Source organism: Ranitomeya variabilis, chromosome 1, assembly GCF_051348905.1.
Source record: "Ranitomeya variabilis isolate aRanVar5 chromosome 1, aRanVar5.hap1, whole genome shotgun sequence".
Taxonomy (NCBI): Eukaryota; Metazoa; Chordata; class Amphibia; order Anura; family Dendrobatidae; genus Ranitomeya; species Ranitomeya variabilis.
Window position 1 is genome coordinate 629,372,424 of NC_135232.1, and position 72,089 is coordinate 629,444,512.

General features: G+C 46.9%; 1 protein-coding gene across 1 annotated transcript; it reads right to left on the reverse strand.

The window, feature by feature from the left end:
- Window positions 1–41,615: 41,615 nt before the first annotated feature.
- Window positions 41,616–49,137, reverse strand: LOC143812763 (uncharacterized). The gene is made up of 5 exons (XM_077293335.1): window positions 49,093–49,137; window positions 48,071–48,148; window positions 45,283–45,369; window positions 42,711–42,785; window positions 41,616–42,457 (listed from the first exon to the last, which is right to left on the reverse strand). The coding sequence occupies exons 1-5, from the start codon at window positions 49,095–49,097 to the stop codon at window positions 42,373–42,375; spliced, it is 330 nt and encodes a 109-aa protein (XP_077149450.1). The 5' UTR covers window positions 49,098–49,137; the 3' UTR covers window positions 41,616–42,372.
- Between the last annotated feature and the right edge of the window lie 22,952 nt (window positions 49,138–72,089).

A 72,089-nucleotide genomic window follows, 5' to 3' on the forward strand; every position in this document is an offset into this window, starting at 1 on the left:
ACACACCCATCACTTCATATACACAGAAGCCCCTTACAATCCAATGTGTCTCCTATATTGTTATTATGGGACCCTCACACCCATCACCCCACATACACAGAAGCCCGTTATAATCCAATGTGTCTCCTATATTGTTTTTATAGGACCCCCCACACCCATCACCTCATATACGCAGAAGCCCCTTATAATCCAATGTGTCTCCTATATTGTTATAGGACCCCCACACCCATCACAACATATACACAGAAGCCCCTTATAATCCAATGTGTCTCCCATATTGTTTTTATAGGACCCCACACCCATCACCTCATATACACAGAAGCCCATTATAATTCAATGTCTCCTATATTGTTATTATAGGACCCCCACACCCATCACCCCATATACACAGAAGCCCCTTATAATCCAATGTGTCACCTATATTGTTATTATAGGACCTCCAGACCCATCACCTCATATACACAGAAGCCCCTTATAATGCAATGTCTCCTATATTGTTATTATAGGACCCCCACGCCCATCACCCCATATACACAGAATACTCTTATAATCCAATGTGTCTCCTATATTGTTTTTATAGGACCCTACACCCATCACCTCATATACACAGAAGCCCATTATAATTCAATGTCTCCTATATTGTTATTATAGGACCCCCACACCCATCACCCCATATACACAGAAGCCCCTTATAATCCAATGTGTCACCTATATTGTTATTATAGGACCTCCAGACCCATCACCTCATATACACAGAAGCCCCTTATAATGCAATGTCTCCTATATTGTTATTATAGGACCCCCACGCCCATCACCCCATATACACAGAATACTCTTATAATCCAATGTGTCTCCTATATTGTTTTTATAGGACCCTACACCCATCACCTCATATACACAGAAGCCCATTATAATTCAATGTCTCCTATATTGTTATTATAGGACCCCCACACCCATCACCCCATATACACAGAAGCCCCTTATAATCCAATGTGTCACCTATATTGTTATTATAGGACCTCCAGACCCATCACCTCATATACACAGAAGCCCCTTATAATGCAATGTCTCCTATATTGTTATTATAGGACCCCCACGCCCATCACCCCATATACACAGAATACTCTTATAATCCAATGTGTCTCCTATATTGTTTTTATAGGACCCTACACCCATCACCTCATATACACAGAAGCCCCTTATAATCCAATCTCTCCTATATTGTTGTTATAGGACCCCCACACCCATCACCCCATGTACACAGAAACCCCTTATAATCCAATGTGTCACCTATATTGTTATTATAGGACCTTCAGACCCATCACCTCATATACACAGAAGCCCCTTATAATCCAGTGTGTCTCCTATATTGTTATTATAGGACCCCCACACCCATCACCCCATATACACAGAAACCCCTTATAATCCAATGTGTCACCTATATTATTATAGGACCTTCAGACCCATCACCTCATATACACAGAAGCCCCTTATAATCCAGTGTGTCTCCTATATTGTTATTATAGGACCCCCACACCCATCACCTCATATACACAGAAGCCCCATATAATCCAATTATTCCTATATTGTTATTATAGGACCCCCACAACCATCACCCCATATACACAGAAGCCCCTTATAATACAATGTGTCTCCTATATTGTTATTATAGGATCCCCACACCCATCACCCCATATACGCAGAAGACCCTTATAATCCAATGTGTCTCCTATTTTGTTATTATAGGACCCCCACACCCATCACCCCATATACACAGAAGCCCCTTATAATCCAATGTGTCTCCTATATTGTTTTTATAAGACCCCACACCCATCACCTCATATACACAGAAGCCCCATATAATCCAATTATTCCTATATTGTTATTATAGGACCCCCACAACCATCACCCTATATACACAGAAGCCCCTTATAATACAATGTGTCTCCTATATTGTTATTATAGGATCCCCACACCCATCACCCCATATACGCAGAAGACCCTTGTAATCCAATGTGTCTCCTATTTTGTTATTATAGGACCCCCACACCCATCACCCCATATACACAGAAGCCCCTTATAAATCAATGTGTCTCCTATGTTATTATTATAGGACCCCCATACCCATCACCCCATATACACAGAGCCCCTTATAATTCAACTAGATGGTGGCCCGATTCTAACGCATCGGGTATTCAAGAATATGTATGCGTAGTGTATAGCACAGCCCACTTAGTATATTGCACAGCCACGCAGTACATTGCGCAGCCCACGCAGTACATTGCGCAGCCCACGCAGTACATTGCGCAGCCCACGCAGTACATTGCGCAGCCAATGCAGTACATTGCGCAGCCCATGTAGTACATTGCGCAGCCCACGTTGTACATTGCGCAGCCCATGTATTATATTGCGCAGCCCACGTAGTATATTGCGCAACCTACGTTGTATATTGCGCAGCCCACGTAGTATATTGCGCAACCTACGTTGTATATTGCGCAACCCACGTTGTATATTGCGCAGCCCACGTTGTATATTGCGCAGCCCACGTTGTATATTGCGCAGCCCAAGCAGTATATTGCGCAGCCCACATTGTACATTGTGCAGCCCACGTTGTACATTGCGCAGCCCACGTTGTACATTGCGCAGCCCACGTTGTACATTGCGCAGCCCACGTTGTATATTGCGCAGCCCACGTTGTATATTGCGCAGCCCATGTTGTATATTGCGCAGCCCATGTTGTATATTGCGCAGCCCACGTATATAGCAATGTGGGCACCATATCCCTATTAAAAAAAAAAGAATTAAAATAAAAAATAGTTATATACTCACCTTCCGTTGGCGCCTGGATCCAGGAAGCGGTTACCGACGCTTGGGATCCACCGAAGCTCCGCCAAGCCGCTCGCGCCGGCCGCCATCTTCCGTTCCCAGGATGCATTGCAAAATTACCCAGATGACTTAGCGGTCTCGTGAGTATAGCAGGTTTTTTGTTTTTTTATTATTTTTAACATTACATTTTTTTACTATTGATGCCGCATAGGCAGTATCAATAGTAAAAAATTGGGGACACACAGGGTTAATAGCAGCAGTTACGGAGTGCGTTACCCGCGGCATAACGCGGTCCGTTACCGCCGGCATTAACCCTGTGTGAGCGGTGACCGGAGGGGAGTATGCGGGCGCCGGGCACTGAGTGCGGGGAGTAAGGAGCGGCCATTTTCTTCCGGACTGTGCGCGTCGCTGATTGGTCGTGGCAATGGTCATGGGCGTTTTGCCACGACCAATCAGCGACTTGGATTCCATGACAGACAGAGGCCACGACCAATGAATATCCGTGACAGAAAGACAAAAGGACAGACAGACGGAAGTGACCCTTAGACAATTATATAGTAGATGTGTCTAACATATTGTTATTATAGGATTCTCAAACCCATGACCCCATATACGCAGAAGCCCCTTATAATTCAATGTGTCTCCTATATTGCTATTATAGGACCCCCACACCCATGATCCCATATACACAGAAGCCCCTTTTAATCCAGTGTCTCTCCTATACTGTTATTATAAGACCCCGCACACATCACCCCATATATGCAGAAGCCCCTTATAATCCAATGTGTTTCTTATATTGTTTTAGGACCCCCACACCAATCACCTCATATACGCAGAAGCCCCTTATAATCCAATGTGTCTCTTATATTCTTATAAGACCCCCACACCCATCACTTCATATACGTAGAAGCCCCTTATAATCCAATGTGTCTCCTGTATTGTTATTATAGGACCCCCTACACCCATCTCCCCATATATACAGAAGCCCCTTATAACTCAATGTGTGTCTTATATTGTTATAGGACCCGTACACCCATTACCCAATATATGCAGAAGCCCCTTATAATCCAATGTGTCTCCTATGTCATTATACACAGGGGTGGATTAAGGGTAGCCAGGGCCCCAGGCTGTTCAGACACTGTGGGGCCCCCCCGGTCATGTGACGGGGGTCATGTGACGGGGGTCATGTGACGGGGGTCATGTGATACCTGAACCAGATTATTCCAGAAAAATGGTCGGACCCTACTCTACTGTAACCTATTAAATATTTGTTAAAATATGCAATACAATTTAGGTATATTTTGACCAATATCACATACAAGGAACAAATACCACCGCACCATGACCAGACCACAAATTACAACCACAGTGATCGAATAATATCACATACAAGGAACAAATACCACCGCACCATGTCAAGACCATATATTACCACCACTTGGTGACCAAATAGCACATACAAGGGACAAATACCACAACACCATTTCCAGACCACATATTACCACCACATAGTGACTGAATACTACAATACTGATCAGTAATAAAAAAAACAACACAATACTATCACCATAAGGGCTTGTTTCCATTTGCGAGAAACACGTCCCTGTTTCGCATGTGGAAACCAAGCTCTGGTGCCGGCACTTGGGAGCGGAGCGTGCGGCCGCATAGCAACACATGGAGCCGCACGCTTCGCTCTGGAGTGCCGGCGCCAGAGCTTGGTTTCCACATGCGAGGCACGGACGTGTTTCTCGCAAATGGAAACAAGCCCTAAGTGCCAGTATTCACAGGAGATCTGTACTTAGTATGTAGTGTCTGTGTAGAGGTAATACAGCGATCACTGGTGACATTGTACACAGGACCTCTGTATATAGTGTATAGGTAATAAAGTGATCACTGGTGACATTGTATACAGGAGCTCTGTATATAGTATACAGTGTATAGTGTCAGTGTATAGGTAACACTGACTCACCAGTGACGTCTCTAGGTGAAGTCCTTCATCTTTCATCCAGCACAGACCGCCATCACTTCTTCCAGCCAGGACTTGTCTCTGCAGGAAATAACACAGTTATCTCGAGCTCCGCTTGCAGAACACATTACTTAATTTTTCCCAACTTCTACATTACACCACATGAAGAAAAAGAGGCGACATAGTGTCACTCTACACAGTAACAGGACCGCCCCCCCCCATTTAAAACAATGTCCTCAAAAAATAAAATAGATACATCACTGCAGTAATAATATCCCTTAATTAGCCCCTATGTCCAGCATTGCCCCCAGACAGTGTGTTCAACAATCTGCCCCAGTATGTCCAGCATATTGCCCTAGAGTGTCCAGCATTGCCCCCAGACAGTGTGTCCAGCATATTGCCCCAGAGTGTCCAGCATATTGCCCCAGAGTGTCCAGCATATTGCCCCCAGACAGTGTGTCCAGCATATTGCCCCCAGACAGTGTGTCCAGCATATTGCCCCCAGACAGTGTGTCCAGCATATTGCCCCCAGACAGTGTGTCCAGCATATTGCCCCCAGACAGTGTGTCCAGCATATTGCCCCCAGACAGTGTGTCCAGCATATTGCCCCCAGACAGTGTGTCCAGCATATTGCCCCCAGACAGTGTGTCCAGCATATTGCCCCCAGACAGTGTGTCCAGCATATTGTCCCCAGTGTGTCAAGCATATTGCCCCCAGACAGTGAGTCCAGCATATTACCCCCAGTGAGTCCAGCATATTACCCCCAGTGTGTCCAGCATATTACCCCCAGTGTGTCCAGCATATTACCCCCAGTGTCTCCAGCATTGCCCCAGTGTCTCCAGCATTGCCCCAGTGTCTCCAGCATTGCCCCAGTTTGTCCTACAGCATTGCCCCCAGTGTCATCCAGCATTGCCCCCAGTGTCTCCAGCAATCTGCCCCAGTGTCTCCAGCAATCTGCCCCAGTGTCTCCAGCATTGCCCCCTGTGTCTCCAGCAATCTGCCCCAGTGTCTCCAGCATTGCCCCAGTGTCTCCAGCAATCATCTGCCCCAGTGTCCTCCAGCATTGCCCCCAGTGTCTCCAGCAATCTGCCCCAGTGTCTCCAGCATTTCCCCCAGTGTCTCCAACAATCTGCCCCAGCGTCTCCAGCATTGCCCCAGGGTGTCCAGCAATCTGCCCCAGTGTCTCCAGCATTGCCCCAGTGTGTCCAGCAATCTGCGCCAGTGTCTCCAGCATACAGTAAAGAAGTCTCGCACTCAACTTAAGTATTTCTGGTTTGCAGATTTATTAGTACTGAGGTAGCACTGGAAACGTTTCAGCCTTGATTAGGCTTTCATCAGTCACGTGCTGTGTCTTGCGGAGTGTATCGACAGTACTTGTGGCTAGAACGTAGATCATGCGTGATGCAGTAGATGGCCGCCTTATAGAGGAGTGAAGTGATTTGAAAAGCGGGATCTGAGAAAACTCAAACAGTCGTGCCTAGGGCTTCAAGTAATAGCCTCAAAACGGCCAGTAACGGAATCCGGTGGCTGGAGGGAAGCCGCTGGGGTGAATGTAAGATCCTCACAGACGCGGTATCCACGACTGTTTGAGTTTTCTCAGATCCCGCTTTTCAAATCACTTCACTCCTCTATAAGGCGGCCATCTACTGCATCACACATGATCTGCGTTCTAGCCACAAGTACTGTCGATACACTCCGCAAGACACAGCACGTGACTGATGAAAGCCTAATCAAGGCTGAAACGTTTCCAGTGCTACCTCAGTACTAATAAATCTGCAAACCAGAAATACTTAAGTTGAGTGCGAGACTTCTTTACTGTTTACTGAAGGACTTGGGTACCTAGTCTCTGCACCACATGATAGCTGTGCGCACGGTGTTTTTTTGTAAGTGTCTCCAGCATTGCCCCAGTGTCTCCAGCATTGCCCCAGTGTCTCCAGCATTGCCCCAATGTGTCCAGCATTGCCCCAGTGTCTCCAGCATTGCCCCAGTGTCTCCAGCAAACATCTGCCCCAGTGTCCTCCAGCATTGCCCCCAGTGTCTCCAGCAATCTTCCCCAGTGTCTCCAGCATTGCCCCCAGTGTCTCCAGCAATCTGCCCCAGTGTCTCCAGCATTGCCCCAGTGTGTCCAGCAATCTGCCCCAGTGTCTCCAGCATTGCCCCAGTGTGTCCAGCAACCTGCCCCAGTGTCTCCAGCAATCTGCCGCAGTGTCTCCAGCATTGCCCCAGTGTGTCCAGCAATCTGCCCCAGTGTGTCCAGAATATTGCCTTGGGCCCCTCGGATTGCCGTTCGCAAAAAAAAACAAAAAAAAAGAGTTCTCCTCACCTGACCTGGGCGCTCCAGCGGCGAGCTCCCTCCAGCAGCGCACACTCGCCGGCGACTGACAATGACGTCAGACGCCAGCGACGTGTGAGCTGCGCCTGCGGCCGACTTCAGCTGCCAGCCTCCAATTGGCTGGCGGCTGTTGTTAACTATTGACGTGCGGGCGCGTGCCCGCACGTCAATAGGAAACCGCCGCAGCGCCGGTATGGGCCCGGTGAGCAGATGAGACGGGGGGGCCCCCTCTCTCTGCCCACCGGGCCCATAAATGTCACGCCAGTCAGGGCACGGGCAGTAATGCCCTGATGGCGGCGGGCAATCTGTGCGGTAGCCCAGGGCCCCCCTACACCACTGGGCCCTGGACTACCACCCAGATTGACCCTCTTATGAAAAATGAAAAACATAGATGAAGGACTTCACCTAGAGACGTCACTGGTGAGTCAGTGTGTTACCTATACACTGACACTATACACTGTATACTATATACAGAGGTCCTGTGTATAATGTCACTAGTGATCACTGTATTACCTTTACATTATATACAGAGCTCCTGTGTATAATATCACCAGTGATCCCTGTACACAGACACTGCATACTAAGTACAGATATCCTGTGTATAATGGCACTTATGGTGATAGTATTGTGTTGTTTTTTTTTATTTCTGATCAGTATTGTAGTATTCAGTCACTATGTGGTGGTAATACAGTACAGACCAAAAGTTTGGACACATCTTCTCATTTAAAGATTTTTCTGTATTTTCATGACTATGAAAATTGTACTTTCACACTGAAGGCATCAAAACTATGAATTAACACATGTGGAATTATATACTTAACAAAAAAGTGTGAAACAACTGAAATTATGTCTTATATTCTAGGTTCTTCAAGGTAGCCACCTTTTGCTTTGATGACTGCTTTGCACACTCTTGGCTTTCTCTTGTTGAGCTTCAAGAGGTAGTCACCGGGAATGGTCTTCCAACAATCTTGAAGGAGTTTCCAGAGATGCTTAGCACTTGTTGGCCCTTTTGCCTTCTCTGCGATCCAGCTCACCCCAAACCATCTCGATTGGGTCCATGTCTCGTGACTGTGGAGGCCAGGTCATCTGGCGTAGCACCCCATCACTCTCCTTCTTGGTCAAATAACCCTTACACAGCCTGGAGGTGTGTTTGGGATCATTGTCCTGTTGAAAAATAAATGATGGTCCAACTAAACGCAAACAGGATGAAATAGCATGCCGCTGCAAGATGCTGTGGTAGCCATGCTGGTTCAGTATGCCTTCAATTTTGAATAAATCCCCAACAGTGTCACCAGCAAAGCACCCCACACCATTACACCTCCTCCATGCTTCACTGTGGGTACCAGGCATGTAGAATCCATCCGTTCACCTTTTCTGCGTCGCACAAAGACAAGGTGGTTGGAACCAAAGATCTCAAATTTGGACTCATCAGACCAAAGCAAAGATTTCCACTGGTCTAATGTCCATTCCTTGTGCTCTTTAGCCCAAACAAGTCTCTTCTGCTTGTTGCCTGTCGTTAGCAGTGGTTTCCTAGTAGCTATTTTACCATGAAGGCCTGCTGCACAAAGTCTCCTCTTAACAGTTGTTGTAGAGATGTGTCTGCTGCTAGAACTCTGTGTGGCATTGACCTGGTCTCTAATCTGAGTTGCTGTTAACCTGCGATTTCTGAGGCTGGTGGCTCAGATAAACTTATCCTCAGAAGCAGAGGTGACTCTTGGTCTTCCTTTCCAGGGGCGGTCCTCATGTGAGCCAGTTTCTTTGTAGCGCTTGATGGTTTTTGCCACTGCACTTGGGGACACTTTCAAAGTTTTCCCAATTTTTCAGACTGACTGACCTTCATTTCTTAAAGTAATGATGGCCACTCGTTTTTCTTTACTTAGCTGCTTTTTTCTTGCCATAATACAAATTCTAACAGTCTATTCAGTAGGACTATCAGCTGTGTATCCACCAGACTTCTGCACAACACAACTGATAGTCCCAACCCCATTTATAAGGCAAGAAATCCCACTTATTAAACCTGAAAGGGTACACCTGTGAAGTGAAAACCATTCCCGTTGACTACCTCTTGAAGCTCAACAAGAGAAAGCCAAGAGTGTGCAAAGCAGTCATCAAAGCAAAAGGTGGCTACCTTGAAGAACCTAGAATATAAGACATAATTTCAGTTGTTTCACACTTTTTTGTTAAATATATAATTCCACATGTGTTAATTCATAGTTTTGATGCCTTCAGTGTGAATGTAGAATTTTCATTGTCATGAAAATACAGAAAAATCTTTAAATGAGAAGGTGTGTCCAAACTTTTGATCTGTACTGTATGTGGTCTGGACATGGTGTTGCGGTATTTGTCCCTTGTATGTGCTATTTGGTCACTTTGTGGTGGTAATATGTGGTCTGGTCATGGTGTTGTGGTATTTTTTACTTGTATGTGATATTATTCGATCACTGTGGTGGTAATATGTGGTCTTGACATGGTGTAGTGGTATTTGTTCCTTGTATGTGATATTATTGGCCATTTTAAAAATTTAAAACTAAATAAAAATATACCTAAATTGTATTGCATATTTTAACAAATATTTAGTAGGTTACAGTAGAGCAGGGCTCGGCCAAAAGTGTCTACCGTGTTATGGTAGCGGCTTAAAAAATCTTTTGGCCGAAACAAAAACTGCCAGCTATATGTGTGATCTGATGATGGGAACTGTTAATGTGTGATAGGTGAGAAGTGGAGTTTTTTAAAAAAAGAGAGCGGTGGGATTGTGGACAGTTCGAGGGGTGGAGCGTGGAGGTGGGGCTGGGGTGGAGCCTGGGCGGAGTCTCAAGGGGGCCCCAAGAATTTTGCCAGTATGGGGCCCCGAAATTTCTAGTGGCAGCCCTGCTCTGGTCTAATGAGATGAATATGGAACTTTTTGGTGATAATTCTAAGCGGTATGTGTGGAGAAAACCAGGCACTGCTCATCAACTGCCCAATACGATCCCAACAGTTAAACATGGTGGTGGCAGCATCATGCTATATGTGTTTTTCAGCTGCAGGGACAGGACGACTGGTTGTCATTGAAGGAAACATGAATGCCGCCAAGTATGGAGATATCCTGGATGAAAACCTCTTCCAGAGTGCTCTGGACCTCAGACTTGGCCGAAGGTTCACCTTCCAACAAGACAATGACCCTAAGCACACAGCTAAAATAACAAAAGAGTGGCTTCAGAACAACTATGTGACCATTCTTCACTGGCCCAGGCAGAGCCCCGATCTAAACCCAATTGAGCATCTCTGGAGAGAACTAAAAATGGCTGTCCACCAATGTTCACCATCCAACCTGAAGCAACTGGAGAGGATATGCAAGGAAGAATGGCAGAGGATCCCCAAATCCAGGGGTGAAAAACTTGTTGCATCATTCCCAAGAAGACTCATGGCTGTACTAGCTCAAAAGGGTGCTTCTACTCAATACTGAGCAAAGAGTCTGAATACTTATGACCATGTGATATTTCAGTTTTTCTTTTTTAATAAATTTGCAAAAAATTCATTTGTTTTTTTCAGTCAAGATGGGGTGCAGAATGTACATTAATGAGAAAATAAATGAACTTTTTTGAATTTTCCAAATGGCTGCAATGAAACAAAGAGTGAAAAATTTAAAGGGGTCTGAATACTTTCCATACTGACTGTATATGTGTCACCTGTGCACTGTGCTTTCCTGATGTGTAGTGATCCATCACTGATTACGGGGTGGACCCTATATATACCCTGTTTATGCCATGTGAATGTTCATGGCTGCAGAAAGGCTCACAGTCTGAAGAGCAGAAATGTCGTACATACATGGTGGAATAAAGATGAGTTTTCCTCTCTCATGTCTGGAGTGCAGCTATTTCTTGCTGTATATCACTATAAATAATGTGTCTCTAGATCGATCTCCATTCATATGTTACATTTACTGTATATACTCGAGTATGAGCTAACCCGAGTATAAGCCGACCCCCCTAATTTTGCCACAAAAAACTTGAGTACTTGAGTATAAGCTTAGGGTGGAAAATGCAGCAGCTACACGTAAATTTCAAAAATAAAAATAGGTACCAATAAAAGTAAAATTAAATGAGATATCAGTAGGTTAAGTGTTTTTGAATATCCATATTGAATCAGGAGCCCCATATAATGCTCCATACAGTTCATGATGGGCCCCATAAGATGCTCCATACAGTTCATGATGGGCCCCATAAGATGCTCCATATTAAAATATGCCCCATATAATTCTGCACAAAGGTTAATAATGGCCCCATAAGATGCTCCATAGACACATTTGCCCCATACAGTACTGCATAAAGGTTAATAAGGGCCCCATAAGATGCTCCATAGAGACATTTGCCCAATATAATGCTGCATAAATGTTGATTATGGCCCCATAAGATGCTCCATAGAGATATTTGCCCCATATAAAGCTGCACAAATGTTGATTATGGCCCCATAAGATGCTCCAGAGATATTTGCCCCATATAATGCTGCACAAATGTTGATTATGGCCCCATAAGATACTCCATAGAGATATTTGCCCCATATAGTGCTGCACAAACGTTGAATATGGCCCCATAAGATGCTCCATAAAGATATTTGCCCCATATAGTGCTGCACAAACGTTGAATATGGACCCATAAGATGCTCCATAAAGATATTTGCCCCATATGCTATTGCTGCGATTTAAAAAAAAAATAAAAAATCACATACTCACCTCTTGTCGCTCAGGCCCCCGGCGCTTGCAGTACTCACCGGTCCTCGTTCCGGTGCCGCTGTGTCTTCTGCGTCCTCTGCACTCATGTTCAGGCAGAGGGCACGGACTAACACGTCATCACGCCCTCTGACCTGAGCGTCACTGCAGAGAACGCGGAAACTGAGCGGCGCCCGGAACAAGGAGAGGAGAATATCGTGCAGCGCTCCCCCCCCCCCATTATGCTCACCTGCTCCTGGTGCTGTCCCTGCATCTCCGGGCGCAGACAGCTTCTTCCAGCGTTGAGCAGTCACCGTTACCGCTCATTACAGTAATGAATATGCGGCTCCACCCCTATGGGACTGGAGTCGGGTCCATATTCATCACTGTAATGAGCGGTACCATGTGACCGCTCAACGCTGGAAGAAGCTGTCAGCGCCCGGAGACCGGAGATGCAGGGACCTCGCCAGGAGCAGGAGAGTATGTCACAGGCGCCGCTCCCCCTTCCTCGCCGATCCCCCTGGGACAATGACTCAAGTATAAGCCGAGAGGGGCACTTTCAGCCTAAAAAAAGGGCTGAAAATCTCGGCTTATACTCGAGTATATACGGTATATAACACAATAAATGCAGACACGGACATTTATTACACAGACTGGAGCCGATCCATCAGCAGGATCTAGTGTAAAAACTTCAGACTTCTTCAGCCAGTATTCAGACTCCATCTTGGAGGTATGTGGCACTTCCTACAAGGGCGACTATTTCTGACTACTGAATAACTTTGCATGACCCTGATCCAATTCCCATGGAGTCCTGTGACTCTCCTTATTCCGCTCTACATTACACCATTATATAAGATGTTGGTTACACAGTGATTGTGACCATGGCACAGGTTGTGCCGCAGAATCATTTTAAGGTGCGGCTACATGACATAGCAGTAGAGATAAAGTGAGTAGGGTCACATTACAACCTCTTACATACGGCAACAAGAAGACTAAAAACACATGACTTTTCACTCCCTTCGCAGGGGTCGTAATGTGACCCTACTCACCGGCATCACGATATCATGTAGCAGCTGTACAGAACCAAGTTTGGCAGTTGACCTGTTTTGTGACCAAACATCGTGTAGCCACAGCATAGGCTAGACGGTGTGTGTAGGCTAACGTCACTGCCATCCACATCTACGCATGACACGCCAATGTCAGCTGCTGGCCTCTGATTGGCCAGAGTGTGTATTGCAGTGCAGAGACCCAGTGCGTCTTTGTGCTGCGACACACGTCAGTAAGGCTAGTTTCACACTAGCGTTCGGCAGGGCCGCGGAGGGCTGCGTAGTTCCTCCGGTAAGTCCCACCCACTGCCGTGCCTCTTCCTTCAGCAATGCCTACGTCTGCATGCGTCCCCTATCTTTAACATTGTGTACGCAAGCCATGCTGATATATGCGGATGCCTCCGCATGCGATGTTTTGACGCTGCACCAACCTGCATCGAACGCAACATGTTTCATTTTGTTGCAGTCAGCATAGCATCAAAACGATGCATGCGGAGGCATCCGCATACATCCATATGGCCTGCGTACCTAATGTTAAAGATAGAGGACGCATGCCGATGTAGGCGGAACTGAAGGAAGAGGCGTGGCAGTGGGCGGGGCTTAATGGAGGAACTACGCAGCCCTCCGCAGCTCTCCCGAACGCTAGTTTGAAACTAGCCTTAATTGTGCGTCCTCTGGTGCAAACCAAACTGAAGTAGACACTGGCCTCAGCATGGGCCCAGTCATACTTTATGCCCCTGGGTATTGTAGGGGACATGTGATGAGTATCACCATTGTGGATGTGGTGTGAGGTGTAGTGATTGGTGCTGCACTGCCACAGATAAAAGCACAGGATCACTACTCAGTCAGCTCCAATGCGGAAATGAATGAGGTCAGTGCTGGTGTAGCGGGTGGTGCTGTTATGGACAGTAAGGAACACACTGCCACTTTAAGAGACAGCACCCCCTTGTCTGGTGTGATGGAATGTTCTGCTCCCCCCTGCAGTAGACTGTGTAAATGAACTGCCCTGTGCTAAGGGGAGGAATTGAGCCTTGGGAGTGTGTGAGCAGAAACTGCTGAAGAGAATGTCTGTGCTAATCTTGTACCTGTAAAAGAGGTCCCACAGCCTGGGACGGAGTGGACTTGTGAAATTGGACGGACTGTTCGGGTGCAGCAAGGGTGGCTGTCCAGTGCTAGTTTGAGAAGCCACGAAGATACCAAGAAAGGTATTTACAGTTTCCAGGAGCACCTCCAGGACCCAGAAGCAAGAGAAGACCACGTTTCACGGAGCTGGCAGAGAGCGGTATGCACCACCGTACTAGACTTTTGGGGGCCCCCCGGGACTGGATCTGAGTGCCCAACATCATCGTGAGTTTGTTCCTGTTTTGTCCACATGTCAGGGCCTAGTGAAGGCTTCAATAGACAGAACACGGCATCCGTGTGGCCTGCTTAGTAGAGGCCAGGGAGGCTATACGTAGAGTAGCATCATTGTTTGTTTAATGCTTGCATTTGCTTGTGTGACGTATATTGAGTCTAGGAAAGATATATATCTTGGTACCGTGTTCGCCAGTGGATAGAAAAATATTTAGAATTGAGAGTCCTCAGTGGTTGATACCTTTTAATGGCTAACTGAAAAGATGGTAACAAATTGCAAGCTTTCGAGACTGCGCAGGTCTCTTCATCATCAGTCTCTGCCTGATGAGGAGACCTGAGTAGTCCCGAAAGCTTGCAATTTGTTACCATCTTTTCAGTTAGCGATTAAAAGGTATCAACCACTGAGGACTCTCAATTCTAAATATTTTTATATATTGAGCCTGTAATAGTTGGAGCACCATGCTATTTGATGTCCCAGCTAAAGAATACAACTCTTGTACATTATCTTTTCCCATTGCATACCCCTGTTTGCACTATCCTCATCCACTTCATTCCTTGCCTTCCAATAAATGTACCCTTTGTTATTTGCACCTCATCTTGTGTACGGTAGTCTCCCTGCACCGTGGTGGTCCCCCGGCCATCGCTTCACTGGGGCAGACTACTAACAGCCAATGCTGTGTATTGGGGTCAGAAGGCAGCGCTGGACTATAAAGAGGAAGACTGGGCTGCGGGTGCCTGCGTTGTCCCGGGTCCGGAACTGCCGAGGCTGTGCTCAGTGTTGCAGGGGAAAAAGAATGAGAAACTGGACAGGTTCCATGACCCGGGGAAAGGGGGCGTAGCTAAGCCGGGCAGTGAGCAGGAAGTGCAGGAAAGAGCTCTGTTTCCCGCCGGCAGCGAGCAGAGGCTAGTATGCAGCCCACTCCACAGCGTCAGGCAGCACGGAGTTGAGCTTCAGCAGAGACAGACACTCCAGCCAGACAGCGAGTGTGCAGATCGCCTTGCACCTGGCTAGGCAGAGGGCTGTGGTCGTGCGAAGGAGTGGGTGCCAAGTGTTGGACACCGAGGTGCGTTCCCCACTTCTGAAAGACAAGCAGCAGACCCAGCACACATGTTGGACAGAGACTCCTGCAGCGCTCCCCACTTTGGCTGCACAGATTTATGGACTAGGGACTCAACGGGTAAAACCAGTGGCCACCCATTGCCACCAGAAGCTGGACCGTGAGGTGCTATAATTCATCTTAGGACACCACGCCGTCCGTCTTCTGTACTACAACCCCCATCAGACTGTATTTGGATGAGGAACAGAGAAGACCACGATAAGTTCTATTTACATATCAGACTGTCCTGTTTACCCCCCTTGTTACTACTCATTGTTTAACGTCACTAGCTTCCTGGGAGGAGACCATTGCCATCCTTTTTGTTAACCAATTAAACAACTTTGTTATAGAGCCTTTTTATTCAATCCCTGCTTTACTGCATTCCCGCACCTGCTTACAGGACAATGGAGCCCTGCAGTGCTAGCTCTGGTGGGGGGGGGGGTGAGATTACAAAAAAAATCACAGGGAGAACTTCAGTCTGGAGAGAAGCATGGAACCAAAAAGGGGGCAGGAAATGAGGGGAAATTAGAGGAACGATAGGTAGATGTCACGTGGTTACCGCAACAAAGAGGAGCCAGAAGACCGCGGCATCTGATTGCTACTACTCCAGCGATGAGAAGAAGCACTTCTTCTTCTTTTTAATGGCATTTATTTATTTTTTGCAGAACAGGGGTTAATCGGCCATACTGGAATCTCAGAGCTTTCAGCTGAGCTCGATTATCCACTCCCATCCCCTTTATAATCTGGGTCCTGATTCAGATCCATGCCAGAGTTAGCATTTGCTGCATGGCTTAGGAGGAAAAGAGTTCATATGTGCAGAAGTTCTGGAGGAGTTATCTGTGACTGTTGTTTGGTTTGTAAGTGTGGTAATTCCCTTCCCTCCTCTACTTTGTTTTTTTTTTCTCCATCCTCCACCCCCCAGTGCATTCCTCTGTTATATGTGAGTGAATATTTTTGTATGCCTGGTATTTTCAGTTTACCTTTGTTTATGTAGCCTTGTTTGTCGGGTTGGTGTACTGCAGTGCACAGTAGTGCCCCTCTTCCCTGGGCGGGGGAAGAGAACAGACAGAGGGCTAACTCTGGAGATTTGGGGAATAGGGGGAGCTAGGGTGGCCCCTAGTGTTAGGGCCAGGGAATGAGCCACTAATCCCGGGTCACCCGAAAGCTGTCCTGACAATAGAGACCAAAAATCAATTTATTGTGGTGTTCAACCAATTTTAATTTTTTAAAAATGGTGCCAGGTGGTGATGCCAGTTGTTGGTGCCAGGTGGTGGTAGCAATTGGTGGTGCCAGGTGGTGGTAGCAGTTAGTGGTGCCAGGTGGTGGTGGCAGTTGGTGGTGCCAGTTGGTTGTGCGAGGTGGTGGTAGCAGTTGATGATGCCAGGTGGTGGTAGCAGTTCGTGGTGCCAGGTGGTGGTGCCAGTTGGTTGTGCCAGGTGGTGGTAGCAGTTGATGATGCCAGGTGGTGGTAGCAGATGGTGGAGCCAGGTGGTGGTAGCAGTTGGTAGTAGCAGTTGGTGGTGCCAGGTGGTGGTAGCAGTTGGTGGTGCCAGGTGGTAGCAGTTGGTGGTGCCAGGTGGTAGCAGTTGGTGGTGCCAGGTGGTGGTAGCAGTTGGTGGTGCCAGGTGGTAGCAGTTGGTGGTGCCAGGTGGTGGTAGCAGTTGGTGGTGCCAGGTGGTGGTGGCAGTTGGTGGTGCCAGTTGGTTGTGCCAGGTGGTGGTAGCAGTTGGTGGTAACAGTTGGTGGTGCCAGGTGGTGGTAGCAGTTGGTGGTGCCAGGTGGTAGCAGTTGGTGGTGCCAGGTGGTGGTAGCAGTTGGTGGTGCCAGGTGGCAGCAGTTGGTAGTGCCAGGTGGTGGTACCAGTTGGTGGTGCCAGGTGGTGGTGGCAGTTGGTGGTGCCAGTTGGTTGTGCCAGGTGGTGGTAGCAGTTGGTGGTAACAGTTGGTGGTGCCAGGTGGTGGTAATAGGTGGTGGTGCCAGTTGTTGGTGGTAATAGGTGGTGGTAGCAGTTGGTGGTGCCAGGTTGTGGTGGCAGTTGGTGGTGCCAGGTGGTGGTGGCAGTTGGTGGTGCCAGGTGGTGGTGGCAGTTGGTGGTGCCAGGTGGTGGTGTCAGTTGGTAGTAACAGTTAGTGGTGCCAGGTGGTGGTAACAATTGGTGGTAGCAGTTGGTGGTGCCAGGTGGTGGTAGCAGTTGGTGTTGCCAGGTGGTGGTAGCAGTTGGTGGTGCCAGGTGGTGGTAGCAGTTAATAATGCCAGATGGTGGTAGCACTTGGTGGTAACAGTTGGTGGTGCCAGGTGGTGGTAACAATTGGTTGTAGCAGTTGGTGCCAGGTGGTGGTAGCAGTTGGTGGTGCCAGGTGGTGGTGGCAGTTGGTGGTGCCAGGTGGTGGTGGCAGTTGGTGGTGCCAGGTGGTGGTGTCAATTGGTAGTAACAGTTAGTGGTGCCAGGTGGTGGTAACAATTGGTGGTAGCAGTTGGTGGTGCCAGGTGGTGGTGGCAGTTGGTGGTGCCAGGTGGTGGTGGCAGTTGGTGCTGCCAGGTGGTGGTGTCAGTTGGTAGTAACAGTGGTGCCAGGTGGTGGTAACAATTGGTGGTAGCAGTTGGTGGTGCCAGGTGGTGGTAGCAGTTGGTGTTGCCAGGTGGTGGTAGCAGTTGGTGGTGCCAGGTGGTGGTAGCAGTTAATAATGCCAGATGGTGGTAGCACTTGGTGGTAACAGTTGGTGGTGCCAGGTGGTGGTAACAATTGGTCGTAGCAGTTGGTGGTGCCAGGTGGTGGTAGCAGTTGGTGGGGCCAGGTGGTGGTGGCAGTTGGTGGTGCCAGGTGGTGGTGGCAGTTGGTGGTGCCAGGTGGTGGTGTCAGTTGGTAGTAACAGTTAGTGGTGCCAGGTGGTGGTAACAATTGGTGGTAGCAGTTGGTGGTGCCAGGTGGTGGTAGCAGTTGGTGTTGCCAGGTGGTGGTAGCAGTTGGTGGTGCCAGGTGGTGGTAGCAGTTAATAATGCCAGATGGTGGTAGCACTTGGTGGTAACAGTTGGTGGTGCCAGGTGGTGGTAACAATTGGTCGTAGCAGTTGGTGGTGCCAGGTGGTGGTAGCAGTTGGTGGTGCCAGGTGGTGGTAGCAGTTGGTGGTGCCAGGTGGTGGTGGCAGTTGGTGGTGCCAGGTGGTGGTGGCAGTTGGTGGTGCCAGGTGGTGGTGTCAGTTGGTAGTAACAGTTAGTGGTGCCAGGTGGTGGTAACAATTGGTGGTTGCAGTTGGTGGTGCCAGGTGGTGGTAGCAGTTGGTGTTGCCAGGTGGTGGTAGCAGTTGGTGGTGCCAGGTGGTGGTAGCAGTTAATAATGCCAGATGGTGGTAGCACTTGGTGGTAACAGTTGGTGGTGCCAGGTGGTGGTAACAATTGGTCGTAGCAGTTGGTGGTGCCAGGTGGTGGTAGCAGTTGGTGGTGCCAGGTGGTGGTAGCAGTTGGTGGTGCCAGGTGGTGGTGTCAGTTGGTAGTAACAGTTAGTGGTGCCAGGTGGTGGTAACAATTGGTGGTAGCAGTTGGTGGTGCCAGGTGGTGGTAGCAGTTGGTGGTGCCAGGTTGTGGTAGCAGTTGGTGGTGCCAGGTGGTGGTAGCAGTTGGTGTTGCCAGGTGGTGGTAGCAGTTGGTGTTGCCAGGTGGTGGTAGCAGTTGGTGGTGCCAGGTGGTGGTAGCAGTTGGTAGTAACAGTTGGTGGTGCCAGGTGGTAGTAGCAGTTAGTGGTGCCAGGTGGTGGTAACAATTGGTGGTGCCAGGTGGTGGTAGCAGTTGGTGGTGCCAGGTGGTGGTAGCAGTTGGTGGTGCCAGGTGGTGGTAACAGTTAGTGGTGCCAGGTGGTGGTAGCAGTTAGTGGTGCCAGGTGGTGGTAGCAGTTGGTAGTAACAGTTGGTGGTGCCAGGTGGTAGTAGCAGTTAGTGGTGCCAGGTGGTGGTAGCAGTTGGTGGTAACAGTTGGTGGTGCCAGGTGGTGTTAGCAGGTGGTGGTGCCAGATGGTGGTAGCAAGTGGTGGTGCCAGGTGGTGGTAGCAGTTGGTGGTGCCAGGTGGTGGTAACAGTTGGTGGTGCCAGATTGTTGTAATAGTTGGTGGTGCTAGGTGGTGGTGCCGGGTGGTGGTAACAGTTGGTGGTGCCAGGTGGTGGTGCCAGGTGGTGGTAACAGTTGGCTTCCTATATAGAGTGGAGGTATAACAAACAGTAATGTTAAAGCGCATTCCAGTCACTACATATTGATGAGCTATTCTTAGGACCTACAGTATGTTGCAAAGTGAGTACACCCCTACATGTAAATGGCCAAATTGTGCTCATTTAGGTCAATTTGGTGTTTTTGCTCTTAACTCTCTCTCATACTGGTCATTGAAAGTTCAACATGACTTCTCACAGCAAAGAACTCTGAGGATTGGAATAAAAAAAAATTGATGCTCTACACACCGATTGCCTAAGGTATACGAAGATTGCATGTGCTCAGCGTCATATCGAGAGGTTGTCTTTTCACAATAGATGTACGAGTTCTGCCAGCATTGCTGCAGAGGTTACAGGGGAGAAGGGCTCTGCCTGTCAGTACTCCAATAATATGCCGCACACTGCGACAAATTTTTCTGCATGGCTGTCGTACAAGAAGGAAATCACATAAAGATGCTGCACATGAAAGCCCGCAAACACAATCAGATTACGGGCATGGCTTACTGGAACCAAGTCCTGTGGTCTGATGAGACTAAGATAAACTTATTTTGTGCAGATGGTGTCAATGTGTGTGTGGTTAGGTGAGGAGTACAAAGACAAGTGTGTCTTGCCTACAGTCAAGCATGGTGGTGTGAGTGTCATGGTTTGGGGCTGCATGAGTGTGGCCAGCTGAACCATGAATTCCAACATGTACTGTGACACAATGGAGCAGAGCATGATCCTCTCCCTTCAAAAGCTGGACTGCATGGCAGTATTCCAACATGATGATGTCACCCAACACACCTCCAAGAGGACCACTGCCTTGCTAAAAAAAAATAAAAGTTACAGACTCTCGAAGCATGTCTCCAGACCTAAAGCCTATTGAGCATCTGTGGAGCATCTTCAAACGGAAGGTGGAAAAGCGCAAGGTTTCCAACATCCACCAGCTTCATGATGTTGTCATGGAGGAGTGGAAGAGGATTCCAGTTAAGGCAGGAGTTAAGGCAGTGCTTGAAAATAATGATGGCCACACAAAATATTGACACTTTGGGCACAATTTGGCCATTTTCACTTAGGGGTGTATTTACTTTTGTTGTCAGCGGTTTAGACATTAATGGGCTTGCAGGGAAGGAGGCGTGTCAGCTAGATCTCTGAGCAGGAGATTACAGGACATTGTCCCTTGGTGAGCCTGCGGCCATCTTTAGGCCCGGGATCACAATGGAGACCATCGGTACAACGTGATTGCAATCGCCCTGTGCCGATGGGAGCATAGACTGAGGCCCAGCGATGTCGTTGTCATTATTAACCGCGGCATCAGAGGGGTAAAAAGCCTTCGATCAGTGCTAGCATCAATTGTGGGGGTTGCTGCATGGTCTCAGCTCTCATATAGAACAGACACCCGCATTTGATCGCAGCAGCGCTAAAGCATGAGCGCACATGATCATCATTGATCCAGCAGAGCAGTATATATACGGCGAATGTCGGGAATGAGTTAAAATTGTGGTCATTGGCAACTGCATATCCTGTAAAAATCTGTGTTTTAAAAACCATTCACTTAAAAGGGCACTACCAAAATCATAATATGTATGCACAAAATTAAAGCGAACCTGTTAACAGGTTTGGCCGATATGACGCCTGCACAGGAGCGTGATGCAGAGGACACTGTGTGGATGACACAAGGCATTTGTCACCCACACGAAGAAAGAAGGAGGATGGCATTGCAAGAAGAAGGGAGGCACCGGACCAACATCAGCGACGCCCCGGGCTGCCCCCCAGGTGAGCATATTAAAAGCTGTTTTTTTCTCTTACAGGTTGGGTTGGGGGCAGATATACAGCATTATAGAATGCTATTTTTCAGTCCTGAAAGGCGGCTGTATCTCATATCAGCCATACCTGGTGACAGGTTCGCTTTAAAACCTTATTTATTTGTGTATGCCAATGCAACTGCTCTTTAAATCTCCGTTTTAGCAAATACCCCTCATCATGATCCATCCCATGGCTCCAATGCTGTCAGTCGACCATGTGCCCTGCTGTCTCCATAGGCTGCTTGGCTGAGTATGAACAGTGAACGGGCCTGAAGCACCAAGGAGAAACCATGTGCTTCTGGGAAATTAAACGTTGGAAGAATAGGACAGTCCGCTCAGCCCTGATAAGCTGGACACATGGATGGGCTAAAGGAGAATTGAAAAAACAAAAAAGATGCAAAAAAGAAATCTGCTGGGCTGGTCTTTCTTGGTTACCAATATCTATACAGATTTGGGGCTTTGTGTAAAACATTGTCATTGGGGAACTGATGTTTTATATGGCCAAATGCAGAAACCAGAACAGCAGACACAGAAAACTGTTTCCGACTCCATATTTCCTACCATGAATTATACCAGCTGGTAATAAGTTAGTAAAATTTAGCATTTTGGAAATGTCAATCTTAAAGCTGGAGGCAGCAGATTAAAGAATGACGGTGAGACCTGGGGGACATGTACGGAAAGGATCTTGTATACTCACTGTGTTATATTCTGAAGCAGCACAAAGAGGAGAAGAAGGAGCGAAGCCTAAAAAATGGATAGAAAAAAAGTCACATGAGAGTTAGGAAACACCTCCTCCATTTCCAGAGAGATGTTAGTGAGTACATCCGCTTACTCTACAAATATGGCAGGAGACTCGTGAACTATGAGGGATCTCCTGGTCTTCTGGGACAGGCAAGTAGCACAGTTTATAGTGTCTCCTGGTCACCGTCTGAATAAATGGAAGTGCCCGATAAGGAGCTTGCCCCATTCATGGGAAGAAAACAGTCATCCAGTAACTCGTTACCGATATCCACTATACATGTACAGTGCAAGATGGTACCGGGTGTATGGAGCGGATCCACAGGGTGAGCCCACTCCATACCCGACAAATAATGGCTGTGACACAACCAGAACCCCCTCTAAGAGTCGACACTGTTAACCTATTAAATGCAAGGGTAAAACTCTCACAGCCACATTACTATTATGGCATGTAAAGTGATCACAGGGTGCCGTTGAAGGCCTCCATGACCGTCATCACTCAGCTCCTTCGAAACCCAGACAGTCTGCTGTGGTAAAATAAATGGTGTCAATCAAAAGTACAACTCGTTCCGCAACAACACAAGCCCTCATACGTCTCAGTGGACAGAAAAAAGTTATGGCTCTTGGGAAAAAGAGGGCAGAAAAATACGAAAATGTAAAAACTCTTCAGGGAAAAACTCTTCCAAAACCTTTTAAACATCAGTTGTATAAGATCCTGAGTGGGGACAATAAATGGCCACCGTCTGTGCAGTCGGGTATATACAGGAGTCAGGGATCGTCTCTATCATTACGTCATCTAGAAGGATTGCTCAGTAATTTCCGCTCTTACCTGCTCTTTATGGTGGGCTTCTTTGGTGAGACCTTGGTGGTCTCCTCCCTACAGTACATGAAACATACATATATCATCTGATGTAAATGTACAAGTCACTGTGGGGATTTAGGGTGTAACAGGCTCATTTTCAGGACACAACAGTCAGAGGAAATTCCCCAGTGTCTCACTCCAACCCAAACACTTTCTTAGCAAAATGTGTCCATTTCCTCCATCACAGATAAAGGGGTTTCGAGGAGGAGAATAATGCTGACCAATCGTTAGGATCTGCCCCAATACCAGAGAAGCAGACGTCTGGATCCGAATGGCAACACCTCTGATTAGCTGACACTGAGGCTGTGTGCCCATGTTAAGTTTTTTATGCATTTCTGCTGTGTTTTTTGCCGCAGCGGAAACGCATAAAAACGCTTAAAATTGGCATTCCTATGCCATCCTATTGGATTCCGCAGTTGCTGTGCCCATGCTGTGGATTTTCCCGCTGTGGAAGCACATAGCGGTAAAATCCACAGCATTTTCATTATTCCTGCGGAATCGCGGCGATTCCGCAGCCATAGGATTGCATTGAAATGCTCACTTTACGCATGTAGCTATGCCCACCATGTGTAAAGTGAGCGCTTCATGTGCGGATGGTACCCGGGTCTGGAGGAGATGAGACTCTCCTCCAGGCCCTTGGGAACCATATTTCTGTAAAAAAAGAATTCAACTAAAAAATCGGGATATACTTACCTGCCGATGGCCCCGGAGTCCTCCCCCCTCTCAGCGGTGCACGCGGCGGCTTCCATTCCCAGGGATGCATTGCGCAAAGAACCTTTGTGATGTCAAGGTCATGCGACCGTGATGTCTCAAAGGTCCTTCGCGCAAAGCATCCCTGGGAGCAGAATGTACCGAGAGCACCGCTGAGGAGATCGGGGGCCTTCGGAAGGTGAGAATAACCATATTTTTTATTTATTTTTATTATTTTTAACATTCTATCTTTTACTATTGATGCTGCATAGGCAGCATCAATAGTAAAAAGTTGGTCACACTGGTCAAGTACTATGCTTGACAAATGTGACCAACCTGTCAATCACTTTTTCAAGCGATGCTTCAAATCGCTTGGAAAACGCAAGCATTCTGCAAGCTAAAAACGCTTGAAAACACTTGTGTTTTGTGGGAAAACGCATGCGTTTTACCCACGGCATGGAGTTGCGGAAATGCTGCGGACATTTCCGCAGCATTTCTGCAACATGGGCACATAGCCTGACTGTTACCTAGTGGGGACTGTTGTCAGGGAGCGACTAGGTGAGCGAGAGCTAATAACCCGGGCCCCTGCAGTTTCCCTCAGACTAGGGAAATCCTGACTGACCCTCTACCTGGAGTTTACACTAAAGGTGTGCATGTCCAGGCCTCGAACCTCACCCTGTCTCCTGAGCTCAGCCCTAGGCTGAAACCTCCGCCCACCACCCAGTGAAGATGTTATTCCCCAATACCCACAGTTAGCACAGACAAGGATAAAGGAAAATATACACCACGCCGCAGTCACTCAGGAATACACTATAAATGTGCAGGGCAAAATAAATACAAATATAGGAAGGAGTAAATAAGACAAAGGAAAATACACCACCAGCAACGAATCTCCAACCACCAGCTCTCCTCACCAGACCGAGATAACAACGCACAAGACAGAAGCTATAATCGGCAACACCCAAAGATCAGGAGAACTATTTAAAGGCAGTGGGCATGGCCAAGCTTCCAATCCAAGGATTAGGTAAATTAACCCCGGAACAGCTAGATAAAATCTAGCAGACTCCAATGAGCAAATAGTGGTCAAAAGTGGAATTACCGCTGTCTGTCGGACGACCTGGTCTGAACAGCGTCCAACATGACTGTACCCCGCCTTCTACGAGGGACCCCAGGGCCCTCAGGCTAATAGGACCCGGCTTGTCCAGATGACGGCGGTGAAACAACCTGACCAGCCGGTCAGCATGAACGTTTGAGGCTGGTACCCAGGACCTCTCCTCAGGCCCATAACCATGCCAATGTACCAAGTACTGTAAAGTGCGACGCACTACACGAGAGTCAACCACCTTGGAGACTTCAAACTCCAAATTACCATCCACCAAGACTGGAGGTGGCATAGGCGCTGCGTCCACAGAACCCACCACCTTCTTTAGAAGAGACCTGTGGAACACGTTGTGTATCTTATACACCGTAGGGAGCTCCAATCGGTACGCTACTGGGTTAATGACGGCGGTGACCCTAAATGGACCAATAAACCGTGGACCCAATTTAAGGGATGGTATTTTGAGTCTTATGTTTTTTGTGGATAACCACACCCAGTCATCCACACTCAGGTCCGGACCTGGCACACGCCTACTGTCAGCCACACGTTTGTACCTAGCACCCACACTCAACAGGCGCTGTTTAACTCTCCTCCAGACTGATGACAATTGTGTTCCTAACTGGTCCTCCTCCGGAACGCCGGAAGAGCCCCTCTGACTCAAGGTACAAAATTGAGGATGTAGCCCGTAAACACAAAAAAACGGAGACTCCCCAGATGACTCCTGGCGGTGATTATTGATGGCAAACTCAGCCAAAGGAAGAAAGGTAGACCACTCCTCCTGGTTATCAGAGACAAAGCAGCGTAAGTACTGTTCCAAATTTTGGTTCATACGCTCAGTCTGACCATTTGACTGAGGATGAAACGCCGAAGAATGAGATAACTTGATTCCAAGCCGTGAGCAAAACGCTCTCCAAAATTTTGCCACAAACTGAGACCCCCTATCAGACATGATGTCAGATGGAACACCATGAAGTCTGACCACCTCCTGCACAAATACTTGGGCCAGAGTCTTAGCGTTAGGCAACGCAGGCAAAGACACAAAGTGCGACATTTTAGAAAACCGATCAACAATCACCAAGATGACCGTGTTTCCAGCTGATGCGGGCAAATCAGTGATGAAATCCATGGAGATTTCCGTCCATGGCTTACTAGGTACCTCAAGAGGAAGTAGTGTGCCAACAGGACGGGAGCGAGGCGTCTTAGCCCTAGCGCACGTGGTACAAGCTGACACGTATGAGACCATGTCCTGTCGGATCTTGGGCCACCAAAACCGACGTGACACCAACTCCAAGGTACCTCTAACCCCTGGGTGACCAGCCAGGACAGCATCATGATGCTCCGCCAAAACCTTTAGGCGGAGATGAAGCGGTACAAAAGATTTGTTGACGGGAAGCTCAGATGGTACCTCCTCCTGAGCCTCGGCAATCTCAGCCTCAACCTCGGTAGTGAGAGCAGAAACCACAACACCCTTTTGGAGGATGGGTACTGGATCCTCCCGAGGTTCTCCCCCCGGAAAACACCTGGACAGAGCATCCGCCTTAGTGTTTTTAGACCCCGGTCTGTAAGTGACCACAAAATTGAACCGCGTGAAAAACAATGCCCAGCGAGCCTGCCTGGGGGACAGACGCTTGGCAGACTCCAAATACAGCAGATTCTTATGATCGGTAATAACAGTTACCTGATGTACCGACCCCTCCAAGAAGTGTCGCCATTCCTCAAAGGCCAACTTAATTGCCAACAACTCCCTGTTGCCGATATCGTAGTTACGTTCGGCGGACGACAGTTTCTTGGAGAAATAGGCGCACAGACATAAACCACTCAAAGATGAGCCTTGAGATAGTACCGCCCCCACACCTATCTCAGACGCATCGACTTCCACAACAAAAGGTTTTGATACGTCTGGCTGCACAAGAATGGGGGCTGAAACAAAACTGTTCTTAAGAAATTCAAATGCGCGCACAGCAGCCTCAGGCCAAACGGAGAAATTAGCACCCTTTTTAGTCATGTCAGTTAGCGGTTTAGCAATGATGGAAAAATCCTTGATAAATTTCCTATAGTAGTTAGAAAACCCAAGGAACCGCTGAAGTGCTTTCAGGTTATCAGGACGTTCCCAACGCAGCACCGCCTGCACCTTAGCGGCATCCATTTTAAAACCAGAAGAAGACACAATATAACCCAAGAAAGGCAACTCTTGAACAGAAAATACACATTTTTCAAGTTTAGCATACAGCTTATTCTCTCTGAGAAGCTGTAACACCTGCCTGACATGATCTAAATGAGTATCACGTTCGCAAGAATATATGAGAATGTCATCTAGGTACACGATAACGAATTTCCCCAAAACATGCGAGAACACATCATTGATGAAATGTTGGAACACTGCAGGTGCGTTAGTCAACCCAAACGGCATTACCAAATTTTCAAAATGACCCTCAGGGGTATTAAAAGCCGTCTTCCACTCATCACCTTGACGGACTCTTATGTGGTTGTACGTCCCCCTGAGGTCAAGCTTGGTAAACCACTTAGCACCTGCCACCTGGTTGAACAAATCTGGTATCAGAGGCATAGGGTATGGATCACGAACCGTAATCTGGTTCAACTCCCTGAAATCCAAACACGGGCGTAATCTGCCATCTTTCTTCTTCACGAAGAAGAACCCTGCTGCCACCGGCGAGGATGACGGCCTGATGTGCCCTTTGCTCAAGCTTTCAGCAATGTAATCTTTTAACGCTTGTCTCTCTGGACCGGAGATGTTAAACATCCTTGCTTTAGGCAATTTGGCCCCTGGTTTAAACCTGATAGAACAGTCATAAGGACGATGTGGCGGCAACTCTGAACAACCCTTCTCAGAGAACACATCCACAAAATCCTGAAGTGACTCCGGAACGCTTGAAGTCACTGCAGCCACACATGTGGCCAGGCAATTCTCCTGGCAGAACTCGCTCCACCGAATTATGTCCTGAGTTTTCCAGTCAATTACCGGGTTGTGCATAGACAACCAAGGAAAACCCAAAACCACCTGAGCAGGAAGATTCCTGAGCACCTTACATGTAACCCGCTCGGAATGTAGAACTCCAATGTGGAGTTTCACCTCAGCCACAAATTCAGTAATCTCCCCCTGAGAGAGAGGAGCAGCATTGATGGTGACCACGCGGATAGGATGAGACAGTTTTTCAATCCTAAAACCTTTCGCAAACTCCTCATCAATGAGATTTGTGGCTGAACCACTATCCACAAAAACAGTAATTGGCAGCTCACTGCCAGCAACAAAAACCTTAGCAGGGAGCATGTGCAGCGCCCCAGAGTCCTGGTCGTTGCAGTACTGTGGCTCCGCCGCTAAGGGGGGCTATGGTACGTCTGATGGCACTGAAGGAGTTCATCTGACCAGGTATCACAGACACCAATACATTTCACAGTCTGGCCTCCAGGGGGAGCTAAGGGTACTGTTCATTAGGCCACTCCTCACAGTCTGGTAAAACTGGGGGTTAGGCAGGAAGTTAGAGAGAACGCTGACTGGGTTGGAACCAGGCAACACCTTGTGGCAGAGGGTGTTGTAGGGGAAGATTCGGTAGGGTCCCTGTCAGGGGTGGGATCCTGACAGAGGCCTGGCAGACAGAGAGAAAGCTACGGGACCGCGCCTGCACTTCATAGCGGCGGTGCCCTAAGAAAGGACAGGAAGCGAGATTTATTGTGCTGAGTGAGAAACGAGATCAAAGCAAGAAGGAGAATACCAGTAGGAGTCGTGCTGTAAGATCGAGGCAACATCCTACTGAGGTGCAAACAACCGGCGGCCGGATCGCCGAGGAGGTACAGAGCTCTAAGCCATACTTCAAACCAACGGCAGGACAGTCAGTCACAGGCGGGCTGTCTCACTTAAATCACCTACGCAGACATAGGGGGCAACCTTTGGAGAGGGGCGACTCTAGGGTCCCGGAAGAGCTCCGAGCCTACCCGTCATACGGGTGCGTCCCAACCATAAACACCAGGGAGGGACGGAGGATTAGCAGAAGATCATCTAATCGAGTTGTGAGGGAACACGAGAAACAGACACAACAGTTGTGGGGACTATCCCGTAAGCTCAGCAGGGGAGGACCACAACACATAGCGCTAGTAGGAAGGCACAGATTTCCACCTGCAAAGGGAACTCTGGAGGTGCCATCGGACCGGCCGGACATGCGCAGCCTGGTTAACCGTATTCCGGATTGAGGACTTTGAGACCTTCAGTAAAGAGGTAAAGAGACTGCAATCTGGTGTCCTCGTTATTAACTGCGACCGGCACTACACCGCGCTACCAACACCACCAACACCTATTATTTATTTGGAGCGCCCCTCAGCAGGGTCACGGACCGGGCCTAGCCACCATGACAACCCCAGAGCAGAGACTCAGAGGCCCGGTACCGGGTACCCCTCGGCCCTGCGGCAGTGGGGGCGCTGCACATGCACTGAGAAACCACCATGGAGGATATACCTAAGCTCAGACTGGTCTCCTCCACACCCTCTGAGCTTAGAAGTTTTCCGCCGTTGCCTTTTTCTTAGGCAGCAGAGGACAGATGTTAATAAAATGACCCGTTTTACCACAGTAAAAACAGGCTCCCTGCTTCCTGAGCTCAGGGACTGGACGCTTCACATGTGACACCCCTGCGATTTGTATAGGCTCCGTGGGCTCACCTGCAGCAACCTCACGTGAACCTAAACCCTCTCCCATAGGCGGTGTCACATGCTCCCCCTGACACAAACGGCAATCAATGCGGACAACCAGACTCATGGCGGAATCTAGAGAAGCAGGAGTCTCGTACATCAGAAGGGCTTTTTTAACCCTTCCAGAAATCCCATGTAAAAACTGACTCCGCAATGCTGTATCATTCCATTGTGTATCGATCGCCCAGCGACGAAATTCAGAACAGTAATCCTCTGCAACTTGCTCCCCCTGGCGAATAGAGCGTATCTTAGATTCTGCTAGAGCCATTTTGTCAGGTTCATCGTAGATTTTCCCAAGACAGGAAAAAAAACTCTCCACAGAGTCAAATGCAGCAGAATCAGATGGCAAAGAAAACGCCCATGCTTGGGGATCCCCACTCAACAATGACAACACCAGGCCCACACGCTGATCCTCATTACCTGAAGATATGGGGCGCATACGGAAATATAGTTTGCAAGCTTCACGAAAAGAAACAAATTTACTGCGTTCCCCAGCAAATTTTTCAGGCAAAGGAAATTTAGGCTCAGCAACTCTTCCTGTCGCTCCAGCTTGCACATTAGACACTGCTAGTCCCTGTTGCTGTACTGCCCCCCTTAACTCCATGACCTGTAGGGACAGCGCCTCCAACTGGCGGGTTATGGAAGTCATGGGATCCATGACAAAACACAAAAAAAAGAAACCCCCTTTTTTTTTTTTGTGTTGTTGGGCCGATTATAATGCCAGGGAGCGACTAGGTGAGCGAGAGCTAATAACCCGGGCCCCTGCAGTTTCCCTCAGACTAGGGAAATCCTGACTGACCCTCTACCTGGAGTTTACACTGAAGGTGTGCATGTCCAGGCCTCGAACCTCACCCTGTCTCCTGAGCTCAGCCCTAGGCTGAAACCTCCGCCCACCACCCAGTGAAGATGTTATTCCCCAATACCCACAGTTAGCACAGACAAGGATAAAGGAAAATATACACCACGCCACAGTCACTCAGGAATACACTATAAATGTGCAGGGCAAAATAAATACAAATATAGGAAGGAGTAAATAAGTCAAAGGAAAATACACCACCAGCAACGAATCTCCAACCACCAGCTCTCCTCACCAGACCGAGATAACAACGCACAAGACAGAAGCTATAATCGGCGACGCCCAAAGATCAGGAGAACTGTTATGACCTGGTGGCCTAGGAGCAGCATGAGACGTACTCTGGAGAAGGTGGTACCTGTACTGACTGCAGACCCTGAACTTAACACCGCAACTAGAAGTAGCCGTGGAATGTACCTAACACTCCCTGGACATCTCGACACAGCCGGAGGACTAATTACCCCTAGAGATAGAAAAGGGAAAACTATCTAGCCTCAGAGAAAATCCCCAAAGGATAAACAGCCCCCCACAAATATTGACTGTGAGAGGAGAGGGAAATAACATACGCAGACTGAAATCAGAATTTAGCAAAGGAGGCCACTTCTAGCTAAATAGAAAGGATAGGACAGAGTACTATGCGGTCAGTATTAAAACACTAGAAAATATCCATCACAGAAAATACAAAATCTCCACATCTAACTAAAGACATGGAGGGTATATCTGCATCTCCAGAGATACCAGCTTGGCTGAACAAATCCTTATACAGACCAAGCTGGACAAAACAAAACATGGAAAATAACTTGAACGATCAGGCTCACAGCATGTGGACTGCAAAAAACAAAGCCAGAACTTATCTTTGTTGAAATGAACAGCAAGCAAGAGAGACCAGGCAGGGAAGTGAATCCTCCAGGAAACAATGGGCAACTGGCACTAACTAAAGGGTCAAGCAAGACTAAATAGCCCAGTCAGAATTGCAATAAGTGGACACACCTGATGAATGCTGCGATCCAAAGACAGCAGCGCTACCACTTATAACCACCGGAGGGAGCTCAAGAGCAGAATTCACAACAGAGAACTATTTAAAGGCAGTGGGCATGGCCCAGCTTCCAATCCAAGGATTAGGTAAATTAACCCCGGAACAGCTAGATAAAATCTAGCAGACGCCAATGAACAAATAGTGGTCAAAAGCGGAATTACCGTTGTCTGTTGGACGACCTGGCTTGAACAGCGTCCGACATGACAACTGTGCAGACAGGGGGCTGCGGGGTCTACAGTTTATTAGTATACATAAATGCCTGGTTCAGATGTCTGTGATGCGCAGCCCTAGTACAGACCTCGATCACTGACCGCCCCAAACCTGACCGCCCCATAAGCCAACATAAGACTGTGAGATGGTGATATTTTCAGGAGGATTTGTAGAATTGGACCAAAATGGAGAAAACGGTGTAAAATACTAAAAAAGCCAATGCTCACATGATAAATCCTGTACTGCACCAATGACATTAGCGACTACCCACGTGACCGCTGCAACTAATCACTGTCTTTGTGCCATTTACCATATATACTCGTGTATAAGCCGAGATTGTCAGCACATTTTTTTTTGTGCGGAAAACGCCCCCCTCGGCTTATAGACGAGTCATTGTCCAGAAAGCCGGCAGGGGAGGGGGAGCGACAGAACAGCGGCAGGAGCAGGCTAACAGAAGACATCATGATTATCCTCTTCGCGCCGTCGCTGCATCTCCGTCCCGGCGCCGTCGGCTTTGGTACCTCTCATTAAGGTAATGAATATGCAAGCATCTTTACTCGTGGCGTGGAGCGCATATTTATTACCTTAATGAGCGGTACCATGTGACCGCTCAGCACAGGAGAGCTTGACGAGCCAGGACAAAGGAGATGCAGCGACGGAGCGAGGAGGGTGAGTAGGACGGGGGTGTGTGAGCCATGCATACAATGATGGGACGGGGGGAGTGAGCCATGCGGGACCGAGGGAGCCATGCATACAACAGGGGGAGCCACACATACAAGGGACAGGATGGGCAGGAGCCACACACAGCAGGACAGAAGGGGGGGTCACACATAGCAGGACAGCAATGGGGAGCCATACATAGCAGGACAGGACAGGGGGAGCCACACATTGCAGGACAGGACAGGGGAGCCACACATAGCAGGACAAAATGGGGGAGCCACATACCAAGGCAACGACGGGCGGAGTCACACATACCAGGACAAAACGGGGAAGCCACATACCAGGTCAGCGACGGGAGGGAGCCACACATAGCAGGACGGGGGGGGGTCACACATACCAGGACAAAATGGGGGAGCCACATACCAGGACAGGATGGGGGGGGAGCCACACATAGCAGGACAGGATGGGGGAGCCACACATACCAGGACAAAACGGGGGAGCCACACATACCAGGACAAAACGGGGGAGCCAAATACCAGGACAGCGATGGGAGGGAGCTACACATACCAGGACAGGGATGAGGGGACAATGCATATCTAGGTGGCTGTCATGTCGGACGATGTTCAGACCAGGTCGTCCGACAGACAGCGGTAATTCCGCTTTTGTCCACTATGCGCTCATTGGCGTCGGCTAGATTTTATCTAGCTGGTCCGGGGTTAATTTACCTGGTGCTCGAATTGGAAGCTGGGCCATGCCCACTGCCTTTAAATAGTTCTCCTGAGCATTGGGCGTTGCCGATTATAGCTTCTGTCTTGTGCATGGTTTCTCGGTCTGGAGTGGTGAGCTAAGTAGTTGGAGTATCGTTGCTGGTGGTGTATTTCCCTTTGTCTTATTTTCTCCTTCCCATATTTGTATTTGTTTTGCCCTTTGCATTTATAGTGTATTCCTGAGTGACTGCGGCGTGATGCTTATTTTTCCGTTATCCTTGTCTGTGCTAACTGTGGGTATTGGAGTGTGGTCTCTTCACTGGTGGGGGGGTGGTGGTTTCAGCCTAGGGTTGAAACAGGAGATAGGGCGAGGGTGGATGCCCAGACATGCACACCATCAGTGTAAACTCTGGGAAAGGGTCAGTCAGGGTTTCCCTAGTCTGAGGGAAATCGCAGGGGCCCGGGTTATTAGTTCTTTCCTACCTAGGTCTCCCGTTACAGTGGCTTATACTTGAGTCAATAAGCTTACCCAGCAAAATTAGGTGCATCGGCTTACACTCGAGTATATATGGTAATTATTATTATTTATTCCATTGCGCTTTACATGAGAAAAAACAAGTACAATACAAGTCACCAGCAGGTACAGGCGGAGAGAGGACCCTGCCCACGAGGGATCACAGCCTACAAGGGATGGGGAGGATAGAGTAGGTGAGAGCTGGTCATGCCGCAGTAGGTTGGAGTGATGGGTAGTGTAGGTTGTAGGCTTGTCGGAAGAAGAAGCTCTTTAGGTTCCATTTGAAGGTTTCTACGGTAGGTGAGAGTCTAATATGATGGGTAGAAAGCTCCAGAGTAGAGGAGATCTATGGGAGAAATCTAGTATGTGATTGTGGGAAGAGGAGATAAGAGGGGAGTAGAGAAAGAGATTTTGTAACATTCTGACAAACAGGGTCGGTCTGGCCTGGGAAATCCCCGGTGGGCCCTTGCAGTGGACCAGGGAGATGGCGGTGGGAAGGAGAGGGGGGAAAAAAAAAAAAAGAGTCTGCGGTTTTTAGGGGCGCATGCCCTTTAAAAGAGCAGGCATAGACTGTGGAGGGGCACGCGCACATGCAGCGTTCATTACCTGAATCACTGCGGCGTGCGTCCCGATCACCACTGGTCTGATTTGGGCAGCCAATATAGCAGATTGGATTTGTACAATTAATCCAGCATATGTGCTGCAGTGGTGCGGATCATTTTGTCTTGCTTGGCATTTCACTAACTAGTGTGCGCCTGTCGTCACCGGCGTATGAAGTCAGTGTCATGCACTGCAAGCGTCGGGTGCACACAAGTCAGCCGTCGGCCTCTGCTAGGTCGGCGGCTATATTAATAGGAGCACGCCGGACCTGCAGAGGAAGAAGACGTCGCCCGGCGCTGGGAGCGCAGGCAGGTAAGAGGAATCTTTTTTTTTTTTTCGTCTTCTGTCCATGCGGCCAGGACAAGGGACCAGGGTGGATATTTGGGGGGAGAGAGCCACACAAGAGACCAGTATGGATAAATGGGGGGAGAGCAACACAAGGGACCAGTATGGATATATGGGAAGGGGTAGAGAGAGCAACTTAAGAGACCAGGGTGGATATATGGGGGGGGGGAGCAACACAAGGGACCAGTATGGATATATGGGGGAGAGCAACACAAGGGACCAATATGGATAGATGGAGGGAGAGCAACACAAGGGACCACTATGGATATATGGGGGGAGAGCAACACAAGGGACCAGTATGGATATATGGGGGGAGTGCAACACACGGGACCAATATGGATATATGGGGAGAGCAACACAAGGGACCAGTATGGATATATGGGGGAGAGCAACACAAGGGACCAGTATGGATATATGGGGGGAGTGCAACACACGGGACCAATATGGATATATGGGGAGAGCAACACAAGGGACCAGTATGGATATATGGGGGAGAGCAACACAAGGGACCAGTATGGATATATAGGGGGAGAGCAACACTAGGGTCCAGCATGGATATATGGGGGGAGAGCAACACAAGGGACCAGTATGGATATATGGGGGAGAGCAACACAAGGGACCAGTATGGATACATGGGGGGAGAGCAACACAAGGAACCAGTATGGATATATGGGGGGAGTGCAACACATGGGACCAATAAGGATATATGGGGGGAGCAACACAAGGGACCAGTATGGATATATGGGGGAGAGCAACACAAGGGACCAGTATGGATATATAGGGGGAGAGCAACACTAGGGACCAGTATGGATATATGGGGGGAGAGCAACACAAGGGACCAGTATGGATATATAGGGGGAGAGCAACACTAGGGACCAGTATGGATATATGGGGGGAGAGCAACACAAGGGACCAGTATGGATATATGGGGGAGAGCAACACAAGGGACCAGTATGGATATACGGGGGGTAACACAAGGGACCAGTATGGATATATGGGGGGGGGAGCAACACAACAGACCAGGATGGATATATGGGGGGAGATAAACACAAGGGACCAGTATGGATACATGGGAAGGAGGAGAGAGCAACACAAGAGACCAGGGTGGATATATGGGGGGTAGAGCAACACAAGGAACCAGTATGGATATATGTGGGGGGGGAGAGCAACACAAGGGACCAGTATGGATATATGGGAGGAGAGCAACACAAGGGACCAGTATGGATGTATTGGGGAGAGCAACACTAGGGACCAGTATGGATATATGGGGGGAGAGCAACACAAGGGACCAGTATGGACATATGGCGGAGACGCCGGAGAGCAACACAAGGGACCAGTATAGATATATGGAGGGAGAGCAACACAAGGGACCAGTATGGATACATGGGGGGAATGCAACACACGGGACCAATATGGATATATGGGGGAGCAACACAAGGGACCAGTATGGATATATGGGGGGAGAGCAACACTAGGGACCAGTATGAATATATGGGGGGAGAGCAACACAAGGGACCAGTATGGACATATGGGGGGGGGGCAACACAAGGGACCAGTATGGACATATGGGGGAGAGCAACACAAGGGACCAGTATGGATATATGGGGGGAGAGCAACACAAGGGACCAGTATGGATATATGGGGGGAGAGCAACACAAGGGACCAATATGTATATATGGGGGAGTAATACAAGGGACCAGTATGGATATATGGGGGGGAGCAACACAAGGGACCAGTATGGATATATGTGGGGGAGAGAGCAACACAAGGGACCAGTATGGATATATGTGGGGGAGAGAGCAACATAAGGGACCAGGGTGAATATATGGGGGGGAAAGAGCAACACAAGGGACCAGTATGGATATATGGAGGGGGGAGACCAACGCAAGGGACCAGTATGGATATATGGGGGGAAAGAGCAACACAGGGGACCAGTATGGATATATGGGGGGGAGAGCAACACAAGGGACCAGGATGGATATATGGGGGGGAGATAGCAACACAAGGGACCAGTATGGATATATGGGGGGAGAGCAACACAAGGGACCAGTATGGACATATGGGGGGGAGAGAGCAACACAAGGGACCAGTATGGACATATGGGGGGGGCAACACAAGGGACCAGTATGGATATATGGGAGGAAAGAGCAAAGCAAAGGACCAGTATGGACATATGGAGGGGAGAGCAATACAAGGGACCAGTATGGATATATGGAGGGGAGAGAGCAACACAAGGGACCAGGGTGAATATATGGGGGGGGGAAGAGCAACACAAGGGACCAGTATGGATATATGGAGGGGGGTGACCAACGCAAGGGACCAGGATGGATATATGGGGGTGGAGATAGCAACACAAGGGACCAGTATGGATATATGGGGGGAGAGCAACACAAGGGACCAGTATGGATTTATGGGGGGCAACACAAGGGACCAGTATGGATATATGGGGGGGCAACACAAGGGACCAGGGTGGATATATGGGGGGGGAGCAACACAAGGGACCAGTATGGATATATGGGGGGAGATCAACACAAGGGACCAGTATAGATATATGGGGGGAGAGCAACACAAGGGACCAGTATGGATATACGGGGGGTAACACAAGGGACCAGTATGGATACATGGGAAGGAGGAGAGAGCAACACAAGAGACCAGGGTAGATATATGGGGGAGGAGAGAGCAACACAAGGGACCAGTGCTCGCTGCGGCGACCCTAATCAGTGTGTGCAAGCAGGAGAGTGTGCGCACACAGGGCCTTCAGAAGCAAGTTTGAAAGGGCCACCACTGCGCGCGCAGGGCTCTTCAGTGTGGCGCTGGCCGGTACCAGCATCAGAGCAGCGCTTTTTTGTTTCCTGCACTACTTACCACCAGCCCCAGCCAGGGATCCGCTCCTCTGCACGGCTGACATGGACCCCCCTCTTCTCTTCATCCTCCCCCATCTCAGGGACCTGGGTGAGTCCCAACATGGAAACTTTGCTTTCTGTATGTACAGCACTTGCAGTATCACCTGTATACTGTATATAGACTGCTGTATATACATTATATAGGTGATACTGGTTGCTAAATCTGTGTATAATCACAGTATCACCTATATAATGTATATAGCAGTCTATATACAGTATACAGGTGATACTGCGACTCTGCTGTATATACTTTATGTAGGTGATACTGTGACTGGTGTGTATAGTCGCAGTATCACCTATGTTACATATATAGTGCAGTATCACCCATATATTGTATTTATAGCAGGCACAGTGTCCCCTATATAATGTATATAGACTGCTGTATATACATTATATAGGTGATACTGCGACTCTGCTGTATATACATTATATAGGTGATACTATGATTATACACAGATTTAGCAGCCAGTATCACCTACATAATGTATATACAGCAGAGTCGCAGTATGACCTGTATACTGTATATAGACTGCTGTATATACATTATATAGGTGATACTGGCTGCTAAATATGTGTATAATCACAGTATCACTTATATAATATAATGTATATACTGCAGTCTATATAGAGTATACAGGTGATACTCTGACTCTGCTGTATATACATTATATAGGTGATACTATGATTATACACAGATTTAGCAGCCAGTATCACCTACATAATGTATATACAGCAGAGTCGCAGTATGACCTGTATACTGTATATAGACTGCTGTATATACATTATATAGGTGATACTGGCTGCTAAATATGTGTATAATCACAGTATCACTTATATAATATAATGTATATACTGCAGTCTATATAGAGTATACAGGTGATACTCTGACTCTGCTGTATATACATTATATAGGTGATACTGTGAATCTGCTGTATATACATTATATAGGTGATACTGTGACTTATAGCAGTCTATGTACATTATATAGGGGATACTGTGACTTATAAATACAATATATGAGTGACACTTCTATATATATTACATAGGTGATTATGTGACTATACACGCCAGTCACAGTATCACCTATATAATCAGGGCCGTATTTAGAGTTTCTGCTGCCCTAGGCACTTTTAGTGCTGCCTCCCCCTTTGGTGAGTATGACATTATCGGCAGTGACTTTGGCAAGAATCGCTGATGTGAAAGTCGCCTTTTGCAGCAGATCCAGCAGTTTTTCTGCATGTGCCGCGTAACGGATCACTTACGGCAACACTGCGTTCGGCCTCATTCATTCCCTATGGGATTTGTGGCACTTGCCATGATCTGGCAAATGCGGTACCATACCTCCCAACTTTTGAAGAAGGGAAGGAGGTATAAAGTTTGCGGCGCGTGTAGTGCGCCGCGGCAAATTTTAGGCCACACCTCTGACCACACCCATTTCACAACTAGTCACACCCATATCCACGTCCCAACCACAGCCATTTAGCACTGCTGATCACACTGTTTTATATACCTTAATTATAAACAAAAAAATATGGCCACACAGTGCTCCATACTGTATAATGGCCACACATGATGCTGCATACTGTATAATGGCCACACATGATGCTCAATACTGTATAACGGCCACCACACATGATGCTCCATACTGTATAATGGCCACACACAGTTCTCCATACTGTATAATGGCCACACAGTGCTCCATACTGTATAATGGCCACACATGATGCTCAATACTGTATAATGGCCACACATGATGCTCCATAGTGTATAATGGCCACACATGATGCTCCATAATGTAGAATGGCCACACAGTGCTCCATACTGTATAATGGCCACACAGTGCTCCATACTGTATAATGGCCACACACAGTTCTCCATACTGTATAATGATCCCACATGATGCTCAATACTGTATAATGACCACCCCTCCTGTATGCATGGCTCATCTCCCTCCCATCCCACATACATGGCTCATATTCCCCCCCCTGAATGCATGGCTCATATTCCCCCCCTGAATGCATGGCTCAAATTCCCCCCCTGAATGCATGGCTCATATTCCCCCCCTGAATGCATGGCTTATCTCTCCACCCCGCCGCTCCCGCTCCTGCTCCCATCTTGCATGGCGCGCCGGCTTATGTCCTCCTTCATCCCCCCGTCCCCCTTCCCTCATACTCACCTGTCCCACACCGCGCGGCCGCACAGACATCCCTCTCGCTCTGTCCTGACTCCCGGCGCAGAACCTTCTTCCTGCGTGAGCGGTCATGTGATACTGCTCATTAAGGTCATGAATATGCGCATATTCATGACCTTAATGAGCGGTACCACGTGACCGCTCATTCAGGACGAGCTGTGTACACCGAGACCAGGCATCACTGGAGCAGGGTGAGTATCGTCTTCAAGGAGGGTGGGTGGGAGGCAGGCGGTCGGGGGGGTGCACGGGGGGTGCGCAGGGGGGCGGGGGGGGGGGTTGGTCGGTCGGGAGGTGACCCAGGACTTATAAAAAGAACAAAAAACAAAAACAAACCTGGCTCAGGTGCCGCCCCCTGCATTGTCCCCGCCCTAGGCACGTGCCCTCAAGTGCCTAGTGGCAAATACGGCCCTGTATATAATGTATATCCAGCATAATCACCTATATGATGTATACAACACTGCTCAAAAAAATAAAGAAGGGAACACTTAAACAACAGACTAGAGATGAGATCCTCGGACCCTTTGTGTGACCATATGCTGGTGCGGTTTGCCCTGGGTTCCTCCTAATTCAGGACAATGCCAGAACTCATGTGGCTGGAGTGTGTCAGCAGTTCCTGCAAGATGAAGGCATTGAAGCTACGGACTGGCCCGCCCATTCCCCAGACCGGAATCCTATTGAACACATGTGGGACATCATATCCCGCACCATCCACCAACGTCATGTTGCACAACAGACTGTCTATTAGTTGGCAGATGCTTTAGTCCAGGTCTGGGAGGAGATCCCTCAGGAGCATGCCCAGGCGTTGTAGGGAGATCATATAGGCACATGGAGGGCACACACACTATTGAGCATCATTTCCTTGTCTTGAGGTATTTCCACTGAAGTTGGATCAGCCTGTAACTTCATTTTCCACTTTGATTTTGAGCATCATTCCAACTCCAGACCTCTGTGGGATATTAGTTGAGCTTTACATTGATCATTTTTAGGTTTTATTGTTCTCAACACATTCCACTATGTAATGAATATTTACAACTGGAATATTTCATTCAGTGATATCTAGGATGTGGGATTTTAGTGTTCCCTTTATTTTTTTGAGCAGTATACAGTACAGACCAAAAGTTTGGACACACCTTCTCATTTAAAGATTTTTCTGTATTTTCATGACTATGAAAATTGTACATTCACACTGAAGGCATCAAAACTATGAATTAACACATGTGGAATTACAGTGGGGCAAAAAAGTATTTAGTCAGTCAGCAATAGTGCAAGTTCCACCACTTAAAAAGATGAGAGGCGTCTGTAATTTACATCATAGGTAGACCTCAACTATGGGAGACAAACTGAGAAAAAAAAATCCAGAAAATCACATTGTCTGTTTTTTTATCATTTTATTTGCATTTTATGGTGGAAAATAAGTATTTGGTCAGAAACAAAATTTCATCTCAATACTTTGTAATATATCCTTTGTTGGCAATGACAGAAGTCAAACGTTTTCTGTAAGTCTTCACAAGGTTGCCACACACTGTTGTTGGTATGTTGGCCCATTCCTCCATGCAGATCTCCTCTAGAGCAGTGATGTTTTTGGCTTTTCGCTTGGCAACACGGACCGTGTTGCCAAGCGAAAAGCCAAAAACATCACTGCTCTGTAGCAAGACATTGTATACAGATCTCCTGTGTATAATATCACTGATGATCACTGTATTACCTGCACACTGACACTATATACAGTTCTCCTGTGTATAATGTTACTGGTGGTAATAAGTGTTGTTAGTATTGTGGTTTGTATTCATAATCTTTATTGTAGTATTCAGTCACTAAGTGGTGATAATTTGTGGTTCTGGTCACAGTGTTGCAGTATGTCTCTTTGTATGTGGCATTATTTGGTCCCTATATGCTGGTAATATGTCATTTTATTTGGTCACTATGTGGTGGTAATATGTGGTCTGGTCATGGTGTGGCGGTATTTGTCCCTTGTATGAAGTATTATTCAGCCACTATTTGGTAGTAATATGTGGTCTGGTCATGGGGTGTTGGTATTTGTTGCTTGTATGTGGTATTATATTGTCACTGTGGTGGTAACATGTGATCTGGTCATGGTGTGGCGGTATTTGTTCCTTGTATGTAGTATTATTCGGTCACTATGTGATGGTAATATGTGGTCTGGTCATGGTGTGGCGGTATTTCTTCCCTTTATATGGTATTATTGGTCTTGGTATAGTGGATTGTGTTGTGTGTTGCTGTCATTTGTTCTCTCTGATATTAATTAGGAGAAGATTCTTTGTTTCCATTAGAGATTAGATACTTGGAACACGATTCTTTATTTCCATTAGAGATTAGATACTTGGAACACAGCGGCAGCGATGCACTTACAAGGGTTCTCCTGTGAAAAAAAGTAGTCACCTCCCTACACGATAAGTGATAACATCAGAAAAATAAAAAATGTACACAGGAACCAATCATAATAAAAAATAAAAAATTTTATTGACAAAAAAAGAACCAAAAAGACAAGGTTATTAAAAAGTGGGAAACCAAAAAATTGACACCAGGAACCCACCACATGTTATAAAGAGGTTGTACATGGAGATTGATAAGCTAGCATACTTGACAGGATAATGCATCCAAGAAAGAGCCAAAAATTCCTAGTGAAACACATGAGGCCACAAAAAGTTGCACCCACACACAGTATAATGCCCCAAGGTACTCTTTCACACTCAGTACAATGCCTCAGAATGCCCACCCTGGTGCCCACCTCACCACACTCAGAATAGTGCAATAGTGAAAAAAAACACAAACCTCCCAAATCGTAGAGCCCATGATGAGCCTGAATCTACAGGCTGCTCTGTTCTGTGCTGTGTATGGCCGGACGCTATAAGCAGGATCTAGTGCCATCATTATGTATGCGGCACCAGACCTTAGACAGCGCAGGGAGCACAGGCTGTATGGTGGTGCGGGGAGCTGACGACTCTCTGCTCCGCTACGCATTCAGCCATATTTATGAGGATACAGATTGGACACGTGCCAACCTCCTGAGTCAGCTCCCAGATCCAGGATCCTAGACAAAGGTATGCTGTAGAAAGTGTACATAGTGAGAATTATAACTTCTGTCTTAAAGGAGCCATAGAAAAGTGCTAGTCGTGCTTTATTTCTCCTGGGGCCCATATTAAACAGTCAAATGTATAAACTTCCTCTAAATCATGTCTTATAAACCTCCTAGACTTAGAAATGACTTTCACCCACCGACTGACAACTATCAGTGTAGACAGATTTATAGTATGTGCCAACAGGTTCATATCAACTCTACCTGAAGAAAAAGCACTTACAAAGTTTCCTCCATCAAGGTCACCTCTTTCTCCTCTTTTTCTATTTTCTCTTGTATTAGTTGTTTAATGTCCCATCTGTTGTACAAGGAAAATATATCATCATCTCTTATGTAAGTGTAGACATATCAGCAATTTGAGGTGCATTAGTGAACAATTTCTGCCCCTCGGCCTCCATCCAAAATACTTTCCCAACATTTTACATCTACGTCACACAAATGATAAAATTTTTCTTCATTAAGCTACCACTAGATGGCGCTCCCTGTATATGGACAGAAGACACTTAGAAGGCTGGCGGCATAAATAGACCTCATGGTCCATCTGCCCAAATTATTCACTTCTCATATACGTCTATCCCAGACTTATTCAGTGATATAATGACAGGGACATTTTCTGAAATCTCATACTCTGTACTGACTGACACTGGCTCAGGATTGGGGAGGCAGCGGTGGGAGATCAGTCACTGCTCTGTGTATAGAGAGCGGCTGTAAACGCGTCCCCTGTAGTGACACTGGCTCAGGATTGGGGCGGTACCGGTTGGGGATCAATCACCACTCTGTGTATAGAGAGTGGCTGTACCTGCGTCCCCTGTACTGACTGACACTGGCCCAGGATTGGGGAAGCATCGGCGGGAGATCAGTCACCGCTCTGTGTATAGAGAGCAGCTGAAACCATGCCCCCTGTACTGACTGACACTGGCTCAGGATTGGGGCTGCAGTGGCGGGGGATCAATCACTCATCTATGTATAGAGAGCGGCTGTAACTATGTCCTCTGTACTGACTGACACTGGCTCAGGATTGGGGCGGCACTGGTGGGTGATCAGTCACCGCTCTGTGTATAGAGAGCGGCTGTAACCGCACCCCCTGTACTGAGTGACACTGGCTCAGGATTGGTGCCGCACCGGTGGAGGATCAATCACCACTCTCTGTATAGACAGCAGCTGTATCCGCGTCCTCGGTACTGTCTGACACTGGCTCAGTATTGGCGCTGCACTGGTAAAGGATCAATAACCGCTCTCTGTATAGACAGTGGCTGTAACCACGTCCTCTGTACTGTCTGACACTGGCTCAGGATTGGGGTGGCACTGGCGAAAAATCAGTCACCGCTCTGTGTAGAGAGCAGCTGTAACTTTGTCCCATGTACTGACTCACACTGACTCAGGATTGGGGCGGCACTAGTGGGTGATCAGTCACCGCTCTGTGTATAGAAAGCGGCTGTAACCGAGCCCCCTGTACTGACTGACATTGGCTCAGGATTGGTGCCGCACCGGTGGAGGATCAATCACCACTCTCTGTACAGACAGCAGCTGTTACCGCATACTCGGTACTGTCTGACACTGGCTCAGTATTGGCGCTGCACTGGTGAAGGATCAATCACCGCTCTCTGTATAGACAGCGGTTGTAACCAGATCCTCTGTACTGTCTGACACTGGCTCAGGATTGGGGTGGCACTGGCGAAAAATCAGTCACCGCTCTGTGTAGAGAGCAGCTGTAACTTTGTCCCATGTACTGACTGAAACTGACTCAGGATTGGGGTGGCACTAGTGGGTGATCAGTCACCGCTCTGTGTATAGACAGTGGCTGTAACCGCGCCCCCTGTACTGGCTCAGGATTGGCGCTGCACCGGTGAAGTATCAATCACCGCTCTCTGTATAGACAGCTGCTGTAACCCCTGTACTGTCTGACACTGGCTCAGGATTGTGGTAGCACTGATGAAAAATCAGTCACCGCTCTGTGTAGAGAGCAGCTGTATCTGTGTCCCCTGTACTGACACTGGCTCAGGATTGGGGAGACATCGGCGGGGGATCAGTCACCGCTCTGTTTATGGAGAGCAGCTGTAATTGTACCTCCTGTACTGACTGACACTGGCTCAGGATTGGTGCGGCACCGGCGGGGGATCAGTCACCGCTCTGTTTATAGAGAGCAGCTGTAATTGTGCCTACCGTACTGACTGACACTGGCTCAGGATTGGTGCGGCACCGGCGGGGGATCAGTTTGTGACATAAACCGCGTCGGCACCACCTCTATGACTGGAAGCCAATTGCTTTTGTGGGGAATAAAGTAAATTTCTTCCCAGCAGAGGGGCTCCAAGTGCCGGCACCGGGCAGGTCCATAACGCTATTAACCTGCGGATTAACCCCATATCGGCAGGTTAATAGCGTTCTTCAGGTGACAGGTTCCCTTCAAGATATTGGCTCATTTTTCTCTTTTTCTTACCTGTAGTTAATAAGTCACATAACAATTCATCTAATGTCTGTAACCCATAAAAAACACTTTGGCATCTTTGCACATAGAATCTGTCTCATGTGGCCCCCAAGTAATGGCCGCTGTGTGTGTGTGTGTGTGTGTGTGTGTGTGTGTGTGTGTGTGTGTGTGTGTGTGTGTGTGTGTGTGTGTGTGTGTGTGTGTGTGTGTGTGTGTGTGTGTGTGTGTGTGTATATATATGTAATGTGCACACAGGTTTTCTATTATCTCCCCTGAATACAGTGATCACACATTGGGGAGAAGGGAACATCTACATCGTGGAGTCATTTATAAGGTTTCTTCTATGAGATCAGTAATTCTCTGCACTTACATCGTCACGATGTTCTTCTCTATCAGTTCTTTCATCAGTTCTCCTTCTCTCTGCGTCAGAATCTCCATATCCTCAGTGAGGTCCTCACTATTATACAAGGAAGGTGCATCAACTTGTGAGAAATGGTCAGAAATTCAATAGTACAAGCAAATATAAGAAGCATCCTTCTCCACTTATGAGCCACTTCTCCTCCCCCTCCTCCTGACCTCACTGTCTACTCTGAAGAGATAAATACAGGTTACATCTATCCTGGTTAAAGCAAGATGGACTGACAGCTCTCTGTCTGAATACACTGCCTATCATAGTCTGTGTAGAGGGAGGAGTGAAGGGCAGAGTGAGAACACAGGAAGTGAGAGACACAGAAACATAGTGCTACTGTCAGATCCAAGAGCTGGATTCACAGCTAGACTGTTGAGTACTGCTATGTAATGTCATCCATGCTGCTGATACTTCTATATACGTGTTACGCAGAGAAAAAGATCAGGATTCCCTATGTATCTGTACAGTGTATAGGAGACATAACAGCGAGTCTCTGCCCACTAGATCACAGACAACTGATAATCAGAGAACACAGGTGAAAATTATGGTACACAAGTCATCTAATGGCCAGAAATAGTGTTATTCCTCATGTGTACATATATGTGGCCCATGCAGAATGATATATGGGCCCCGTGCAGAATAATATATTGGCCCCGTGCAGAATAATATATGGGCCCCGTGCAGAATATATAGGGCCCCTACAGAATAATATATGGGCCCCATGCAGAATAATATATGGGGCCGTGCAGAATAATATATGGGTCCCGTGCAGAATAATATATGGGCCCCGTGCAGAATAATATATGAGCCCTGTGCAGAATAATATATGGGCCCCGTGCAGAATATATAGGGCCCCTACAGAATAATATATGGGCCCCATGCAGAATAATATATGGGGCCGTGCAGAATAATATATGGGTCCCGTGCAGAATAATATATGGGCCCCGTGCAGAATAATATATGAGCCCTGTGCAGAATAATATATGGGCTCCGTGTAGAATAATATATGGGCCCGTGCAGAATAGTATATGGGGCCCCTGCAGAATAATATATGGGCCCCGTGTGGAATAATATATGGTCCCCATGCAGTATAATATATGGTCCCCGTGCAGAATTATATATGGGGCCCATGCAGAATAATATATGAACCCCGTGTGGAATAATATATGGTCCCCGTGCAGAATAATGTATGCGCCCTTTGCAGAATAATATATGGGCCCCGTGCAGAATAATATATGGGCCCCGTGAAGAATAATATATGGGGCCCAGTGCAGAATAATCTATGGGCCCAGTGCAGAATAATATATGGGCCCCGTGCAGAATAATATATGGGCCCAGTGCAGAATAATATATGGGCCCCGTGCAGAATAATATATGGGGCCCTGTGCAGAATAATATATGGGCCCGTGAAGAACAATATATGGGGCCCGTGCAGTATAATATATGGTCCCTGTGCAGAATTATATATGGGGCCCGTGCCGAATAATCTATGGGCCCAGTGCAGAATAATATATGGGCCCCGTGCAGAATAATATATGGGCCCAGTGCAGAATAATATATGGGCCCGTGAAGAACAATATACGGGGCCCGTGCAGTATAATATATGGTCCTCGTGCAGAATTATATATGGGGCCCGTGCAGAATAATATATGGGGCCCTATGCAGAATAATATATGGGCCCGTGAAGAACAATATATGGGGCCCGTGCAGTATAATATATGGTCCCCGTGCAGAATTATATATGGGGCCCATGCAGAATAATATATGAACCCCGTGTGGAATAATATATGGTCCCCGTGCAGAATAATGTATGCGCCCTTTGCAGAATAATATATGGGCCCCGTGCAGAATAATATATGGGCCCCGTGAAGAATAATATATGGGGCCCAGTGCAGAATAATCTATGGGCCCAGTGCAGAATAATATATGGGCCCCGTGCAGAATAATATATGGGCCCAGTGCAGAATAATATATGGGCCCCGTGCAGAATAATATATGGGGCCCTGTGCAGAATAATATATGGGCCCGTGAAGAACAATATATGGGGCCCGTGCAGTATAATATATGGTCCCTGTGCAGAATTATATATGGGGCCCGTGCCGAATAATCTATGGGCCCAGTGCAGAATAATATATGGGCCCCGTGCAGAATAATATATGGGCCCAGTGCAGAATAATATATGGGCCCGTGAAGAACAATATACGGGGCCCGTGCAGTATAATATATGGTCCCCGTGCAGAATTATATATGGGGCCCGTGCAGAATAATATATGGGGCCCTATGCAGAATAATATATGGGCCCGTGAAGGACAATATATGGGGCCCGTGCAGTATAATATATGGTCCCTGTGCAGAATTATATATGGGGCCCATGCAGAATAATATATGAACCCTGTGCAGAATAATATATGGGGCCCGTGTAGAATAGTATATGGGCCCCATGCAGAATAATATATGGGCCCCGTGCAGAATAATATATGGTGCCCGTGCAGAAAAAAATATATGGGCCTTTGTCCCATGAATTGGGAGTGAAGAGTCCATCCAGGAGGAGAAAGAAGCAGATTTTGCTGATAAGACATAATATAAAGTTGCATCATTTGTCGTGAACTATTGATTTCTGAAATAAAAATCAATCAGACGGTAACTCTTTAAAGGTCCCGTTGTGTCTGCCTGCAGCCGCCACTAGGGGGCGCTCATCATAAGGGGCTTGAAGAAACCTAGATAGAAGCCAATAAATCTCAGCACTTACAACAGAGTCTGATCGATTTTGTCCAGGAAGATGTTTTTCTCTTCAATTTTTTCTTTCATGAACTCGATGTACTTCTCCCTATTGTACATGGAAACTATATCTTATATTGAAATGTACAAATGCCAGCAATTATTAAGATTTTCCCAGTATTAGTGACCAGGACAAACGTGGCCAATTCATCCCTATCTCCTCCACTCTAGGGACTTTCTTTACCAACAGTTTTACATTTACTATCTCCCACTGATAAAGGGAATCTTTCAGCAATTTTTTTGCCATTTAATATGGGGTTAGCATGATATATGGGCAGAGATCATGATTCCAGCAAGATGTCACTTATTGTGCTGCTTGCTGTACGTTCAAAAAATCAGTGTTTTATCAGCAGGAGAGTATCACTAGAGGACTACTAAATCTGCTGCCATGTAGTCCTCCACATTCGTGATCTCTGTGTAACTCTGCACCCACCCCTGTCTGGCAGCTTTCTGCCTATGCACAGTGCACACAGAAAGCTGCCAATCAGTGGTGTGAGCGGGTTGTACAGAGCTCAGCATTCATAGAACTGCCGGATGTGCAGCAGAGAAAACAGGGATTTTATTAAAACCTCAGCAAGCAGCCCAGTAAGTGACACATTGCTGGAATCGTTACTTTTAGATGAGGGAGCGAAAACCTGGCGATAGATTCCCTTTAATGCCGACGTCACACGACTGTAGATTCTCTCATGTGATAGGATCGGGCTGATTATCGCCGTAATCGCAGCAACCTGATGGGTCCGCGCATTTGGCCGAGGTTAAAGAGCGGCCATCAGGCAGCAGACGCTCATCATTACACTACGTAGGCGGCATTACACTCCCTATCCCCATTAAAGGACGCCGCTTATCTCCACTTACATCATTACACTACGCAGGCGGCATTACACTCCCTATCCCCATTACTGGACGCCGCTTATCTCCACTTACATCATTACACTACACAGGCGGCATTACACTCACTATCCCCATTACAGGACGCCGCTTATCTCCACTTACATCATTTGTTCTTCGATTCTCTCTCCAACAAATAAACGTCAAATCCTGAATGGGACAAAGAGAGAAGTTTCCTTAGAAATTGCCGGATCCTAAATACCAATGTTATCAATAGGAAATATCGCCATAACAGGCTCATTAACAAATAGAAGGTTTCCTCATTAGTAATTATGGGAGATGAGAATTGGGAAGTAGAGGAAGCTCGTCATAAGAAATCAGAAAGTTCTAGAGATGGGAAATAATAAGAACAGAACAAGAGGAGAAGACAGGCATACTCACTCTCCGCTCTACTATAACCCTCAGCGGAGTTCTGGGCCAGCGGCTGCTCTTATATCCTTCATGATGTCATAAGAGGTGACCATGGCGCCGGTCCTGTGATGTCACAGCATTCTGTGCCCTGCAGCCAATGAGATGCCAGATAATATTGTGTAATAAAGTCTATGGAGGGAATAAATGTGAGGGATCTGAGACCGCAAATTGTTAGAGATGATAGGACCCCCACACCCATCACCCCTTATACGCAGGACCTCCTATAATCCAATGTGTCTCCTATATTGTTATTATAGGACCCGCACACCCATCACCCCATATACACAGAAGCCCCTTATAATCCAATGTGTCTCCTATATTGTTATTATAGGACCCCCACACCCATCACCCCATATACACAGAAGCCCCTTATAATCCAATGTGTCTCCTATATTGTTATTATAGGACCCCCACACCCATCACCCCATATACACAGAAGCCCCTTATAATCCAATGTGTCTCCTATATTGTTATTATAGGACCCTCACAGCCATCACCCTATATACACAGAAGCCACTTATAATCCAAAGTGTCTCCTATATTATTATAGGACCCCCACACCCATTACCCCATATACGCAGAAGCCCCTTATAATCCAATGTGTCTCCTATATAATTATTATAGGACCCCACACCCATCACCTTATATACACAGAAGCCCCTTATAATGCAATGTGTCTCCGATATTGTTATTATAGGACCCCCACACCCATCACTTCCTATACACAGAAGCCCCTTACAATCCAATGTGTCTCCTATATTATTATAGGACCCCCACACCCCATATACACAGAAGCCCCTTATAATCCAATGTGTCTCCTATATTATTATAGGACCCCCACACCCATCACTTCATATACACAGAAGCCCCTTACAATCCAATGTGTCTCCTATATTATTATAGGACCCCCACACCCATCACTTCATATACACAGAAGCCCCTTACAATCCAATGTGTCTCCTATATTGTTATTATAGGACCCCCCACACCCATCACCTTATATACACAGAGAACCAAAATTGTTTAAAAATATTAACAATCTCAAGATTACAAGTCTATCCCCAGAGATCTTGATGTTCCTTTATCCATGGTGCACAACATAATCAAGAAGTTTACAACCCATGGCACAGTAGATAATCTCCCTGGACATGGACGGCGGAGAAAAATTTATGAAAGGTTGCAACGCAGGATAGTCTAAGGGTACCGTCTCACAGTGGCACTTTGGTCGCTACGACGGCACGATCCGTGACGTTCCAGCGATATAGTTATGATCTCGCTGTGTCTGACACGCTACTGCGATCAGGGACCCCGCTGAGAATCGTACGTCATAGCAGATCGTTTGAAACTTTATTTCGTCGCTGGATCACCCGCTGACATCGCTGCATCGGCGTGTGTGACACCGATCCAGCGATGTGTTCGCTTATAACCAGGGTAAACATTGGGTTACTAAGCGCAGGGCCGCGCTTAGTAACCCGATGTTTACCCTGGTTACCATTGTAAATGTAAAAAAAAAAACCACTACATACTTACATTCTGGTGCCTGTCACGTCCCCGGGCGTTCGCTTCCCTGCACTCCTCCTGCATCCTGTGTCAGCGCCGGCCGGCCGTACATCAGAGCACAGCGGTGACGTCACCGCTCTGCTTTACGGCCGCGCTTACACAGGATGCAGGAGGAGTGCAGGGAAGCGAACGCCCGGGTACGTGACAGGCACCGGAATGTGAGTATGTGTTTTTTTTTTTTACATTTACAATGGTAACCAGGGTAAACATCGGGTTACTAAGCGCGGCCCTGCGCTTAGTAACCCGATGTTTACCCTGGTTACCCGGGTACTTCGGCATCGTTGGTCGCTGGAGAGCTGTCTGTGTGACAGCTCTCCAGCGACCACACAAGGACTTTCCAACGATCACGGCCAGGTCGTATCGCTGGTCGTGATCGTTGGAAAGTTGCTGAGACGGTACCCTAAATGGTGGATAGGCAGACAAAATCAAGAACCAAAAACATTCAAGCTGACCTGCAGGCTCAGAGCTAATCAGTGTAATTGCAAACTATCCGACAAAATGCTATGGCAGGAGACCCAGGAGAACCCCACTGCTGACACATACAAAAGTTAGACTTCACTTTGCCAAAATGTATGCGAGTAAACCAAAATCCTTCTGGGAAAGCATCTTGTGGACAGATTAGATCAAGATAGAGCTTTTTGTTAAAGCACATCAATCTACAGTTTACCAAAAAAGGAATTGGGATACAAAGAAAAGAACACAGAGCCTACAGTCAAATATGGTGGAGGTTCAAACATATTTTGTGGCTGTTTTGCTGCCTCTGGCACTGGGTGCCTTGACTATGTGCATGGCATTATGAAATCTGAACATTACCAAAGGATTTTGGGTTGCAATGTAGTGCCCAGTGTCAGAAAGCTGGGTTTGCGTCTTACAGCAGGACAATGACCCCAAACATACTTCAAAAAACACCAACAAATGGATGGAAACAAAAGCACTGGAGAGTTCTGAAGTGGCCAGGAATAAGTCTGGATTTAAATCCCATTGAACACCTGTGGAGAGATGAGATCTTAAAATTGCTGTTGGTAGAAGGTGCCTTCAAATATGAGAGACCTGGAGCAGTTTGCAAAAAGAGTGCTCCATGTTATGGTTGTTGACAGGGTTCCTTCCCTGCCCTCATGGGGTTAATTTGTATAAAAGGGGAGAAGCCAGCGCTGCTTATGGTCAGAACGCAAAACATAAAGTGCACATGCACATATTGATTTCTAACTGTATTTAAAAAATAAGACATTTAGCAAACAATTGATCAATTCTTTGAGCCACCCCGCCACGTCACGGCATTCTCATAATGGGGCAGTCCCACTCTACGTTTTTTATATTCTTTTTATATATTTTATATTCTTATTTATATTATATGCCTTCAAATATGAGAGACCTGGAGCAGTTTGCAAAAAAAGAGTGCTCCATGTCATGGTTGTTGACAGGGTTCCTTCCCTTCCATCATGGGGTTAATTTGTATAGCCTCCTTCTGGTTTGGGGAGGGCTATATTTGCCCGCCTTCATCTGGGGATCCTTGTCAGTGATACATCGGTCTTGGCTGTGTGTCTGACCCCCTGGTGTGCTTGCATAGTGTTTAGTCTGATTGCTTTCTTGGGTATGACTCGGCCTATTTCTCATTCTGTGCTTTGCCTTGTGACTCTGTGCTAAATGTCTGTCTCTGGTTCTGACCTTCGGCTTGGTACTCTAACTTCCCTCCTGTCTGTCCCATTTGCACTGCACCGCTACCTTCTGCTCCCCGTCCTTTTGCTATGTCCCGATCACGCTTACGTCTCACCGTTTTGGCACTCCATCGATCTCCCGGCTTGACTTTGGCACATTCAGACTACTCTCCGGCTCTGCCGGTCACCGCTGCCACTCGGCATCTGGCTTCGCCTCAGTCCACTTACCCGGAGGTCACGTGTTTCAGTTCCTGCGCTTCGGCAGGTAAGTTCACCTCAGCGCTCCTTACTCTCTGTCCTTCTGTAACACGTGCACAGACTCCTCCTGTAAGTCTGCAACAGGGCTCTGGATACTCCATTTGAGAGTTGTTAGAAGCTTGTTTATGGTTATAGGAAGTGATTGATTGCAGTTATTTATTCTAAAGGGTGTGCAACCAAATATAAATTGAGGGTGCTAACAAGTTTTTCCTGTCTGTTTTTGCAGTTTTGTGTGAAATTATGTCCAATTTGCCTTTTTTATGTTTTTTTTTGTGTGTGTTGTTCCAATAACACAAAAGAAATAAATGTGTATAAGAAAACATTTGTAACTGCAATCATTCTCTGGAAAAATACCATTTTCTAGAACAATTTCAAGGATGCCAGCACTTTCGGCAATGATTGTATATCCTGAATGACCTGCATGAAATGCCCTTGAATTCGGGGTGCAGAATCTATAGCAATTATGGGTATAGGCTTAGGAAACTCATGAGGAGTTAGGTCCTTGGTCTGGACGAATCCGTGTCAATTGCCCGTAACAAGTCTGGGGTGAAGCAGTAACTGTGGGAGCCGGGTCATCTAAGAGATCCTATAAATAGGCTCAAACTGACTATCATACAGACAGCTGTCTTAGGACAGGAGAGAGGGGACTTGCACTGAGCTTCAAGCAGCAGGGACTGTTATGATCTGGTGGCCTAAGAGCAGCATGAGATGTACTCTGGAGAAGGTGGTACCTGTACTGACCGCAGAGCCTGAACCTAACACCGCAACTAGAAGTAGCCGTGGAATGTACCTAGCGCTCCCTAGACATCTCGACACAGCCGGAGGACTAATTAGCCCTAGAGATAGAAAAGGGAAAACTATCTTGCCTCAGAGAAAATCCCCAAAGGATAGGCAGCCCCCCACAAATATTGATTGTGAGAGGAGAGGGAAAAAACATACACAGACTGAAATGAGAATTTAGCAAAGGAGGCCACTTCTAGCTAAATAGAAAGGATAGGACAGAGTACTATGCGGTCAGTATTAAAACACTAGAAAATATCCACCACAGAAAATACAAAATCTCCACAGCTAACTAAAGATATGGAGGGTATATCTGCATCTCCAGAGATACCAGCTTGGCTAAAAAAATCCTTATACAGACCAAGCTGGACAAGACAAAACATAGAAAAGAACTGAACAATAAGACCACAGCATGTGGACAGCAAAATCAAGGCCAGAACTTATCTTTGTTTAAAAGAACTGCAAAGCAGAAGAGACCAGGCAGGGATGTGAATCCTCCAGGAACAATGGACAACTGGCACTGACTAAAGGGTGAAGCAAGACTAAATAGCCCAGTCCAAATTGCAAAAAGTGAACACACCTGATAAATGCTGTGATTCAGAGACAGCAGCGCTACCACTTACAACCACCGGAGGGAGCCCAAGAGCAGAATTCACAACAAGGGACCTAATCACCTTTAATGGCACTAGCAGGAAAGGCTTACGGACCTCACCTGGTAAAGGGATCTCTTATTGCCTCCAAGCCGGCCGGACCACAGCTACCCTGCACTTGGTACCCTGGACTAAGGACTACTACTACCATCAGTAAACCAGGTAAAGACTTGCAAACCTGTGTCCTCATTATTCACAATACCATCCACTACACCACCGATGCTCTACACTTGGGAAGCCCTGGGGACTCCGCTTCACCTGTTGGAAGTGTTACCATCTAGCTGCAATACCATCACCCCAGAGGACCCCTTTAAGCAGCGTCGGTCCCACTACTGACCGAACACCACAGGTGGCGTCACAAACTTTATTTTATTTCCCTTTTACATGGGCGCCCAGGGCCACGGACCCGGTCGCCACCGTGACATCCCCCTGTGAACACAGGACCCGGTACCGAGTACCCCACGGCCCTGGCGGCCGACTCAACTCAGTCAGTAATGGTTACTTTTTTTAACCAAGCATAGTGGAAAATTATGGAATCACTGAATTCTGAGGAAAAACTTTTGGAATCACCCTGTAAATTTTCATACCCAAAAATAACATCTGCATCAAATTAGATCTGCTCATTAGACTGCATGTAAAAAGGAGTGATTACACCTTGGAGAGCTGTTGCACCAAGTGGACTGACATCAATCATGGCTCCAACATGAGAGTTGTTAATTGAAACAAAGGAGAGGATTATCAAACTCTTAAAAGAGGGTAAATCATCACGCAATGTTGCAAAAGATGTTGGTTGTTCACAGTCAGCTGTGTCTAAAATCTGGACCAAATACAAACAACATGGGAAGGTTGTTAAAGGCAAACATACTGGTAGACCAAGGAAGACATCAAAGCATCAAGACCGGAAACTTAAATCAATATGTCTCCAAAACAGGAAATGCACAACAAAACAAATGAGGAACGAATGAGTGGAAACTGGAGTCAACGTCTGTGACCGAACTGTAAGAAACCGCCTAAAGGAAATGGGATTTACATGCAGAAAAGCTAAACGAAAGCCATCATTAACACCTAAACAGAAAAAAACAAGGTTACAATGGGCTAAGGAAAAGCAATCGTGGACTGTGGATGACTGGATGAAAGTCATATTCAGTGATGAATCACGAATCTGCATTGGGCAGGGTGATGATGCTGGAACTTTTGTTTGGTGCCGTTCCAATGAGATTTATAAAGATGACTACCTGAAGAGAACATGCAAATTTCCACAGTCATTGATGATATGGGGCTGTATGTCAGGTAAAGCCACTGGGGAGATGGCTGTCATTACATCTTCAATAAATGCACAAGTTTATGTTGATATGTTGGACACTTTTCTTATCCAACCAATTGAAAGGATGTTTGGGGATGATGAAATCATTTTTCAAGATGATAATGCATCCTGCCATAGAGCAAAAACTGTGAAAATATTCCTTGAAAAAAGACACATAAGGTCAATGTCATGGCCTGCAAATAGTCCGGATCTCAATCCAATTGAAAATCTTTGGTGGAAGTTGAAGAAAATGGTCCATGACAAGGCTCCAACCTGCAAAGCTGATCTGGCAACAGCAATCAGAGAAAAGTGGTGGTAGATCGATGAAGAGTACTGTTTGACACTCATTAAGTCCATGCCTCAGAGACTGCAAGCTGTTATAAAAGCCAGAGGTGGTGCAACAAAATACTAGTGATGTTTTGGAGTGTTTTTTTGTTTGTTTTTCATGATTCCATAATTGTTTTCATCGGAATTGAGTGATTCCATAATTTTTCCCCTATGCTTGGTTAAAAAAGTAACCATTACTGACTACCACATTTTTTGTTCTTGATTTCTTTTAGTGTTTCTTATAGCCAGAAAGTTGCCATTTGAAATGACTTTAGTTTTGTGCCATGTCTGTGATCTGCTTTTTTTCTACAAAATTAAACATCTGAATGAACATCCTCCAAGGCCGGTGATTCCATAATTTTTGCCAGTGGTTGTAACCTGATCTCGGCAGCAAAAAAAATTGTGACCTACCAACGGAGGAAATATGTGCACCTAGGTTGCTATCCTTCAAACAATCTGGTCTCCTTAGTTTTCCAGTAGCTGTGATTGCATATTGAGGGGCAGGTACCTACAAAATGACCCTTACTGCCACAAAAAAACCAGCCATTTTGTGCCAAACCACTAGTGGACTGATGCGACAAGCCTCCCCCACCCCCAACTGCATGGTTTTCTCAGTGGGCTCAGACCTAGGTTCATTAAGCACAAGACCCCAGTAGATAATGGTGTCTCCTGTGGTCTTTCTTGGAGATGATGATCCACACAAATAGCTAGGGATATGGCAGCCTCCAAGGAAACAGGGGTCTCATACAGGACAAATGTATATTTTACTCTCTCAGAATGACCCTGGCCAAAATGACTCAGGAGTGCGGGATCATTCCATTCCACCTTGTTTCCATGGACCTTCTGCAGGATTCAGTGTAGAACTCCTCAGCTGGCTGGTCTCCATGCCAAAGCTGATGTAGTCTGGATTCAACCAGGGAGACACAGTTGGGATTGTCCAAGAACGCTAGAAAATTCAACAGTCCAGAGCGACTGAGAACCGGGTGGAGGGAAAAAGCCCAGACTTGGGTGCCCTCCTGAATAAGGGAAATGATTATCCCTACCCACTGCTCCTCTGTACCCAAGTAATACGGTCAAAGCCTAAAGTACAGTTTACAGGCCTCCCTAAAAAACACAAAATTGTCCCGACCTCCAGAGAACCTATCCAGAAAAGCCAATAGCAAGGTGACATTAACCCTTCATTACCGCATATCCCACCACTACACGGGAGTGGGAAGAGAGTGGCCAAGTGCCAGAATAGGCGCATCTTCCAGATGTGCCTTTTCTGGGGTGGCTGGGGGCAGATGTTTTTAGCCAGGGGGGGCCCATAACCATGGTACCTCCCTAGGCTATTAATATCTGCCCTCAGTCACTGGCTTTACCACTCTGGCGGAGAAAATTGCGCGGGAGCCCACGCCAATTTTTTCTGCGATTTAACCCTTTAATGTAATAGCTAGAGCCCCCAAATTTGACACACAGACACTTCTTACATTAGTGAAGAGGAATATGTAATAAAAGAAGGGATATGAGATGGTTTACTGTATGTAAACCATGTCTCATATCCTGTCGGGTTTGTGAAGGAGATAGCAAAAGCCGGCAATTGAATTAGCGGCTTTTATGCTATCTAGCGCTGCATTAAATATAAATATACATATATAGGTGTCTCACTGACATATATATATGTATATATAGTATATATACCTATTCTATGTGTATATATCTATTCTATTCTAACCTGTCAGTGTGATTTTACTGTACACCGCACTGATTTGCCGGCTTTTCAAAGGACACCAGTGCGTAAAAATCGGACAGCAATACGGATGTCATACGGATGTCATACGGATGTTGCGATAAAAAAATCGCATGACACTCGCATGATTTACCTCCGTTTTTTCGGTCCGTAAATCGGACCGTTTTTCCTCTCGCAAGTGGAAATGAGCCCTGATATTGAGAATAGGAGCAAGGCTTCAAAATGAATTGTGAATCAGAGCCATGGGAAAAACATCTAATTTTTCCACCCATGTGTTCAATGACCCTCCGCTGAGCAGAGGGTATATGATGCAGCCACCTCCCCCTTCAGAACGAATATGAACAGATTTGGTTGGTACCACTTTTCCGTCTCTTGGTAAATTGGCTCTTCCTGACTTCCAATGAGCCACATGGCCAATCTCTCAAACTTTGCAGGGCATGTTAAAAGACATGGATATTGGAGTTTTAGTGACAGGTGCAGGTGTGCAGGTTCTATAGATATGTGAGATGCATTTTTGGCATTGTGGCGCAATGCCAAACACAATGTATTAACTTGAATTGCTATGCGCCCTGCCAATTAGGCCAGAATTAATATCGGTCAGGTGGATAAAGTTGTGTATGCCATGTCTCATATACAGCTCTGGCAAAAATTAAGAGACCACTGCACAGTTTTATAAAAATCAGCTTCTCTACATGTCGGACAGGGATTCCATTCCAGTGTCAGTTGAATTCCAACCAGAATACATCTCATCCTACTTAATGTGCTTCTGATTAGGTGATCATCTTAACCAAATCTTACTTAACCCCTTTACCCCCAAGGGTGGTTTGCACGTTAATGACCGGGCCAATTTTTGCAATTCTGACCACTGTCCCTTTATGAGGTTATAACTCTGGAACGCTTCAAGGGATCCCGGTGATTCTGACATTATTTTCTTGTGACATATACTACTTCATGATAGTGCTAAAATTTATTTGATATTACCTGGGTTTATTTGTGAAAAAAAAACGTAAATTTGGCGAAAAATTTGAAAATTTTGCAATTTTCCAACTTTGAATTTTTATGCCCTTAAATCACAGAGATATGTCACACAAAATACTTAATAAGTAACATTTCTCACATGTCTACTTTACATCAGCACAATTTTGGAATCACATTTTTTTTTTGTTAGGGAGTTATAAGGGTTAAAAGTTGACCAGCAATTTCTCAATTTTACAACACCATTTTTTAGGGACCACATCACATTTGAAGCCACTTTGAGGGATCTATATGATAGAATGGTGTCACACTTGGGTATTTTGTAAAAACTGCACATCTCAAGGTGCTCAAAACCACATTCAAGAAGTTTGTTAACCCTTCAGATGTTTCACAGAAATTTGTGGAATGTGTAAAAAAAATGAAAATTTAACTTTTTTTCACAAAAAATTTACTTCAGCTCCAATTTGTTTTATTTCCCCAAGGGTAACAGGAGAAATTGGACCCCAAAAGTTGTTGTAAAAGTTGTCCTAAGTACGCTGATACCCCATATGTGGGGGTAAACCACTGTTTGCGCGCATGGCAGAGCTCGGAAGGGAAGGAGCGCCAATTGACTTTTCAATGCAAAATTGACTGGAATTGAGATGGGATGCCATGTCGCGTTTGGAAAGCCCCTGATGTGCCTAAACACTGAAACCCCAACAAGTGACACCATTTTGGAAAGTAGACGGCCTAAGGAACTTATCTAGATATGTGGTGAGCACTTTGACCCATCAAGTGCTTCACAGAAGTTTATAATGCAGAGCCGTAAAAATAAAAAATCATATTTTTTCACAAAAGTGATCTTTTCACCCCCAATTTTTTATTTTCCCAAGGGTAACAGAAAAAATTGGACCCCAAAAGTTGTTGTGCAATTTGTCCTGAGTACGCTGATACCCCATGTGTGGGGGGAACCACCGTTTGGGCGCATGGCAGAGCTCGGAAGGGAAGGAGCGCCGTTTGGAATACAGACTTAGATGGATTGGTATTGGTTTGCAGGCATCACGTTGCATTTGCAGAGCCCCTGATGTACCTAAACAGGTATTTTTTTTCACAAAAATTATATTTTAGCCCCTAGTTTTGTATTTTCCAAGGGTAACAGGAGAAATTGGACCCAAAAAGTTCTTGTCCAATTTGTCCTGAGTACGCTGATACCCAATATGTGGGGGGGGAAACTACCGTTTGGGCACATGGCAGAGCTCGGAAGGGAAGGAGCGCCATTTGGAATGCAGACTTAGATGGATTGGTCTGCAGGCGTCACGTTGCATTTGCAGAGCCCCTGATGTACCCAAACAGTAGAAACCCCCCACAAATGACCCCATATTGGAAACTAGACTCCCCAAGGAACTTATCTAGATGTGTTGTGAGAACTTTGAACCCCCAAGTGTTTCACTACAGTTTATACACTACAGAGCCGTGAAAATAAAAAATCTTTTTTTTCCCACAAAAATTATTTTTTAGACCATGGTTTTGTATATTCCCAAGGGTAGCAGGAGACAATGGATGCCAAAAGTTGTTGTCCAATTTGTCCTGAGTACGCTGATACCCCATATGTTAGGGTTAACCCCTGTTTAGGCGCACGGGAGAGCTCGGAAGGGAAGGAGCACTGTTTTACTTTTTCAACGCAGTATTGGCTGGAATTGAGATCGGACGCCATGTCGCGTTTGGAGAGCCCCTGATGTGCCTAAACAGTGGAAACCCCCAATTCTAACTGAAACCCTAATCCAAATACACCCCTAACCCTAATCCCAACTATAACCCTAAGAAATTATAATGCATTCAATACGAAGAGGATTAGTTATGGTTACGGCTCATAAACAGAGCAAAAAACTAATACCTCTAAAAATAACTTTTATTTATCAGATCTTAAAAAAGGGGAATAAAATAGACCCGCACAATACACCATGTGAAAAAACCTAACATAAACTAAAAATATTGCTGATCCGTGTCACTTGTAACAACATAGGCTTATACACAACCTATATAGCCCTAGTAAACCCTCGCTGAACCCTTCCTGACAGCGGAGGTTGGCACCCTCTTGAACGCAAATGGCACCCCCACTCAACGGCGGCTCGCCCTGTTATCCCTAGAATCCCCTAGACTAGTACACACCAATAAATCCACAAATAGTGCACTAGAGCAGGTCCAAAGATAAATAGAACTGGCGGATACTACAAACAAGATTTTTTGGGACCAAAACCACCATTGTACAATCAATTAAAGTATGCTAAGAAGGTCGGTGAATAAACAATTAGGGAATACTACATGAATCTCTAGAGCAAAACCAACGTTATGTAATCAAATAGAGATACCAAACACGATTTCTAATAAACATCTAAGTGGAAGAGGGGAGGTAAAAAACCTACACAATGCCTATTTACCACATCCCTACCCGACTGCGGAGGTTGGCACCCTACCACAAAACGCAAATGGCGCCCCCGCTCAACGAAGGCTAACCCTCAATTTCCCTATAATACGCCTCCTAAAAAATAACAATCAAAAAGAGACAAAGATGAGGGAAAGGAGACGAGGGATAAATCTATAGCAAATGGTCTTAGTAGGCCAACCCCCAGAGCCACCAAATGCCCTATATAAGTTATGAGCATGAATTATGATACCAGAATCTCATGCCAACAGACATTTAGAATAGTCATTAATAGCAATATGTAGCTTATTTTGAAAGTGACAAAAAAAAAAGTTGCAGTCTAGGTAGATTGTAGCTCTATTGCACTGTGCCCAACACAGATCAGCCACAAGGTATTAGATAAAGAGATTCAAGATACCAATTATTATGAAAATGCTAGATTGGCATAACCCCAGCCGAAGCAACATTGTTACATGTTAAACAGAGCAAAGGCAGTGGTGAAAAAGCCATAGGGCTTTAAAACATAGTCCATAGATAATGAGGTCTTAGTACCCCAGTCAAAGAGAACACACTTATCTCAGTTTATAGCCCACATATGACACCACATGATTGTACCATAATCACATAAATGATCTGGTGACTATGTAATGCACTTAGCTCAAACATGCTCGAATAGCTCCTGTCACTGCTCAATCCGCATCAGCCTCAACGCGTTTCCCTCCCATGATTCCCCTGGTTGCAGGCGTCATCTCATATCTGTGATGTTTTGTATGTAAAATGGTGATGTTTTTTTTTAAATCATAAACAGTGTTGATACAGTAACTGTGTTCAGCCACCAGAGGTCACCCTTGAGTAATAGACAGGATAATTACAAGGTTGTTGCAGTAATTTTGTTCAGCCACCGGAGGTCACCCATGAGTAAAAGACAAGAAGATTCTGGAAACAGGACAGTTACCTCAGAGAGAGTTTCTGGGCGTTTGAGAAGAAGCAGCGCGGTGATGGAGAGTGGGGAATCCAGATCTTGAGGCATTCCTGTTTTGGGACTGTGTGATTTCAAGAAAGCTATTCTTGTGAGTAAACAGAGAAGTGTGACCGGTCACCGACTGTGTAGTTAGCTAGGGATAGCTAGATAGGAATCACAGCCTATTTAAGGACACTCTTGTATAAAGAATTGCCTGATAACTAATAGACACTGTGTGGATTCCTGCGCTTCACGGCTGTGGGATATTCCTGGAATTATTTGTGAACTTTATATGGATCTGCATCAGAAGATTTGGTTGCTCAAACACCTATTTAATCCGCTGCTGGACATCTGTATAACAAATTCAGTTATTTACCGTTGAAGCATATATTGTGAAAGAGTACACTCTGAGCACTCAATAATAAGACAGTGCACTGCGTATACACTGAGTATATACTGTGAGATATATATATATATGTTGGGAAAAACCGGGTCCCCGTGATTTATTGTAAATTAGGCGGGAGGCGGGTGTAAGATTGTATTCCTGAGAGGACCACGTGTCACAGGCACAGTATAACCCCATGTAGGCCCATTACAGTTAAGGGAGGGAGTGGTATAGTTGTGGGGTAGTCTGATTCCTGTCTGTGAAGCTGGCACTTGGGGTCTCTCAGGCTGTATAACTTGTATTCTGTGAGTTGTGTCTGTTGTGGCCCATAATGTGTTGGGAGAGAAAATTCTCTAATTTTTTGGCATAAGTTATAAAGAAAAGTTGGTTTAATATCATATTGTGCCCTGAGTCATTCATAGCAGCGCCGTATTCTGTTCTCGAGCAGCGACCGGCATAACGGTCGTTACATTTTGGCATAGTCGGCAGGATACGGTGCTCGCTATGGATGTTACTGATGGAACAGAAGGCGCTGTCGCTCCTGCTGTAGTTATTCACCCCCCTTCCCCCATTGTTTCTGGTAGAGATCGATTAGTGGGTTGCTCTGCCATGGGAGCGCTGCTTAATCACCTGGCTAAGTTTGATGGATACAATCTGCTGCTCAGTGATTGGGAAGGCAGGTTAAAGAATGCCATTGCCTTGCTCGGTGTTAGCCCCCGACTGCAGCCAGAAGTCGTGCTGAATGCTTTGGAGGGGGATGTCCGCAAAGTTCTCTTGTTGAAATCCAAAGATAAGCGAAGAACAGTTGATGACATTATTTGGATATTGAAAAAAGCATTTGATCATGTGGCGGCAGGGCAACTGCGAGTACAGTTTTTCACTCGGACCCAGAGAGACGGAGAAAGTCTGATTCAGTATGCTATAGCGTTGGAGGAGCTGCATCAGGAGGTTAAAAGGAAGTCACCTGTGACTGTGGGTACTGAGGCCGAGGTTGACAGCATTCTTCGGGATCAGTTCATTGAGGGGATCCAAAGTGAGACACTAAGGAGTGAATTGTTACTGAAAGCACGAAGTATTCCTGGTATTACATATGCTGAAATTCAGGAAGAAGCAGTAGCACGGACCTTAGAAGTGAAGCCCGTTCTGCAGTGGATTAACCTGCAAGTGGCTGATACACAAGGGTCGGGGCCAGATCCCATCCAGACACAGCTGACCGTGGAAAGCCTGGCAGAGCCGATGCAGGTTCGGGAAACGCCTCCGATGTACCCGGCACCGCCTAACCCCTCTATTCCGTTGTATGGGCGGTTACCCTATACCTCAAAGGAAATGTCGACTGCTTTAAGACCCTGGCCATGCAGAAGTTGGGCAAGAAGACCGGTGCAATGCTGGTGATGCAGGGAATTTGGTCATTTGCAGCGAGACTGCCAGAGGAAGCAGGCAGATGAAGACTCGTCATCAGTAAAAGAGAGGCCCTCGCTGTAGTTGGGCATACGGCGGGGCAGGAACAAAAATCAGTGCCCAATGTCTGTTCTGAGGATCTGATTGAGGACAGTCCCTCTTTGGAGGTGCAGTTTGCAGGCAAGAAGGTGGCGTGCCTGGTGGATACCGGGTCGGAGGTGACTACGATGCCAATGAAGTCTTTTAATGCGCACTTCGAAGGGACTGTCAAACCGGAGTTGGGACATCTATTAAAACTGAAGGCCGCCAATAATGAGGAATTCCCAGTGGCGGGCATTGCGTGGCTGAAGGTACAGTTGTGTGGTCAGGAGTTGGGGACCAAGGGAGTGGTGCTCGTGGCGCAGGCGAGACCAAACCTTCCAGTGGTTCTGGGAATGAACATTCTAAGAGAGCTGGATTCCCTTCTGTTTGAACGTGATGGTCCGCATTATTGGAAGCGGGCGACGCCCCACAAAGTCACTCAGAGAGTCCTGCAGCAGGTGGTCCGTTCGTGCGCCATTCAGAAGAGTTTGGCAGAAGGAAGAGCAGTGGGAGCGGTGTATGTCCCACGCGGGTCTGTTGTGATCGGTCCGGGTCAAGAGAAGCTTGTATTGATGCCGGTAGGGACACACAGAAAACTGAATGGTGTGGAGGTGGTTCTGGAACCAACCAGTTGGTCAGAAGACACGGATAGTCTAATGGTAGCCCAAACAGTGGCCATTGTACGAGAAGGAAGTGTACTAATAAGGTGCTTGAATCTGCAAGATCATGAGATGACTCTGGTGGTAGGCACCAAGCTGGCTGATTTATATGTGTGCGGCGAGAGTCATTCCCAAAAGTCGGTTTACACTGAGAGCAGACTGCTCGACTGCCTGGACCCTGTCAATGCAGACGAAAACCGAAGAGTCCCCCACACCTGCGTGGAATGGCAGGAAGATCATGGAGATTATGGGGGTGGATGAGTCCCAGTTAACATTCGAGCAGGCGCGCAGGCTGGAGGATACACTGTGGGAATATCAGGCTGCTTTCTCCAGGAATGATGAAGACTTTGGTTGCACAAAGGCAGTGGAACACAAAATACCCACAGGAGATACCCCTCCGATTCGAGAGAGATATCGTAAGATCCCGCCGAACCTCTATCATGAGGGGATGATAGCGCAAATGCTAGACAATGGGGTGATCCGCCAAAGTCAGAGTCCTTCGGCCGCACCAGTCATGTTGGTACGGAAGAAGGATGGGTCCATACAAAAGTGTTGCTTACCGCAAGCTGAATGCACATACTGTATGTGATTCTTACCCATTACCAAGAATCGAGGAATCCTTGTCCGCGCTAGGGAAGGCGAAGTATTTCTCTACGCTTGACTTAGCCAGTGGCTACTGGCAGGTGCCCGTGGCGGCTCGAGATCGGCAGAAAACAGCATTCATCTTGCCGATGGGTCTGTTCGAGTTTAACTGGATGCCCTTTGGACTGAGTAATGCCCCAGGAACGTTTCAGCGATTGATGGAGTATTGCTTGGGTGATTACAATTTCGAATCTGTGTTGATCTATCTGGATGATGTAATCGTATTCAGAAATTAATTCGATGATCACCTGAAAAAGCTGCGGCAAGTGTTGCACCGACTGAGAGACAATGGACTTAAGATCAACCCAAAATAATGTCAACTGTTCCAGATGCAGATTGAGTATCTGGGGCATGTAGTGTCGGCTGAGGGTGTGCGTCCGGCACCGTCCAAAATTGAGGCCATTCAAGGGTGGACCAGACCCAAGACCCGGAGAGAAGTACAGGCATTTCTCGGTCTAGCTGGATACTATCACCGATTTGTAAAAGACTTTGCTAAAGTGGCTGAGCCACTGAACGAGCTGTTGAGAGGGACGGCGCGAGGGCCCAAGAACCAACCCAGCCAATGGACAGATTGACAACAACAGGCATTTGATCGGATCCGGGATGCCCTTGTGCAGGCACCTTTGTTAGCGTTTGCACGTTTTGACCGACCTTTCATTCTGTACACTGACGGGAGCCTCCATGGCCTGGGAGCTGTGTTAGCCCAAGAGCAGGAGGAGCGTGAGCGGGTTATTGCATGTGCCAGTCAGTCTCTATGAGACACCGAGCGAAACCCAGATAATTATAGCTCGTTTAAGTTGGAGATGTTGGCCTTGGTGTGGGCTATGACTGAGAAATTTGCAGAGTACCTTGCTGGCTCTGAGATTTTTGTGATGACTGACAATAACCCACTGGCACACCTGGAGAATGCCCAGCTGGGAGCCCTTGAGTAGAGGTGGGTAGCGCGGATGTCCAAGTTTAATTACCGGATTCGGTTCCGTTCTGGTAAAGAGAACTCCAATGCTGACGCACTGTCACGAGTGACTTGTGGTACTCCCAGGCATGTTGTGGATGAAGACCTTGAGGATACCGAGATTCCTGACCTGAGACGATTACCTGTGTTCGTGGATGTGGCACGGTTAAGTGGGATGGCGACACAGGTCGCCACGTTGCTGGGAAAGACTTGTTGGGAGTGGGCTGATTTACAGGATGCGGACTCCGAGCTGTCACGAGTAAAGAACTGGCTGAGTCAAAAGTCCTGGCCCGACGGAAGGGCGAGAGCTCGGCTGGGTGCAGAGGGGCAGAAACTGCTACGGCAGTGGGATCGATTGGCCATAACGGAAGGGGTGCTGGATCTACATAGTGGCAGAGCTGGGGTACCGTTGGCAGGTGGTGATCCCAGCCTCAATGGCTCTGGACATTGCCCGAGAGGCTCATATGCAGGGTGCACATTTTGGACCTGAAAAGACTTATAGATGGTGCGATTTGTGTACACACCTGGCTTGGAAGAAGTCGTGAGAGAGGTGTGTGCTAAGTGCTGTCCTTGTGAATTGAATACGTCCCCAGAACAGAGAGCTCCTGTTTAAACGTGACGTCTGCCCCGCTGGAAGTATTAATGGTGCATTATCTGTCCATTGGGTACTCCAGCAGCAGTCATCATTCATGCCTGGTCATGACCGATCATTTCACAAAATTTGCTGTGGCTGTTCGCACTAAAGATCAGACTGTTAAGTCCGCAGCAGAGGCGATCTGTAAACATTTAATTCCGGTGTATGGTGGCCCCCAAAGAGTGCATTCAGACCAAGGTACCTGTTTTCAGGGTCAGCTCAAGACTGAGTTGCAGGTCTATGGGATTCAGCAATCACGGACGACGCCCTCTCACCCGCAGGGAAATGGAGCTTGTGAGCGATTCAACCGAACGCTGCTCCAGATGCTGAGAACACTGGAACAAAGGCAAAAGGGGCTATGACCTGAGTTTCTCCCTGAACTTATGTGGGCTTATAATAACAGAGTCCAACACTACAGGGTTCACGCCTTATGCGATGATGTTCGGCCGGCTTGGACGAGAGATCGGGGAGCAGAGTCTGACAGTACCGGATGAGCCGCAGTATCGTACAGCCAGTGAGTGGGTCCAGGATCACCGAAGAAAACTGCGAGAGATCCATCAGATAGTGAAAGAACGTGTACGGGATCATCCACACCTAGATCGAAATCCAGTGCACGGGGATGAGTTCCAGGTGGGTGACAGGGTGCTAGTGCGGGTTACACGTCCAGAAGGGAAGTTGAGAGATAGGTGGGAAGATACGCCTTACTCAGTAGTGGAAAGGGTGTTCCCAGGAGGAACTGTGTACACTGTGGTCCCTGAGGGGTGTATCGGACCTCGTCGCACGATGCATCGGAATTGGCTAAAGCGGTGTATATCCGACGCACCTGTCTGTTCCCCTGAGTCATTCGATCCAACGATGGTGCAACCGAGCAATGTTGAGTGTTACTGTTGGGATGACTGTGATGGCGACCTCTCAGAAATGTAGAGTCCGACAGTACAAACTCCAGATATGCCCACTGATGTTACTGTTCCACCAGATACGACACATGTTTCGTTGAACCCGACAGGCACTGGCTTACGGAGGTCAGAGAGGAGCACAGCCGGAATTCCTCCGATACGATATAATCCTGATGAGTATGTGTTGCTTGTGAGTTGTGAGAAGCCATTTGTCAGGACGCCAAATTGAAAGTGGGGCGGAGTGTAAAATGGTGATTTTTTTTCTATCATAAACAGTGCTGATACAGTAACTGTGTTCAGCCACCGGAGGTCACCCTTGAGTAATAGGCAGGATAATTCAGAGGCGTAGCTAGGGTTTTGGTTCGGGGGGGGGGGGGGGGGGTGAAGCTTCTGAGTGGGCCCCTAACCAGGTAACCTTGATTACAATCCGGTGACGCACCCTAATAGTGGAGGAGTGGAGGAGAACCAACATAGATATTACCACCATACGGTCAGTGGTAAATACAGTCCTACAGAACATATAAGAGATCACAGCACAGTTACAGATAATGTCTTCCCTCGTATGTTTTCTGTTGGAGTTGTTCACTTTTCCCATCTTTTCCATCTGGCCCAGACTGACATGACAACTTCTTCCAGCCAGGACTCGTCTGCAGAAAATACAACAAAGACACATTTTACTTCTCACATTCCAGCCCCATCATCATCTATTCCCAACCTGCACAAACTCCTCATCCTGCTGATACCCCAATACTGAGCCGCTGCTGCCGTATGTGTCCCTATTACTGCCCCTGATACCCCAATACTGAGCCACTGCTGCGTATGTGTCCCTATTACTGCCCCAGATACCCCAATACTGAGCCGCTGCTGCCGTATGTGTCCCTATTACTGCCCCTGATACCCCAATACTGAGCCGCTGCTGACGTATGTGTCCCTATTACTGCACCTGATATCCCAATACTGAGCTGCTGCTGCCGTATGTGTCCCTATTACTGCACCTGCTGTGTAAATTCAAAAGTACCCCCTCTATAATATAGTAATGCCAGGTGCAAGTGCCCTAGAAAATACTGCCCATATTTTGCCCCCTAGAAAGTAATATTTCCCTGTGTGCCCCTTTGATAGTCACAGTAACCCGAGTTCCCCTATAACAATAAGTGCCCACTTTACATTTAATAATGTCCTGAGTCTCCCCCTGTACAGCTCCCCTATACACAGCATGATGCTCCCTCACTGTATAGTATCACCCACACAGTATGCTGACCCCTTAGTAGACTCCAAACTGTTTGATGGCTCCAACACTGTATGATGGCCCCTTCGCTGTAATCCCCACACTGTATGATGGCCCCATAGATAACCTCCATATAGTGTAATGTGCCAGATAGTCCTCAATATAGTACAAGACAGTACCCCTATAGGCAGACCCTGTAGTATAAAGGTACCTTCACACGAAGCGACGCTGCAGTGATAGCGACAACGATGCCGATCGCTGGGGAGCTGTCACACAGACCGCTCTCCAGCGACCAACGATGCCGAGGTCCCCGGGTAACCAGGGTAAACATCGGGTTACTAAGTGCAGGGCCGCGCTTAGTAACCCGATGTTTACCCTGGTTACCAGCGTAAAAGTAAAAAAAACAAACATTACATGCTCACCTGCGCGTCCCCCAGCGTCTGCTTCCTGACACTGACTGAGCTCCGGCCCTAACAGCACAGTGCTTTCACTTTCACTTCAGGGCCGGCGCTCAGTAAGTGTCAGGAAGCAGACGCTGGGGGACGCGCAGGTGAGCATGTAATGTTTGTTTTTTTTACTTTTACGCTGGTAACCAGGGTAAACATCGGGTTACTAAGCGCGGCCCTGCGCTTAGTAACCCGATGTTTACCCTGGTTACCAGGGTAAAACATCGCTGGTATCGTTGCTTTTGCTTTCAAACACAACGATACACGGCGATCGGACGACCAAATAAAGTTCTGGACTTTATTCAGCGACCAGCGACATCACAGCAGGATCCTGATCGCTGCTGCGTGTCAAACTAAACGATATCGCTAGCGAGGACGCTGCAACGTCACGGATCGCTAGCGATATCGTTACAAAGTCGTTTCGTGTGAAGGTACCTTAAGGCATAGGCAGTTACAGTAGCGTAGCTCCGGGTGGGCCCCCTCAGAGCACGGGGCCGGGGGCGATGGCCCCCTCTGCCCCCCCCGGTAGCTACGCTACTGGGTAAAAAGATCACACAATTTTATTGACACCAAGAGCACAAATACCAGATAAATACATTCAAAAGTAACCTAGCCATAACCCTGTAACCATGATTAATAGACAAAAAAAAGTGCAGTACACCAATAATATTGACAATAATATTCAATACCACAAAAAACTTACAGCAAAAACAGTCAACAGGAGGCAAGGGGAAAAAAAGCAGCATTAAACAGTTACAAACATGATCAAAATGCAACCCGAAGAGCATAAATATCAATATCTAGAGCTAAACATAGAAGACAATCACTACCAGTAAGTCAAAGGTGGCATCCCCACAGATGACAAAAATATCCCAGGTAAGGTAGAACCCGTATGGTATAGGGTGGCCCCAAGCTGAAAAGGGGCCCGGGATAAGAATCACAGGTAATAGAGTCAGCGCTAACAAAGCAAGAAACAGATATTAAGGTAATGTAAAGGACAACCACAATATTCCTTCCCAAAGATAGTACCAGCAAGGGATGATAGAAAGAATATTCAGGCATCCCATATGTGAGCCTCCATAAAATGAAAAAGCCAATGTAGCTCAAGTCCTGCAAGTGGTAAGCAGATAAGAGTGGTATCTCAAACCAGGGGTGTTGGGAGACCCCACGCGTATGGCTGCCGATGCAGCTTTGTCAGGGGAAGATGTGCTAGCCAGAAAGATGGGAAATGGTAATAAATGAGTATATGTTACCAGCGTGTACGGCATGTTGCAGGAAATATGGAATTAACATGTTCCTCATGGAACAGATGTTCTTAAGATTGGAGCTCTCATAACTTTTGGTACATGAGCCCACATCTTATTTACTGGCCTCCATCTGAAGTCACCAGGAGGGAGTGACTGGTGCCTGATAAAGGCAAGTTTTGGTCTAGATCCCATGTTCAGTGCTGGGAGATACAGCATAATGTAAGGATTACACCATTTTCTAAACGGAGTGCTTTGCAAGATCTTCGCCAGTCCTATGACAACAGGTGTAGTATCTTTTGTTTATTCGTTTTATTTTTATGAGACAGTATATACTGCATAGTCTTGTTCCCCTTGTAACATTTCTTGCATATTTTTATAAGCACTTCCCAATTGTTGGATTAGATGTTGTAATAAAGCCAGGTCGGACTGGGTTAAATCATAGCACTGCAGGTCTCCTTAGATTTTTTACAAGAACTAGGGCCTATGGTCACTAGGTGTGTGTCAGTCTGCTGGATAGAGCAAAGTTAATTGAGCTGCTGGTGAGTGACCAGCCAAAACATGAGCTGTAGATGAGAGAGAGACATGCCAAGGTCTCTCTCTGAAGACTGGATTTGTAATCTAGGAAAGCTGAGCAGTCTGGGTGTGTCGAGAACCGTGTGGAAGCTGTAGCCTCTTCAGTATGAACTGTGCCTGGAGTTGAATACTTTTGTTTGGCGATGGAGATTAGGCTGAATGGGATACTGAGATTGGTAGGATCATGCCTATTCTGTGAAGTTTGCTCCTGGAGAAAGGAATGTGACCTGTTTGGGAGAGTCTGCACTGATATATATGTGCTGAATGAACTGTTTAGTTTCTGTGATACCTTTATGCCCAGGAGAGGCATACTTTGGAGTTTTATGAAAGCCTCAAAACTGCACCTGTGTGGACCAAACTGCATTGCCTGAGAACCCTACCTAATGCCTCCCCATGAGAGTGAACCCCAACAGTTGTTGGATGAAATGGGGGGGTGAAATCCCAAGCTTTGCTACACCTACTCACCTAAAGTCCCATATCATGGCTGATTAACTCCTTCAGCACCTAGCATGCTGAAGAGAAACGTATGGGTTTCTAGATCATGGAAGAAAGCAATCTTTGTGACACATAGCTCTCTCATACACCATGTCAGTGACCCTATCACAACACACACACACTGCTCATAAAAATGAAGGGAACATTAAAATACCACATCCTAAATATCATTGAATGAAATATTCCAGTTGCAAATCTTTATTCATTACATAGTGGAATGCTTGAGAACAATAAAACATAAAAATGATCAATATAAATCAAAATGAATATCCCATGGAGGTAAGAATCTATAATGAAACTCAAAACCAAAGTGGAAAATCAAATTACAGGCTGATCCATTTCAGTGGAAATGCCTCAAGACAAGGAAATGATGCTCAGTAGTGTTTGTGGCCTTCACGTGCCTGTATGACCTCTCTACAATGCCTGGGCATGCTCCTGATGAGGTGATGTTTTCCTCAG

What these genes read in the sequence shown, in the direction of transcription:
- LOC143812763 (XM_077293335.1), bottom strand. An exon ending in AAAATCGATCAGACTCTGTT is followed by an intron (nt 45,370 to 48,070) that starts GTAAGTGCTGAG and finishes CTTGTATAATAG; the next exon opens with TGAGGACCTCACTGAGGATA. An exon ending in GAGAAGAACATCGTGACGAT is followed by an intron (nt 42,786 to 45,282) that starts GTAAGTGCAGAG and finishes CTTGTACAACAG; the next exon opens with ATGGGACATTAAACAACTAA.